We start from the raw sequence: 72,089 nt of genomic DNA, 5'->3' as shown, positions 1-72,089 counted from the left end.
ATGTCTCTGCTACATAAGATAAATTAAATTGAAAAGTTGTGTTTAATCATCTGGATCTTCATGTCAAAACTACCTGTGTTTGAACTATTCCAATTCTTTCGCTCAAAAGCCAAAATCTGGAATACCTGCTTTGTGACCCATGTTGTACTAAACCCATTCCCATCCTGCTCATTCTCTATGATCTTGTCCTGAGTGAAGAACTGGTCTTGCTAACCTGTTCTTGACACAGGATATAGCGTCATTGTGAATGTAAAGTTATTTAGTTTCTTTGAACATCAGAAGGACCCTTGTTGGTTGATCTTCTTCAGAGAGATCTGAGGGATAGGAGGAAAGTTAAATTCCGTGGCTTTGTATATTTTAATCCTTTGACTTGAAATCACAAGGATATTAAATTCAGCTGGCACATTCCAATGACCCAAATGTCAAACTGGGCTCCATCCTGAGTGAGTTTCACACAGAACAAACAGCCCTTTATAGTTTCAAGAGTGGCCCAGGCCAGGGACTGACAACCCCAGAAAGCAGCTGTGCTGGTCCCCATAACATAGTCCTAAGTAGAGAGACATACCAGACAATAAGAAAGATACTGAGACTGTGTCTCGCAATGCCAGAAAAATAAAATGTAATCTTTCCCTGATTTCATCTGCATGAAATCAAAATATTGTATTTCTGGAAACATCTGGATGATTGAGTAAATTTTTGTACAGCTTCATCTGAATATTTGATAACATTTAGACACAGCCTGAGATTCCTAGACTCAAGCCATCCCCTACTGTTAGAAACAATTTTCTCTTCTTTTCCTCCCCATAAAAATGGGTTCACTGTTCTTTATTTAGTCTAACAGAAGGATCCATGTACCAGCACTGCCTTAGCTTTGCTTGGCTTCAATTACACAAACTAACCACACTCATTTGGACGGCAACTGCCGTAGCCGTGTGCCTGCCCTCTCCAAATTCATGAGTGGAGTTTTTCCACCCACAGTGTCAGGTACAAGATCTGAAATAAGGATTAAATTGTCTAGTACAAATAAGGGGAAAATTTAAATGAAATAATACTTCTGCTAAGCTTAAATTATACCCAACTGCTCCCCATACAGAATAATAGTAAAAGCAGGCAGATTTTCAATTGATTAATCACTATCATCCTGGCACTATGCTAACTTCCTTACATATATTATCTCACTTAACACTTTACCTTTTAAGGAAGGCAATATGGAATTCATCTATAGAGTAATTTATCAAATTCTTAACTGCTTGAATATATTTCTCTCTTACTGTTTTTCAATCATAGTTTGTTTTAATTTAGTTGAGCTGTTAGTCCTCCCCTCCATTTGTGGTCCCTGAGGGCTGTCAACTCCCTGTTGCCATGAAATACCAATTACATACTTCCAGACCGCTAATCTCTCTCCACCCCACCAGCTTTCCTGCTCCTGACCACAAAGTGACAACATCAGCTGCACCATGCCACGGAAAACAGGACTCAACATTTTCGGAGAACCAACTCAGCTAAGAGAGTTTCCTGAGTTGTGAAAACCCTCTTAACATGTCAATATTGCATGAACCTTAATGTCACCTGCTTTTCTTTTGGGCACAGGGATCATTATCCATGTGAACATCTTCAGTCCAACCACAAATAGAAACAGGACAGTTGCTTTTGCCCCAGGGGGGCCTTCTAACCTTGGCAAGAGGGTGGTACAGCTCCGTGGGCAATGTGGCAAAGTGAAAATCCTGTTGTCATGCCACATAGAAAACCAAGATATTGTGGGAGCCTGAGCTAGTATTTAATTTTTTGGCTCTATTCTGAGCCAAATTGGAGGTGCCTTATAAAAACAGTTGGATAACTCCTAGTCAAACATTAAAGAAAACATTTCCAAGAGTGAGCACTGGCCATCACCAGTCCCTACCTATAGTTTAGGTGATATATTTTGCAACTGCATTCAACCAAGTTTTGTATGGACCCTCATCAGGTCTCAGCGTTCTCCCCTGGTTCACAAACCACTGACAGGACTAATGAAACTGTATTTTTCCAACTGTATACTCACTTTCAAAACATCATATCACTAAGCATAGGTATGATATTCTCAACTTCTTCTCTAGTGTGCCTCTTTATTATTAATGAGCACAATTGGTCATTCTTGGAACTTTGATTGGCTCTTAGGGGGATTTTGGAGTTTAAAACAGAACATAAAGGTTTATAAGTCAATTACTTTCTGACTATTTTCTTTTTTCTTTTTGTTTTTTCCTCCTTTTTCTTTAACCTAAAATGCATTGCTGGGTCCTAATGCTACGGTGAACAAGGAATGAAAATAGATTCTGGTAACATATTACAAACTGCCAAATTCATCCACCTTTCATGTATTCCTGCATCCTGACATTCCACAAAAGTGTTGTATATAACTATTTTCAAGGCTTCTTAATCTGTTTCTGAAGAGCCAGTTTTATTAAAGATCTTGTGGGGAGTTGAGAAGCAAGTAAAGGAAGTATCAAAATAAATCACTACTCTCTTCATTTGTTTTCATAATGGGGAAGTGACATCATATGGTGCATTAAGACTCAGCCGCAACCACACAGCACTGCAGTATATGGGAGACTCAGTATCAAAATTCCACTGACGATCTAAAGCTCTCACATACTGTGATACACAATACATGATACTGGATTAAACTAAGACACTCCTTTCTTTCCAAAGACATTGCAGGGCAAATCATTCCCTAAGCAGGTGGTGCTTCTGACCCAATGCCTACTCAGTGTTCTGAAGTAAAAATATTGAACACAGCACCAGAATTGGCTATTTGTTCATAGGGGAACTGAAACTGGAATAAATTATGTACACTTTTTATTATGAAACAAAGATAGGACTTTTGACAGCAGATCAAATAATTTATCCAGATGCAGAATGAACATTTTATTTATACTTCTACTATGAATAGTTTTCCTGAGTACAGAAAAAAGTGAATATAAAGAAAAGGAATTAAGTCATTAATTGCTTTTTTTTTTTTTTGACAGGGTCTTACTCTCTCATCCAGGCTAGAGTGCAGTGGTGCAATCTCGGCTCACTGCAAACTCTGCCTCCCGAGTTCAAGTGATTCTCTTGCCTCAGCCTCCCCCATACCTGGGATTACAGGCATGCATCACCATGCCTGGCTAAGTTTTGTAGTTTTAGTAGAGATGGAGTTTCACCATCTTGGCCAGGCTGGTTTCGAACTCCTGACCTCAGGTGATCTGCCCACCTCAGCCTCCCAAAGTGCTGGGATTACTGGCATGAGCCACCGCGCCTGGCCCCATGCACTACTTCTGAAGAATGCTGTATTCTCTCATTCTGGAGATGATTGTCACTTCCCTCTGATTTGTGACTGTCAATGATAGACAGTGGAAATAGCAGTCAAGTATATATACTGTCTTCTGCTTTCAAAAATCTTACTTAAAATCTTATTAAAATTTGAAAAACAAAGCTAATACCTTATTGTTCTAATCAGAATCTGTTCAGAGTCACCAGTTATTTCCACTTACTACCAAGGATTGAAGGATATGATTTTCTTCTACTCCTTGTAGCATATATGCAAATAATACCAGCCCAAATTTGCTCTGCATTTCAGCCCAGAATAGAAGGTGAAAACTTTGGGCTCAGTAAATGTTTCAAATAACTAAAAGGGCCACTAATGATGACCTTTTCATTTTAATGTGCTTGGCAGGATAACTTGTGTGTGTCCTCCTTATATCTGCTCCTTCTTGAGCAGGCTGCAACCCCAGCCTCAGCGATTTTGGCAAAGTCTCAGGCAGAAAGAAAGAAAATAATGCTTTGAGGGTCAGGAAGTCAGGCAGAAAGGAGAAGTTATGTATTTGATAAACTGAAACATAACCTGAAAAACGAGAGAGATCTATAAGTCCCCTAAGAATTGCCTGCATATGCTCTAACAGCAACCTAAGAAAGTGGCAAGACTTCAAAGGGGTAATGGTTGAGTAGGGTGTGTAAGGAGCCAAGATCTCAGGCACCAAGATTCCCTGGTCATAAAAATCTTCTGTGCCCAAGTGCAGCACAGAAACAGCAGAACTTCAGACTAAATTACAATGTAAACTGGATTAATGTTGTAACTGCAGTTCAACTGTGGCAGACTACTGACCGATATTTGAATAAGTTTCTCCAATGCTTTAGGACCAAGCAGAAACACAAAGTTTTGGAGGATGGGAAAAAACAAAACAATGAGACAAATGATTAACTTTGGAGACTCAAGATTGATAAAAAAAAGTTTTTAATCTGGTATTTTTTGTATAAATATGTCTATTTTGCTTTGATAAGAGGTAAACTTCCCTGATATATCAGGTGCCATTAACGTAATAAAAAGCCACTACCCAACTATGTATTCTTTTTTTTTTTTTTAATACTTTAGGTTTTAGGGTACATGTGCACAATGTGCAGGTTTGTTACATATGTATCCATGTGCCATGTTGTTTTGCTGCACCCATTAACTGGTCATTTAGCACTAGGTATATCTCCTAATGCTATCCCTCCCCCCCCTCCCCCCACCCCACAACAGTCCCTGGAGTGTGATGTTCCCCTGCCTGTGTTCATGAGTTCTCATTGTTCAATTCCCACCTATGAGTGAGAACATGCAGTGTTTGGTTTTTTGTCCTTGCAATAGTTTGCTGAGAATGATGTTTTCCAGTTTCATCCATGTCCCTACAAAGGACATGAACTCATCATTTTTTATAGCTGCATAGTATTCCATGGTGTATATGTGCCACATTTTCTTAATCCAGTCTATTGTTGTTGGACATTTGGGTTGGTTCCAACTCTTTGCTATTGTGAATAGTGCCGCAGTAAACATACGTGTGCATGTGTCTTTATAGCAGAATGATTTATAGTCATTTGGGTATATACCAGTAATGGGATGGCTGGGTCAAATGGTATTTCTAGTTCTAGATCCCTAAGGAATCGCCACACTGACTTCCACAATGGTTGAACTAGTTTACAGTCCCATCAACAATGTAAAAGTGTTCCTATTTCTCCACATCCTCTCCAGCACCTGTTGTTTCCTGACTTTTTAATGATGGCCATTCTAACTGGTGTGAGATGAGTACTACCATCAGAGTGAACAGGCAACCTACAGAATGGGAGAAAATTTTTGCAACCTACTCATCTGACAAAGGGCTAATATCCAGAATCTACAATGAACTCAAACAAATTTACAAGAAAAAAACAAACAACCCCATCAAAAAGTGGGCAAAGGACATGAACAGACTCTTCTCAAAAGAAGACATTTATGCAGCCAAAAAACACATGAAAAAATGCTCATCATCACTGGCCATCAGAGAAATGCAAATCAAAACCAACTATGTATTCTTGAAAGTCAGAAAAACTGGTTTCTTTCCTTGCTTCTACCTTGGGTATGTGCTTTGACCTTAAAATAAGTCACTGAAGTGTGCTCAGCTTCAGGTTCCTTATCCTTAAAATGGGAATAAGTGTAGCTGTCAGGCTTATCTCACAGGGCCAGTAGACACAGAATTACCAATAGTAGTAGTAGTACCAGAGTTAGAGTTGGTGCTATTGTTGCTGTTGTGGCTTATTTTGTTATGACATGTCATGAAAATGGTATAACTTCCCTAATAACATCTACCAATGACTATTATTAATACAATAACTGATAAACATCATAGTTTCTCTAGCTGGAAAAGGTAAATGTTGCAGATAATATAAATGTGCCTTTATATATTAACTTATGTTTTGATAAATGTATTAAGCCATAACTAGAAATCATCTTTGAGGTTATACTTCTAAAAGAGGGATAATTATAAAAAGCTCTTTGAAAAATCACTTATTAAATTTATGAACCTACTGAGGAGATGGCTGGTTGATTTTTTATCCTGTGAGTAATATTCAAATACGGGTAGTTTTCCTTTTAAAGGACATTCCAATAACCAAATTTTGGTGGCAAACTGATTTGAAATAGAGCATGGTATCTTAGCCAAGCAATATTTTTGCTTTAAGTCAGGGAAACAAGAGCTGCAGAACCAGGAAATGTGGAGGAGCATGGAAAATATTTAATCAACAGTTATTCCGCTACAGGAAAATCACTGGTGTCCATAAAATGAAGCAGATGACAGCATTGTTCTGCTTCTTAGTATTATGGGAGGAGGTACTAGGCATTCAATTTCTTTCACTTAAAGAGGGGAAAGAACAGAGAGCAGAATGCTGAAATCTGGCAGGGGATGGGGCTGGGAGGGTGTAGGTAGGCAGTGGGGAGAGGTGTGGAATCTACATAACATTCCAAAGATGAATTAGAGCTAGGAATTCTACTTTGATAAACTATGCAGACAAAGGAGAAATGATGAATGAGACCATTAAAAAAATATCTAAGGGATCTGAATTTTACCAGTACATAATTTGCAAAACCTTGACATTCCCTTTATCATAACTATATTATCATGGAAAATCCTGAAGTCAGTAAGTAGTTCCTACTACCCAACTAATAAGTTACCTATTACAACAATAATCCAGAAATCTATATTTAAATGTAGCAGTGAAACGCTTCCATTATCTTTGGGGTTTTTATTTCCTATTAGTGAAAAAGAGTGACTCATCAAAAATTACTCAGTAACTGATGATCATTCTAATTAAAATCTAAAGGTAGCATTTGTATTATTTAATTCACATGCATTATCACATATCATGACAGGAAAATAATCATTTTACTATAATATTCTATCTTGACCAAGAACACTTAACAATCTTTTGTTCATTTTTTCTACTTCCCTGAGATATTGGTCAGTCTTATGTGCCTACTCACAAAAGTGGAATAACCACTTGTCACACAACTGGGACTCATACTCAGCATACCAGGACAAGAGTCTGTTTTTAATCTAGACCAACTGGATTACAGCCACTGTGACCCTGGCCACTTCAAAAAGCACATAGATTCTTTTCATTGCACACACACACACACAAATCAATCTGTGATGGGAAATTAGACCTCTCCTTGCAACTATCATTTTGAGAAATAGGCATTGTTTCTGTGGGAGAGCAGGTTGAACCTAACTATTTTAAATGGATGACGTAAGTAGCCCATTAAAGATGAACCAAGATTGTACTAGAAAATAAGTTTGAACAAAAATCATCAGAGTTAATGCTGCAAAATGGCCTGAGTTCATTTGCACTGAGAAGTGCCACTTGGGCTGAATTATTTATAATGCTAAATTCCCTCGTGTGGTAAATGTAATGCAGTATTTGGGTAGGATTCTGTTTAGTTGGTTAGTTGCTTTTAAGCCACTGGGGCTTTAAAACCCCAATGCTCTTAAATCTGGGCCAAGAGATGGGATGTGACCACATTATGTCTTGTAAAGTCGGTATTAATCTCCTTTTTCTGTTGTCTAATCCCCCATCTCTCAATACTAAGATGATGAAGAGTAGATTAGGTAGTCACAGTATAAGGCTATGCAGGGCTACATTAGCATGAGTTATGTAGTAGATCACATGAGTAAAAGAAAGTCCATGACATCCATTCCTTTGTCCATAAGCTGGGACAAAGCATTCGATTTGACTGTTGCCCTTACAGGGGTCCAGGATGCCCCCTGGGGGGGAACCAAAACTAATATTCAAACTATACTCCAGAGAATCATTACCAGTTCTTTCAGTTCTTATCCTTGACTTTCATGCTTTTAAATTCTTTTAGGGATTATGCCAACATGTGCACTGTAATCGCTTAACTTGTAGTTGCTGTGGCTCCTAAGCAATGATTAGCTTTTAAGCAAAAAAAGTCTATTAGATTAATCTTAGATAAACACCTATGTTGCCAACTGATTATTGGATAACATGCAGAATCTATTTCTGAAGGTGGTGGCTTTTTGGAAGACTATATCACCAGGCTGTCTCTTAAAATAGCTTTCAATTGGAGAGTTTGGATTCATTCAGTCCAAATAAATGAGACCTGTGCCTAAAAGTTCGGTTATTTTTATTATTTAAATGTTTCATTCTGTGGTGATTTTGTCTCCCTCCACAGTCTTCTATTCAACCTCAAGGCAATAAAAACGAACTTTTAAAAAATTGTTTTGGCAATGTAAGTAAATAAAAATATTTACTTATTACTTATGCATAGTCTAATTGAATGATATATTCTTAGCATTACCCCTGATATTTCATATATTAACAGACATTTTGAATTATTGGTTTTGTGCTGCAAGCATATTGTTTTGAATCAAGTATCCTTTAGAACAACCTCTCCATCTCTGTACATGTCTGTATCAGCAGTTAAGTCAGATGTTCCAAAATAGTACTGTTATCTACTCAATAAAGAAGTATTAAGCCTTTGCTGTTCCTTAGACTCTGCAACCCTCTTCTCTCTTTCCATCTTGACTCCAGTCTGCACACTTAGACAACCACATTAGCAAGGACAAATCTTAACTTTAGGCATACTGACTTTAAGCATCTCCATTTACCATTCTTTGACTTGATATCTTTACTGTTTTTGTTAGTCCAGCCATTACTTTCTTCAGGCATATTTCGTGTCTGAGTTCTTAGGCTATTTATGCACTCAGAAATCTTTGGAAATAAAATCTTCCTTGCATTTTTTAGTTCTCTACTGTGCTTTTCTTGTTGTAGGCAAAGGGGCAGGGCCTCTGCTTCCTGCTACTCTTTCTCCCCGATGCCCATTTCTCTTATCCAGGATTCCAGATTATCACTTGCTCTCACACTCCCTATTACAAGGCTATTTTCCCAATTGAAATAACAATTCCTCATTAGACAACTTCCTCACCCATCCCAGACTGCTGGACCAGCTACTGTCTGTTACATAATAATTCAGGTCGAAGTTATTCCTCTCTCCTGTAAATGAGTCTATTTCTGGCACAGAACATGCACATACAGTGGGAGAGGCCAATTTCAAGTCCTGTAACCTCTCAACCTGGCCTGTTCCACTGTAATTCACTATCCATAGTAAGTTATATCTAACATGCAGGAGAAAACAAGGATATCAAGGTATGTGACCATTGGCAAGAGAGATAATCGGTATAGTTTATCAAAAAAAAAGCTTTAAGTTGGATCAAACCATGTACAATTTCCACTTGATCTCCTTGTAATCTAGAGACAGCTTAAGTATGTGGACTGTGTTTGGTCAGGTATCTATATCCTTTTACTAATTGAACTCCATTCAGGTGAGAAGCAATATCGTAGAGTCAAAATTGCAGAGACACAAACATTAGCGGATCTATGATCTAGACCTGGCTTTGCCATTTACTATTACCCTCACATTGAGCAGGTCTCTTAACATCCTCTACTTGTTTCTTCTAGGTTATATGGGGACAATAATATTCATTAGCAGATGCCTGTAGACCACTGAATCTTTTAAGACTTGGCTTTGGTGAAACAGAAAAGCAAGGAAGAAATCCTGGCCAGAGAAATCAGGCAAAAGAGAGAAATAAAAGGCATCCAAGTAGAAAGAGATAAAGTTAAACGTTCCCTGTTTGCAGATAATATGATTCTATACCTAGAAAAACCCACGTTCTCTTCCCAAAAGCTCTTTGATCTGAAAAACACCTTTAACAAAGTCTCGGAATACAAAATCAATGTAATCAATGTACAAAAATCAGTAACATTCCTATGCACCAACAACATTCAAGCTGAGAGCCAAATTAAGAACTCAATACTATGAACAATAGCCACAAAAAAGAATAAAATATTTAGACATACAGCTAACCAGAGAGGTGAAATAGCTTTACAAAGAGAATTACAAAACACTGCTCAAAGAAATCAGAGATGACACAAGCAAATGGAAAAACATTCCATGTTCATGGATAGGAAGAATCAATATTGTTGAAATGGTCATACTGCCCAAAGGAATGTACAGCTTCAGTGCTATTCCTATGAAACTACCAATGACATTCTTCACAGAATTTGAAAAACCTATTTTATTTTATCTTTTCTTCAACTTTTATTTTAATTTCTGGGATACATGTGCAGGATGTGCAGGTTTGTTACATAGGTAAATGTGTGCCATGGTGGTTTGCTGCACAGATCAGCCCATCACCCAGATATTGAGCCCATCACCCAGATATTAAGCCCAGCATCCACTAGCTATTCTTCCCAATGCTCTCCCTCCCTCTGCTCAACCGGACAGGCCCCAGTGTGTGTTGTTCCTTTGATGTGTCCATGTGTTCTCATTGTTCAGCTCCCACTTATAAGTGAGAACATGCAGTGTTTGGTTTTCTGTTCCTTTGTGAGTTTGCTGAAGATAAGGGCTTCCAACTACATCCATCTCCCTGCAAAGGACATGATCTGAGTCCTTTCTATGGCTGCATAGTATTCCATGTTGTATCTGTACCACATTTTATTTATCCAGCCTATCACTGTTGGGCATCTGGGTTGATTTCCTGTCTTTGCTATTGTGAATAATGCTGCAATGAACATATGCGTACATATATCTTTATAATAGAATGATTTATATTCCTGTGGGTATATACCCAGTAATGGGAATCCTGGGTCAAATGTTATTTCTGACTGTAGGTCTTTGAGGAATCACTAGTCTTCCACAATAGTTAAATTAATTTACATCCCCACCAACAGTATGAAAGCACTCATTTTTCTCCACAACCTAGCCAGCATCTGTTGTTTCTTGACTTTTTAGTAATCGCCATTCTGACTGGCATGAGAGGGTGTTTCATTGTGGTTTTGATTTGCATTTCTCTAAATCAGTGATGTTGAGCTTTTTTCCATATGTTTGTTGACCGCATGAATGTCTTCTTTTGAGAAGTGTCTCTTCATGTCCTTTGCCTACTTTTTAATGTTTTTTTTTTCTTGTAAATTTGTTTAACTTCCTTGTAGACTCCGGATATTAGAGTCTTATATCCAGACCTCTAGGTATTAGACCTTTGTCAGATAGATAGACGGAAAAAAATTTCTCTTCCTCTGCAGGCTGTCTGTTCACTCTGATGACAGTTTCTTTTGCTGTGCAGAAGCTCTTTAGTTTAATTAGATTCCTTTTGTCAATTTTTGCTTTTGTTGCTATTGCTTTTGGCAGAAACCCCTATTTTAAAATTCATATGGAGCTGAAAAAGAGCTCGAATAGCCAAGGCAATCCTAAGCAAAGAGAACAAACCTGGAGGCATCACATTACCCAACTTCAAACTATACTACAAGGCTACACCCCATGTGAATAGAGTTCCCCCATGTTCTACCTGTGGTGAGCAGGGTGAGTCAGAGTACTGTGGGAACACAGAAGTAGGGCACCAACCAGGTCTGCAAGGATTGGAAAGACTTCCCAGGCCAGGTGATGCCCAAGCTGTTTTTCTTGAGAAGCATCCAGATTCCCCAGAGCTTTTTATGCATAAATTCTGGGGTCAAAACAGACAAATGTCACCTTCTAACTACAATGAGCTCGTCTCTAAGGAACCTCAAACCCTAATGGGGCACACAGGCCTTCCCTAATGTCATCACTGCTTACCACTATAGTACATAACTGGGCATCTATGGAGCCAGGCTGACCATGGTAATACATCCAGAAGAAAAACTCTAAGTCAAAAAACATTGATAAGCAGGGTAGTTCTACTAAACTCTTTGTGGAAAAATGAAGGGCATTACATAACACAATACACAAGAAATCTTAAAAACCTCAATAACCGCAATTCCCTTTCCTTAAAGTTCTCATGTCTGTGGTAGTTGCTACCTTTCCTGTTCTCTGTCTCCTTGTTTAATGTCTGTCTTTCAATGAATGTCTTGATCTCTGTCTCTGTTTTTTCCCTCACTGCCTGTCTGTCTGTTTTCTCTCTAGGTGTCCCCACCTCTCTATCATGTGTCTCTCACTATTTCTGTCTTATGTGTGTGTTTGTATGTGTGTATGTTTTTCCATCTCTTTGTCTCTCTCTTTCCCTCTATCTCCACACCTCCTCAACTTTTCCACTGCTTATTTCTTCATCCTGACTGTGGAAGGCTCTATCTCCCAAATCCTTTGTTCTCCCAATGGGTCTATCCATCTTTTTCAGTATGTGAGGTAATCTTCAGCTGATTTCATTTTCCATCTCTTTCACCCCACTCCAAAAATAAGGACTGTTATCTCTGAAATCCACATTTCCTAGAAAATCAGAGATGGAAAATTGTAAATGCTTATAGTTTTATCATCCTTTTTCACCAGTCTCATCTGTTATTGTTTCCTTCCTTTTACTCTCCTTATAAGGAATAGAGAATTTCTTGCAATTTCACAAACTCCTTCCTCCTTAGAAGGTCCTTTCCAGCTTGTCTAACGTATGACTTCCTCCTGTTCCCTGGCTAATTCCCATTCTTCTTTTAAACACTAAGTGTCCCCTACCCAGAAAGGAGGCTGCCCCATTCAATGTGGAATCAGACATTCATTTAGTGCTTCCATAAGCCTTCTGTGCTTACCCTTACAGCATTCATCACACTGATTAGGAATTGTTTTGTTTTGTTTTGTTTTGTTTTTTTGAGACAAGAGTCTCGCTCTGTCACCCAGGCTGGAATGCAGTGGCGCCATCTCGGCTCACTGCAGGCTCCGCCCCCCGGGGTTCACGCCGTTCTCCTGCCTCAGCCTCCCGAGTAGCTGGGACTACAGGCGCCCGCCATCTCGCCCGGCTAATTTTTTGTATTTTTAGTAGAGACGGGGTTTCACTGTGTTAGCCAGGATGGTCTCGATCTCCTGACCTCGTGATCCGCCCGCCTCGGCCTCCCAAAGTGCTGGGATTACAGGCGTGAGCCACCGCGCCCAGCCAGGAATTGTTAATAGGGTTTAATGTCTTCTCCATAAGACATGGCTTCTTAGACATATGAACACATGTACTTTCAGTGCCTGGTTCAAGCTATGTTTACGGTCCATAAACATCTATTTAATGAAAATTGAAATTCTAAGGCATAAGAGTGATCCATGCCAATTTCCATTTTCTTTGAAAGATTTCAATCTTAAATTGCAAACAAAAAGACCAATGTGCCATTACCGATAAGCCTCTCCATCTTTCTCAGATGACCTCAGCAAAGAGAGAAAAAAACAACAACAAGAGCTGCAAGGAAGAGAGGAAAAAGACCAGGTTCAGTGGCAAAAATCACAAAGCAATTCTTGCAAATCATAAACTAAAAACATCCTGGCTGCATAAAGCTGCTTTTAAAGCAGAGTCGTATAATTTAAAAAGATCATTTGTATAAGGGATGCCATAACTTTGGCCAACAGTTCTCTTACCACTGATTTAAGAATCTTGGAATAGGTAATTCCAAGGAAAAGGCTTAAAGTAAATGAAAATATATTCAAATCATAATCAAATGAAAATGCTACAAAGGAGATGGTTAGGTGGAATTTTTTTCAGGGCCCTAAATTTAACCATATGAGATTATTTTCCAAGTATCACCCTAGTCAATCTCTGGGAATGGATTTGCTTTTTAATACTAAACCACATTTCATCACATGGATGGATCCTAACCTCCCTTATTTAGTTATTTCCCTTGATCACAGATAATTTTCCATGTTATATATACAGCATATATATAGCATGATGGTAACTTTTTCAGACTTGGCAAACTGGAGCTACAAATATACAAAATAAGCAACGGTTAAAATCTGTTCTCTTCTCCCAATGAACTGAGTTACCTGCATGAAATACTCTCTGTGGGGATATTACAGCTAACTGTTTCACAATGAAGTATAACAAAAAGATGAAAAAGGGGCAGGTTTATGGTGTGTGAATGATGTGTTTAAGTCGTTTTATAGACAAGCTCTCTGTAAGGCACAACTATCTAACTGTAGGTTTAAACAATATCACATTAGGTATTGTTTAAATCTTATTTACCTGGACAATATTATTGATGTGTTAATTAGCCAAATGCATACAGAGTTTCTCTAAGTGTCGGGGACTGGGTAAGGTTTCTGCTATGGAGTTGAGGGTGTGAGTGAAGTTTTGGGAAGGTTGAATACCAAGAAGAAAAGTAAGACTTGGCATCTAGCCCAGAGAAGCAGACAGTTAAATAAAGGAGAGAGAATTGTAAACTTGCAATTCAGCGAAGAGGAAAACAATGGTCCTTCTGGGTCCATTCAGTGGAAGGAATCTTAACCATCAAGTTTAAGATAGGCCTGCCAAGGATGCAAAAGCTGAGCTAGAATATTGGAAGTGAGTAGGGAGTAGTAGAGAAACTAGCTAGAATGGTAAGACTTAGGAGAAAGAATTGCCAGTCTTTGATGACTGGTGAATGAGGGGCGTGGGAGAGAGATAACACCTAGATTTCTGCTTTGGAAAACAAGTAGGTCCTGGTGCGCTGCCAGTTGTGTTCTTTGGAAGCAGATGCCAAAACAAAGACTGGCATGACAAGTATTTATTAGAGATCAAATTCTGTAGAAGGAAGGCAGAGGAAGCAGGGTTAGGTGGAAGGAGAAGATGAATTGCAATGCAGGCCTGATGCCTTGGTCAATCTCTCAAGAGCTCTGGGTAGCATATGGCTCATCAAAGTTGTCCTGAAGGGAGCTGAAATGGCTGGGGCTTTGTGCTCTCACTGTACTGAGTAATTGGATGTAGATCAGTCCAGGAACGGCATGGTCTTAGGTGAGATGACTCTCTGAAGCTGTGAAGAAACCTGTGGGAGCTGACAACTGAGGCTGCTTGCTGACAACCTTCCCAGCTACTGGATACAAGTCCTCCTTGAGGGGTATCTGGGAAACACAGGTTGCAGCAGGAAGTGGTTTGAGTGAATATAGAGTTCTATCTTGGACATATTAAGACTGAAGGACATTTAGCCAGAGCCAGCCTGTAACCAATTAGTTGTATAAGAAGTCTTTGAGTGCTGGAGAAGAGTTTGGTCCAGAGACATAGATTTTTGGAATTATCAATATTCGAGACTAAATTGAAGCAATGGGAAGCTAGGCAAGCTCACCCAGGCATGTAAAAATGGCAGAAAAGGACCAAGACTGGAAGCCAGGAGAGCACCAACTTTTCTGAAACAACCAGAAAGAGAGGATATTGACAAGATTTAAGAGAGAATGAGAATCCAAGAAGGATCATTTCATAGGAAACAAAGAAGGAAAATTCTTCTAGGAGGAATTGGACAGGAGTCAACACTTGCCTTAGAAAACTTCAATAAGATAAGGACCCAAGTGTCCAGTGCATATGTGTGTCTGTATGTGTGTGTGTGTGTGCGTGTGTGTGTGTGTATGTGTATGTGTATGTGTATGTGTTAAGTGGGCTATCTATAAAGTCCAGACCTCAGGATCAAACCACATCTTACCTCAGCATCTCTATCTCCATCTGCCATCTTGTCCTTATCTTTAGTTTTGAAGGAGAAATGGTCTTTTCTCCATATTAAATGTTAAATTACTTGTTGGTTTATCACATTTAACTCCTTTCTTTATATATTTTTCCTCAGTTGGCTATTTCTACCAAGTCTCCAAATTCTCTGCCTTATTGCGACAGATCTGCCCTATAATGGCAGGTGGAAGCCGTGGTAAAAGTAAGTTTAGCTTGATGCCATCTTCTAGCTATCATCAGATTTCTCTATTTTCTTTCATTGATTACTTTTCTTGTATCAGGGGTATATTTCTATTATTTTTATTTCTTCTCTATTCGTTCCTCACCACTGAAATGATTATTCTCTTGAAGACTGTTAACAATAACTACCTATGTTTTTCTAATCCTTGTATTCAAGTTATTAGGTAGTAATCATAATTTTGGCTTTACGGTTGAGGCTCAGAGAGATTATTTGATTTGCCAGAGATTACAACATTATGAAGAGGCTCAACCAGGATTCAGATTGGCATTTGCTTGGCTGCAAAGCTTTCCTAGAACAGCCCACTGCCTTTCTCACATTCAGGACTATTGATAAATTCAGAGATCTTTTTTCCTCATAATCCTTGTCAGCAGCTGCATTTGATATTTTGGCTTTCCTCTTTGTGGAAGACATCTATTTTTGCCAGTCTGGAATTATTTTCTTCTAAATTGGATAAGAGTATCCCAGTTTTCTCTTTAGAGACCCACCCATTTCTCTCATTTCTAATGTGTCTATCTCAGCACATTAGGGCTGGTCTCACTCACTCCCAGATCTAGAGGTAAGCACATGACATAAAAGAAAGCAAATATAATAAGGCCAAAAGTCCTATGTATATGCCAATGTTCCTGATTATTTTAGGTACCCCATTCCTACAGAACCCTTATACTTCTAGGTGGCAAGACTGACGTACCAGTTTGAAACATGGACTTGCTGAAAATAACAACTACTTGTATGATTTGCTGAAATCCCTGTCCTCTTTCCACTGTACCATGATGATCCAGTGTTTGGCTGGTGTCGTCTCAATTCAGGCCTTAAGCTCATAATTTGTATGGCCAGCAGCCACCAGGAATGAGTCACAAGCTGGCCAGCTTGTTCTCTGCAATGATTTGGGGTCTTCTCATTTTCCTTCTGCCTTGTTCTCATTCTCTATGTGGTCTTAGTGTCTACCAGACTCCTGTTCCTTCAAATTTTAATTTATGCTGACTTCCACTTCCAAAAGTGATAGACCTTGGACTTCTCCATATATACATATACATGTATACGTGTACATGTATATGTGTACGTGTACATGTATATGTGTACGTGTACATGTATATGTGTACGTGTACATGTATATGTGTACGTGTACATGTATATGTATATGTGTATTTATACATATATATGTATATGTGTATTTATACATATATGTGTATTTATACATATATGTGTATTTATACATATATATGTATATGTGTATTTATACATATATGTGTATTTATACATATATATGTATATGTGTATTTATACATATATGTGTATTTATACATATATATGTATATGTGTATTTATACATATATGTGTATATGTGTATTTATACATATATATATTTTTTTGAGATGGTGTCTCACTCTGTCACCCAGGCTAGAGTGCAGTGGCATGATCTCAGCTCACTGCAACCTCCGCCTCCCTGGTTCAAGCTATTCTCCTGCCTCAGCCTCCTGAGTAGCTGAGATTACAGGCACACATCAACATGCCCAGCTGATTTTTGTATTTTTAGTAGAGATGAGGTTTCACCATGTTGACCAGAGTGGTCTCCAACTCCTGACCTCCTTTGCCTCCCAAAGTGCTGGGATTACAGGGGTGAGCCACTGCACCCAGTCCAAAAATATTTTTTATTGTCTATTTCTTGGTTTAGTTGGAGTTTGGGGTTGTTTTCACATTTTTACTTCCAACTACTTCTGCCCATTTCTGGTTGCTTCAGAGCACTTACAAACCCAAGATCCAGCATCCAGGAACCCAAACATAGCACTAATCCATTTGGCCAATACCCAAACTTGTTATGCTGGTGCTTCAGAAGAGGAGGATCAGAAAATTTTCTGAATTCACATTTACCTCTCCTGCTTGTAAGCAAGAGTCTCAGGGACAAGGACCAGGTCTGGTTAACTTTTGGTTCTCTCAGTCCCTGAATAACACCATGGTAGTTATTGAGAACATCCTTGCTATATTAAGCTGGTTGGACCCCATATGGCTTAGGATTAGAATCTTAGAATTTCAGTTTTTAACTGTGCCAAGAATTCTCCCTCTAACCTGGAATGACTCAATATTTCCCTTACATATAAATTAGGGATGCTGATTGGAAATGTCTACAAAAGACTGTAATATTTTAATACCAAAAAGTGAATTTTATAAAATGCACTTTATGACTATTACATAATAGAGAAAACCACAAAGAAAAGAGGTTTTCATTTGTCATGATTTCTAAGCTTAATTTCAAATTTTATCTTTTTTATAAAAATGTCTTCTGGAAAAAATTTTTAGGGTTTGGAAGTTTTCATTCAAGTTCAATATGAGAAAATCCTACAGCAGTGGAGAATCATATGATATTGGACAAGATCTAATTTTCCAAAGAAGGAAGCAGAATTTCTTTTGCACATTTCTAGTCTTTTTCTACTTTTATAGGTGGTAGTATCTTCTTTATTTTGTTACTTACATGGCAAAAATAGAGAACAAAATGTGTGACCACAGGAATTCTAAGCTGAATTTATGATCGTGAGAGAGATATGCTTAGGCATCACTGAGGGATGTACTTTGGTCTCTTCAGGACAATGAAGTCATCCTAAGAGTGATTATGTCTTATCTTAATTAAATCATAGAAAGATTTCTATTTGAAACTGCCACAGGTAGAACAATACATTTGTGAAATGATAGTTTTCTTCAGTGTATGAGGTTACATATAGTGAAGAGTAACTCTATGTGGAAGAAGATATTGAAGTTCAAAGGGACTATTAAATAACCCCCCTGGTTTTCCCTCTTGAATTCTAAATCAATTGAGATGGGCAAAGGAGTGAGCCAGATGAAGATCAAAGTAGGACTCCCAGGGAACATGTGACAACAATGAGCTTCCCGATTATGAGCCCTGAACTAAGCAAACATATTCACCCACTCACTCTGGGGGAAGAAAAGCAAGTTTACAACCTTTACCACTAAGCTTTCCACATGGTCCACTAGAGCAGATTCCCTGCAGGCAGGCAAATCCCAAAGACCAAGGGCAGAAGAAGGAGCTACACTTGCCAGGTTTTCCTTTGAAACTCACCAATCTTGAAATTAGTCTGCCTCTCCTGAGGAAGAGAGTAAACCGCTGAGAGGGGAAAATTCCTTTTGAAGGAAAAGAGGAGTGAGGAATAAGAGCACTTCTGGCCCCTATCAGCACCACCAAATGATGTGTACTTGGCACACTCCTGAGTGTGGGATTATAGGCATGAGCCACTGTGCCCAGCCTTTTTAAACTTTCTTACAGAAATATATTTTCCAAAATTCTGGATGCTCAAAATGATGATATTATCTCAATAATGATACTTTCCCTAGAATATATTGTTTGATGTGCTATATTATTCTACAATGTTTCAGTTCTTAAGAACCTTTCTGTTAAATATGATGGTAACCTTGTTTACTATCCAATTTATCATAATTTATATTTCTGATACTTACACTAACCAGCTGTGGCACGAAAGACCTGCAGAAGATTTTCTTAGATGTTGATGCCTATGAAGAAGACTGAGAAAGAATGGCCAAGGGTGGGAAGTGGGCCAAGAAGAAATTCTCCTGGAATCCAGCAGAGTAGGGGAGTAAAAGAGAATTTCCATGGAGGTGCATTTTCTAAGAACTACATTAAAAATTTTTTTCCATCAATGATTTTGGCTTTGCAAGGTCACTTTCTAAGTGTTTCTTTTTAATTGTACCACAGATCATTAGAAATTTGTCTTTTAACTTTCTTCTTTTTATTTTTTTATTTTATAGAGACAGGGTCTGGCTATGTTGCCCAGGCTGATCATGAACTCCTGGGCTCAAGCTATTCTCCAAACCTGGCCTCCCAAAGTCCTGGGAATCCAGCAGAGAAGATTCAAGAAGATTCCAGAAGTGGTCAAGACATTGATGTTAAATGGTTAAGCAAAATAAGGACTGAAATACATATTTGCCTCTGGCAAGTAAGAAGTTACTACATACCTCAATGAAAGTAGTTTTAGCAGAATAGTGGACTGAAAGCCATTTATAATGGATTCAGGAGTAACTCATCTGTGGAAATGGAAACTGCTATTGTGAAATGTAGATTTCCACTTCTAAAGATTTACTTATGAATAGAAGGAAAGAGAAAGTACAAGATTTTACAAGATATATTAGTTCAAAGGAAAATTGATGTTCCTTCATAAAAAATGACTACCAATCTAATAAACATACTGAAAACCTATAGTAATTAGTACATTACTGATGTATTTCTACATAATGGTATCATACAATAAATTACAACTAATTTCTGTGGTCCTTGTAATTAGACCATACAGTATACGATGGAATTAAATGTGATGAAAAACAATAAATACAAGAGAGTTCTGAATGCACCGGGAACTTTATCAAAGGCTTCCTGGAGGGAGTAGGGCTTGGCCATTCCTTAAAACTAGGTGGAATATAAAAAAAAAAAAAAACTTGGTTAAAAGGGCAAAGATTTTTCAGGATGGCAAGAAAGAATAAAGGTATTGATCAAGGCATAATAATTAGAATGCAATTTTTATTTTTGAAATATGAAATTAAATGAAAATTCTTCCCATTGCCTGTTCCTCCTTCAGAGGCCCCAAACCATTGCTCAGCTTCAACCCTCGTCTTCTTCTTCTTCTTGAAAAGACTCCCAACCCTAGTATTATTAGTCAAACTAGACATGGGTCAGGGTGGGGAAAATAAAACAGATTGAAGTGGTTTATGTGTTTTTTCCCTTTCTTTACCTAAGAACATATTTATAATATATCACAGGCAGTGATTACTATGTACAAGACACTAAATCAAGCACTTTTTCCATATCAACTAATTTCTATAATTTAATCCTCACTATAACCCTGTAAGAAAAGTATTTCTATTTTGCATTTTACAAATGGGAAAACTAAGACACAGACCAGGTAAGTAAATTACCCAAGGTTATCCAGCTAGTAAGTAGCAGACCTAAGATTTAAACCTAGGCAGTCTGGTGCCTGGGGCTAAGCTCTCAAATGCTTTTGCTCTGCTGCCTTTATCCTTTTTTCTCTCTTTATTCCACTAAGTAAAAGTAATGCAAGCTCAAGATCTAAGAAAATAAAAATAAATAAATAAATAAAATCAAAAGTATGCTGTCTTATAATGAAAACAATGATCCCAAACCCCACCTCTACCTTCAACCACTGTTTGCTTTTTAATATTTTTATATTTACGTAAGTATGTTTTAATGTAAATTGTATAAGCAATACATCTTTATATTATATATACACATATTCTGAAAGGCAAATACAAACACGACAAAATTCCCACCTACCCAATGGTACAGACATTAGAAAATTGACAAATAAATAGCAAAAGCCTCTGTGCTTCCCACCTACCCCAAAGCTAATTACTAATCCCAATTTGTGTAATTCATCTTAAGAAAAAGAATATTTGCACATAACCAAAATATATGTATCTATTGTTATACTTATTTTAAAAAAGCACACAGAGTAAATGAATCATCTTTATGCACTGTGCTGTGCTTTGATTTTTTCTTATGTAATGATAATTAGTCAATTTTTATACAACAATAATTATTTATTATTTAAACAATCTCTAAAGAGTAGATGTTTCACAAATAATGATATATGTACAAAAGATGAATTAAGACACATCCAAAGCCATGTGGTTTGGGGCTAATTCCTTGTTACATAAACTTTTTTACTTAACATAAATATGGGTACATCCTGTGAACTAGGAAGTATTGGAGATAAAAAAGAGTACAAAATGTGGTCCCTGTCATTAGTAGCTTATTGTGAAGATCCAAGAAGATGTCAAGTAAAGGCAAGTGTGTGTCACTGCCACCCTCTGCCCCGTTCTTTGGTCAGGGCCTCCAGCGCTTTGTTCTGCCTCTGCAATCTGAGGCCCATCATCCCACTGTGCTCTGAAGAATATAACTTTTCTGGAAGATATTCCCATCTTCAATGCTTCAGGCCAGTTAAGAGTCTCAAAATAAGTGGACAGAATATCAAATACTTGATCGATGGCCAACATCCCTAAATGAGAGTTATTTCCACTCTGGTGTCTGATCATGTATCCCTGGAACGACAGACAAGTGGTCTGTCCTGAAAGAGTATTCCTGGGCCTTTTGAAATGGCCCTTCTGAATGCTTTCATCCACAAGTCCATCAAAGATACAAACTTTGTTTAGATCAACATCTTCAAGAGTGTATTCTGAGTTAGGAGTCGGGAACACAAGCGTTTCCAGAGGAAATAAACTAAAACAAGTCTTCTTTTATGTCTAGCAAATCACTAGAAAATTCATCTCCCCTCTTCACGCAGGGCACTGTCTACTGTGAATCCAGTGAGGCAGATCCAAAATGGCCTATTAGATTTCGTTTGAACCATACAACCTTCATATCTGTCCAGCCAGTCTACTCAGTTCCTTCTTTGACATGTGATAGGTCATACTCAAATTGATACACAACCTTTGTCCTGAGTGTTTGTCTTCCAAAAGAATCTCTTTGCTTAGAGATCTCAGAAAATATTTGCTGTGTTGGGGCAGATTCCTGGATTTTCTGCGCAATTGGCTTTTCTTCTTTCTTTTTCTTGCTTTCTTTTGCTCTTCTTTACTGCAACTATCTTTTTCCCAGTGTCTCTGTTTTCTCTGGATATTTTTCTTATGATACCCAGAAAACCAAATTGTTTGAGAATGAGCACCATCCTGCACTCTCAGGGTCTCTCCCTCCTGGCATTTGCATTCTGCATCAATCTGCAGAAACTGAAAGCTTTCAGATATTTCAGGTATTCAGATATTTCAGGTGACTCTGTTCTAAGCACTCCCTTCTAATTCCCAGTTCATGTGCCTAGTCCACTGATCCCATCATGCACTTTGCTTTTTTCAATTGAAAATGTATCTTCAGTATTTTTCCATGTCTGGACACACACATCTGCCTCCCTTTTTTTTAAAGGTTGCATGATATCTAGTAAGATTACTCTAAAATTTACTTAACCAATATTTGTATATATTGATGGATACTTTTAATGTTTCCAGTTGTTTTAATTTTCCAGTTGTTGCATTTTTCTTAGATTTGTTGTGAAATTAAAAGAGTTAATGCGAGTAAAAAATGTGTTTTTTCTCTCTAGCAGAAATCCAGTTATAAAAATCTAACAAAAACAACTGTACATAGAAGTCAAGACCTAAATATGAAGAAGACTGAAATGTGGCATGATTTTAAGTAGTTATTGACTTTTGCACTAGGATTTTTTTTTTTAGCGACACATGGTTTTAACACTGGATGTATAAAGAAGTCATTGTAATCTCAACATACTCTCTAGCTCACCAGTGAACAGTTCTGTGTATAACAATGGGGAGAGGAAATGGGTGAACAGACTGATGCAATGCATACACATATATCAAAAAATAACTCTCCTCCTTTTAGCTTTACTTCTCATTACTGGTCTTCCTCCTTTTCAACTGGGGGTCCAAATATTCTCTAGGCACCACCAGGAAGATAAGTTGACAGTGCCCCAACCACACACACACACACACGCACACACACACACCTCAAACTCCCTTCCATATATCCTGAGCTATAGCTGCCTATACTCCTCTGTCTCATCCTTCACCTTGCTCTCATCCTTTTTCCAATTTCCAGATATTTTTTAAAATCTCATTTTGTCTTCCAGCCTCCTATCTTTCCTAGGCATTCATTCCATCTTGTGTTTCTTTACTGTAATTTTCATAGAAAAATAGCCCAAACTGGAAACCACAGGGAAGATATTTTTAAAGAGATTAGTGATTGTTAATTACAGTTATAGCCTAAAGACTATATTCAGATGAAAGAGAGGGAAAACACAGGAAATTCTGAGAATAACTGATGAATCAGTTCCTAAAGAGGGCAGTAAAGTTGGATTCAGTGTGTAAACAAAGTTCTTTAGCAAGGAAAAAAGATTCATTCATTTCAAAATTCTTTACTGAAGTTCTACTATATTCCAGCAATGTCATAACCACTGGAAAGTATAGTGGTACATTTTTTTAATACCATTTTTATGGATCTTGCATTCTAGTTGGAGGAGGCAAATAAAATGAATATACAGAATGTTAGATGGTAGTAAGCGCTATGGAGAAGATTAAGACATAAAAGGGAGATAGAGAATGGTGTAGAGTATCAAGCAATTTTAAATAAAGTGATTAGAATGCCTCAATGAGCCAGGTGTGGTGGGTCATGCCTGTAATCCCAACACTTTTCGAGGCCGAGGCAGGCAGATCACCTGAGGTCAGGAGTTTGAGACCAGCCTGGCTAATATGGTGAAAACCCATCTCTACTAAAAATACAAAAATTAGCCGGGTGTGGTGGCAGGCGCCTATAATCCCAGCTACTTGGGAGGCTGAGGCAGGAGAATCTCTTGAACCTGGGAGTCGGAGGTTTCAGTGAGCTGAGATCATGCCATTGCACTCCAGCCTGGGGGACAAGAGCAAGACTTCATCTAAAAAAATAATAATAAATAAGAAGAATGCCTCAATGAGAAGAAAACATTCAAGCAACAATCCAAAGTAAGTAAAAGAAAAGCCAGGCAAATTTCATGGAGAAGACTGTTCCAGGCAAAGGGAACAACAAATTCAAAGGCCCGAGGCCAAACAAGGCCAACATAGTCAAGGGACAACAAGGAGATGGACGAGTGAGGAGAATAGTGGGCCATGAGGTCAAAGAGGCAATGGGGAACCCCATGGTATGGAGCTTTAAAGGCCATTGCAAATACTTTGGCTTTTGCTTGGCATGAAATGAGAACACAATAGATAGTTTGGGGCAGAAAATGTAATCTGATTTACATTTTTAACAGAATAACTCCAGATACTGTGTTGAGAATAGATTGCAGGTGCACAATGTTGGTGGGAGAAAGAGGATAAATTAGGAGGTTATTGAAATAATCCAAACAAGAAATGATAATAACTTGGCTGGCATGGATAACTCCAAAGTGTGTAGCCTAAAGAGCTGGAAGGATGCAAATTGCCATTACCTGGCATGGGGAAGATGATGGGACAACAGATTTTGGTAAGGAAGATCAGTGAAGTTTGAAAAGCTTATTGGATACCCAGTAGAGATGTTTCATAGGTAATAAGAAGTATGAGTGTGGTTCAAGAGTTCAGGTTAGGCTGGAGATATAAAAAGCACACAGCTGATAAATATTGACTCATTTTCCCTTATACGGAAAAGAAGGATGGATACTACTGTGGGAAGTTTTATATTGTAGGGAAGGGAAATTATTAATATCTGATGGCCTCTATTTTGTCTATGAAAGCTGAGGCAAAATAATCTACTCAAAGAGAAAAGGTTGAGGCTATTAACCCGCATTTAGTGAAAAAAATTGCCAAGCAACATTGGAGGCTCCACTGGACTTGAAAGCCCTAAGTCTGTAGTAGTTTTAGTTGGTAGTTACACAGTCTTACTTCTGCACTGTTCAGTAGCCTATATGTTCAAACAAGGAAGAGAGTTCTTGAATTCAGTCTTGAGGATTTATTGCAGTAATGTGGAAAAAGAAAAGAACAGCAGAAAATTAATAATTCTGGTGAGGGTATCATAGAATTGATGACCATAGAACCCAAACTGAGTGAGAAACATGCATAATAAGGATAGTTAAAAAATAGGAGGATGAAGAAAAGTTGGTTAATGGGCATAAAAATACAGTTAGAGAGAAGAAATAGATTCTAATATTCAATAATACAATAGTGAACAATAATAAATTATTAACTGTAATTGTAATTGCTATATATTTCAATATATATCTTACATATAAGATATACATAAGGTATACTATATATTTCTATATATCTTATATATGATATATATACCTTATTTATATATAATATATAAATATGTTATATATATTTCAAAATAGCTAGAATAATTTTAATGTTCTCAACAAAAAGAAAAGATAAATATTTGAGGTGATGGATATTCCAATTACTCTGACTTGATTATTATACATTGTATATATGTATCAAAATATCACAAGCACCCCAAAATATGCACAACTATGATGTATCAATAAAAATACAAGACAATAGATAAGAAATTGATGTAGTATACTGGTATAACTAAAATGAGCTAGATATCACATAACAGAAGTTACGTTTACAGTACCAATAGCTTCATTCACACTAACAAGAACACCACTGAATGCACAATATATAGGACATTCAAGGAAGAAAAAAAGTTTGTAGTAAAATCAATACTTTTCATAGTTGTGACATTTAGTTCACTGCTCAAACTATCTTTGCTTTTTCATTCCAAACTGATTTCATCTGATTCAAGCCAAAATCCCATATGATGTGATTCTTTCTAACCTTCTCTGGAATTTTTCAACAGACATAGGCATAATAATATGATTGTTGTTGGTCAAGTCCCTTAACAAAGGACAGAATGTCCTCTCGTAGCATTCCAAAGAGATGAGTTTGTCTAAGCTGAGTGGAGTGCAAGAGAAGCAATGGTCATAGACATGGAGGCTCTAGGCTTATGTTGACTTGTTTTAATTAAATAATTATCAATATGGAAGCTTTTTTGAAACAGTCTACCAAACATCAAATTTTTAAAAAACTAAATCTAGAGACTAATGAGTGTCTTTTCCATTATGCTTCCAAAAATATCAGGGTGTTAAACAAGTTTATAACAGGTAGTTAATGAGAAGGAATTATCAAATTACATTCACAGAGTTCACAGCCTGGCAGTAAGAGAAACCAGATCTGGCTAGTTTAAGGATAAAGAGGACTGTATTGGAAGGATACTGAAGACAACTAGAAATCCAAAGATGAGGTGAACAACCAAGCTTTGGGAGAATAGGAACCAGGGCTGACTGTAGACTGAGAGGTAGCAGTTGGTGGGACTTTGCTTTAGAGGGCTGTTAACACAATTCAGCTTCCGCCCCTTTTAGGCTCTACATCTCTTTGTTCAAAACTCCAAATTCTTGGTAGAATGAAATAAAATGGTCACCTAAATTAGATGCTCAACTCTGCATCAATGGGCAGGATGAGAACAGGAAGGTGGGGAATGGTAATGAAGTATAGAAATAGAGATTCTGAGAGATCATTCCTTTGTACAGGAGACAGTGTCCTGAAAAGATAAACTATTGGATCAAACAGCCACAGGAGGTTTCTACTACAGGGAAAGATTGGCAATAAGACAAGGAATTTCAAAGGTGAAGAATAAGAAAGAAAAGGAAAAAAGATGGAAGAAAAGACATAGCCAAGGAATCTAAGTATCAGGGAAGAAAATGATGTGGAAACGGAGGTGGGAAGGATGTGCCAGAGTTTGCTGGTCCAAGAGGTAAGAAAGAGCATGCATTCCAGGAGAGAGATCAGTCAGTGTGAAGAGTCCTGAAGCAGGGGAGAGCATGTCATGTTCACCATGCTGGTAGAAGTCAGTATAGCCAAAGCACAGGGAAGCAATATGGAGTAGGAAATTTAGATGGTGAAAAGCCTTAGAGACAATGTTAGGATTTTAAACTGGATTCTACAGGCAATGAGGAGCTGTAAAAGCAAGGCTGACGGAATCAGATATGCCTTTTAAAAAGACCACCCTGGCTGCAGCTGATTTAGCCACAGCCACCTGTGGGGCCACCTGATACAGGGAGATGAAGGACGTTAGGATTAGACAGTGCAGGGTTAGATGCCTGCTGCTACTGGCTGCTTGTCTGGTGTCAGATATTAGGTTGGTGAAAAGTAATTGCGATTTTTGCCATCGAAAGTAATGGCAAAACTGCAATTACTTTTGCACCAACCTAATAAGATACTTAACCTTCGAAATCTCAATTTTGGCATTTGTAAAGTAAAAATAAGAAAATCTACTTTGCAGAGTTGCTGTCACTATTACTAAACATAAACATAAGTTTTCCAGAGAATCACAAACAATAAATAAGAGTTATTGTTACTTCTCATATTACTGTCTTTCCTACTTTTTATTTGCCATCTAGTTTTCCCTCATCTCTTTTCAATTCTGCTGGCGTTTATTGAATAATTATTCAATATCATGTAAAGCTGAGTGCTTTATAAGCATTTTTGCATCTGAGTCTCAAAGCAATTCTCTAAGCTAAGTACTATTATTATCCCATTTTTGAAGATGCAGATACTGAAGCTTAGAGACTTAAGCAACATGCTCAGGATGAGACTTCTAGGAACATAATTGCTCTTTGAAACCAGAAACAAGTTCCCAATTTCTACTGCAGGGCCTAGTTCATTACTATTCAGACAACAGACAACCAGGTTGTATTGGATGAAAGAATGGATGAAATCCTCATTTGGAATCTCAGAAGATGTAAAGAACCCACGTAAAAGTCCATAGGAGAGTTAGAAAATGACTATTTTTAATTAGCTTAATATAAATACTCTTTTGCTCTATTTTTTATTTTGAACTTAATAGATCAGTGTATTGTTTAGCGGTTCCTGTGTAAGAAATCACCCCGAAAAGCAGTAACTTAAGACAAAAACTGCTTGTTATAGTTTGTATTTCCTGAGGGTTCTAAATAAAGATCAGAAGTCTAACTGGACTAAAATTAAGATATCCACAGGACTGTGTTCCTTCTCGTGGCTTTAGAGGGGAATCTGTTTCCTTGCCTTCTCTAGAGGCCAGCTACATTCTTTATTTCACGACTCCTCCCTCCATCTTGAAAGCCAGCCATATACCATTTTCAAATCTCTCTACGACAGCTACCCTGGCTTCCATTACCCCCATCTTCTCTGACTCTGAGTCTCCTGTCTCCCTTGTGATTATAATAAACTCACCAAGATGATCCAGGATAATCCTCCCATCTTAAAATGCTTAGTCACATCTTCAAAGTCCCTTTTGCCATGTAAAATAACATATTCACAGGTCCTGAGGATTAGGGTAGTGAAGAAAATTTTGCCTTAGACAGACAGCTTCTCTCACCTACCTGGCAGTTGGCAGATTGTCAGCCCAGATGCCTCAGTTTTCCTCCGTGTGATCTCTCCTTCCCCCTGCAGGCTTGCTCATGCTCATAAAAACATAGTGGTCTCAGGCCTTCAGCTCAGAAAGAGGCCAGGCTCCAAAGCACAAGCAGTTTTCACATTTGCTTATGTCCTTTTGACCAAAACAAGTCTCACGGCCACCCCAGACTCAAGAGGTAGAAAAATATACCCCGCCTCTTTATGGGAGGATTTGTGACATCACGTTGTAAGAACCTGGATGCAAAAAACGAGAAGAACCTGTGGCTATTTTTCAATTTACCAAAATTAACAAAATATGTGAGTGAGAACATCTAAGACCTTCCCTCTTTGATTGGAATAATTGAGGTCTTTGCACGGCTATTTCCCTTGCCTAGAATGCTCAAAATGCATTATCTTTTCCTGGCCAAATTATTTACCCCTTTCTTATTATAGCTTAGATATGTATACCTCCAGGAAAATTCTTCTAACCCCAAACCCCATTGTATTCCCGGTGCTTTATCTTAGTGCTCTCATTATACTAAGTACTTACCCCTAATATAGCACTTAGCACTCTATATTGAAATCACCTGCTTATCTTCTTGCCTTTCATCCTAGACGTCTCGTAAGCTTCTTGTGGGCAAAAAAAATGGCTCTTAGTTTTTCACACTTTCTCTGTGACTTGGCGATGTATCTTGTATATAATAGGTTAAAAAGGTTTTATTGAATACGTGTATTAAGAAATATTCTATAAACTCCGATTATAGAGTTTCATCTACTCTTTTATCCCTCAATTGCTACTAATGTTTTTTTTTTTCAAATTGTTTTTTTTTTTTTTTTTTGAGACAGAGTCTCGCTCTGTTACCAAGGCTAGAGTGCAGTGGCGCGATCTCGGCTCACTGCAAGCTCCCCGTCCCGGGTTCACGCCATTCTCCTGCCTCAGCCTCACGAGTAGCTGGGACTACAGGCGCCCGCCACTACGCCCGGCTAATTTTTTGTATTTTTAGTAGAGACGGGGTTTCACCGTGGTCTCGATCTCCTGACCTCGTGATCCGCCCACTTCAGCCTCCCAAAGTGCTGGGATTACAGGCGTGAGCCACCGCGGCCGGCCAAAAAATTGATTTCTTTACTTAGTGAAACTTTAATCCCATACTTTTTTTCCTACTTTAGAACCTAGCCTTTCATTGATCAGCTAAATAAGAAAGGAATTTCTAGTACTAACCATCAGTCATAGAAAAAGTTTTCCTTGGAATAAAAAGCTAAATTGTGATTTTGGTACCTCGATAATACAAATTGGTTGTGTAACATTTATGAGATCCACAAATTGCTGCCAAGGATGCTGATTTGCCAAACTAGACATCTCTAAGGCTGTCTTCCTCTGGGTGGCCAGTCAAAATTAGGAGCTCAGGGATAACTTGACTGATATTTCTTCAAACTAAAACCAAAATAAAAGCTGAGGTATTTTGGGATGTTTCCAGGAAGGTCTTAAGAGGCTGCCTGATTGCTGTTAATACATAAGGCAGAAGGCAAAGATTTCCAAAATTACATGACTCAAGGGCTAAGACTCCAGAACTGCAGACACAACATGAGTAAGCAGACCACTCCAAATTGCCAGTGGAATTAAGGAATTAAAAAGGAGATGGTGAGTTACAAGAAACAGAGCTTGTTTGGGGAATGGATACCCGGTGTGCTTGTAACCAAGAAAGCCAGCTATAATACAAGCTAAAATGAAATGTACAGATGTTTAGTATAATGAAATAACCAAGGAGGAACCCACCCCTGTGTTATTCTCCAATGTAATATGTAATGTTCTATAAACCATACTTAGAATATGGGTGGTTGCCCTGGTCATTTTTTAGCTCAGGTAATGATATTTTTATAACCTGAGTTATGAAGGGCAAAAATATATAAAGACAGCATTGAAGTCCAAAGACAATCAAGTTAGCTAATGTTTAAACATCTTGAGAGTGTTTCTATGCCAATGTTAAAACTGTCACTGTTAATGCACTGAATATTTTGCAGAATCTCAGCTCATCAAACTGTAAAACAGATCACAGTTTAACAACAATAACAACAAATTCTAGGCTTTTTGAGAAAGGTTCTGAATTCCAAGCCTGCAAGCAGAATATACAATGAAAGGCACATTCTTGTCTATTTGGAACTTATTCATGAACTCACCCATGCAAATTGGCTACAGCCTATACATTGTCACTGATTTTGAAATCTTGCATTTAAAACTCAAAGACATAATTCATTTAATCTTGGTGACAACACTGAGAGGTGGGCATTATTATTATTATACTGGTTTTTCAAATGCAAACTTGGCACAAAGCATTTAGCTAATTGTCTAAGGTTATATAATTATTGTATAACATACTTGAATCTAAGCAGGTGATTCCTAAACCTATTCCCTCAACCCAAGCACTACACTGACTCTTAAAATATACCATGTCACTTGTCCTAAAGTGTATATTTAGCATGGATACACATGGAGAATTTCAAAACATCCTAATACAGTCATTTCAATTTAACAAATATTTCTTCAGCCCACGTAAAGTATGAAGTTCTTTATTAGACTCTTTCCAAAAAAAAAAAAAAAAAACTTCATGAACAATATATATCAAGTGACGGTTTACTGGTTTTATAATTTCTCTTAAAATAATTTTATAATTATCTCATTAACTAATCTAGGCAAGTATAAATCTGAGCCCACAAACTTAGACATATAGGAAATAATACTTATTCATTACAATTCAACCTATTTAAATCATTGCCGTAGCTTCCCTGTGTTCACCTAGCAAGAAACCCTTTCTGCTGTGTTGTGTCCCTCCCCCCTCCCCCCACCCCACAACAGTCCCCGGAGTGTGATGTTCCCCTTCCTGTGTCCATGAGTTCTCAATGAAACTGGAAAACATCATTCTCAGTAAACTATCGCAAGGTCAAAATTTTACTCATCTTTGTGTCCATGTGTACCCAGTGTTTAGCTCCCACTTATAAGTGAGAACATTTAGTATTTGGTTTTCTGTTCCTATACTAATTTGATTAGGATAATGACCTCCAGCTGAATCTATGTTGCTGCAAAGGTCATGATTTCATTCATTTTTATGGCGTGTAGTATTCCATGGTGTACATGCACCACATTTTTTTATCCAATCTACCATTGATGGGCACCTAGGTTGATTCCAAGTCTTTGCTATTGTGAAAATAGCACTCTGATGAATAAATGAGTGCATGTGTCTCTTTGGTAGAATAATTTATTTTCCTTTGGATATATACCCAATAATCAGATTGTTGGGTCGAATGGTAGTCCTGTTTTAAATTCTTTGAGAAATATCCAAACTTCTTTCCACAATGGCTGAACTAATTTATACTCTCACCAATAATGTATAAGCATTCCCTTTTTTCTGCAGCCTCACCAGCATCTATTATTTTTTGACTATTTAATAGTAGCCATTCTGATTGGTGTGAGGTTATACCTCATGGTGGTTTTGATTTACATTTCTCTAATGATTAGTGATTTACAGCATTTTTTTCATATGTTTGTTGGCCACTGTATGTCTTCTTTTGAAAAGTGTCTGTTCATGTTCTCTGCCCACATTTTAATGGGGTCGTTTGTTTTTGTTTGTTGATTTAAGTTCTTTATAAAGTCTAGATATTAGACTTTTGTCAGATGCATAGTTTGCAAATGTTTTCTCTCATTCTGCAGGGTGTCTGTTTTGTTTGTTGACAGTTTCTTTTGCTGTGCAGAAGCTCTTTTGTTTAATTAGGTCCCATGTGTCAATTTTTGGTTTGGGTGCAATTGCTTTTGATGTCTTAGCCATCAATTCTGTGCCAAGACCAATGTCCAGAATGGAATTTTCTTCTAAAAATTTATAGTTTCAAGTCTTACATTTACATATTTAAATATTTAATCCATCTTGAGTTAATTTTTATATATGGTAAAAAGTAGAGGTCTTATTTCATTCCTCTGCATATGGCTGACCAGTTATCCTAACAGCATTTACTGAACAGGGAATCATTTTCCCATTGCTTGTTTTTGTCGACCTTGTCAAAGATCGACAAGGTTGTAGGTTTGCAGTTTTATTTCTGGCTTCTCTATTCTGTTCCACTGGTTTATCTGTCTGTTTTTGTACCAATACGGTACTATTTTGGTTACTGTAGTCACGTTACAGTTCGAAGTCAGAAAATGTGATGCCTTCGGCTTTGTTCTTTTTGCTTGAGATTGCTTTGTCTATTTGGGCTCTTTTTCTTTGGTTCTATCTGAATTTTAGAATAGTTTTTTCTCATTCTGTGAAAAATGACATTGGTAGTTTGATAGGAATAGCACTGAATCTGTAGATTGCTTTGGGCAATATGGCCATTTTAACAACATTGATTCTTCTAATCCATGAGCATGGAATATTTTTCCAGTTGTTTATGTCATCTCTGATTTCTTCCAGCAGTGTTTTATAGTTCTCCTTGTAGAGATCTTTCAACTCCTTGGTTAGAGGTATTCCTAGGTTTTTTTTTTCTTTTGTCTGCTGTGAATGGGATATGCATTCTTGCTTTGGTTTTCTTTTTCTTTTAGAGATGTGTTCTTGCCATGTTGCTGGTCTCCAAATCCTGGTCTCAAGTGATTCTCTCACCTGAGCCTCCCAAAGTGCTGGAATTACAGGCATTAGTCACTGCACCTGACCTCATAAACGCTTTGAAATGGAGTGTAGATGTTTACAAAAGGCCCCTTAGTTCAAAAAGCTTCTGCCTTACACTTTCCAAAAATATATGTGGCAAAAAATTGCTAAAGATCAGCTCTCTCCTTGGAAATCAGGAAGGAATAAGTATATCTATACAAATTAATATTTCAATGAATTACCCTGGCCTCAAGTTATAATTGAAACAATGAGATTGCAGAGTTTAGCTCAGCCTAACACTCCTTTAGTCTAAGTCAATGGTCCTCAAACTGTTATCCTTGGACCAGCAGCATCAGCATCACCTGAGAACTTCAAATACAACTTCTTGGCACACATCCCAGATGCACTGAATCAGAAGTTCTTGGGTTGGGTATAGCAATCTGTGTTTTTAAAAAGTTTTCCAAATGATTTTGATGCCCACCAAGTTTGAAGATCACTGGATTAGGCTATGTATTTCTCTAGCGTGGACTGTATACTCTTGAAATTAGCTATTTATTTGTCTCCTCCATTAGACTGCAAATTTCATAAGAGCAGGAACCATGCCAGTCTTTTACATTGATATATTCCCATTGCTTAATACTGATGGTAGGGGTAAGGGGTATATAGTGAGTGCTCATAAATGTTTGTTAAGTACACCAATAAATGAATGAGTTAGGAGATGTTTTATTTGTCTATGGGATTATCATTCTAATTTTACCAGATTATCATTCAGAGTGCAGTTGTGAACTTGTAACAATTCCTACAATGAATTTAATAACTTTTCATGATATAATAGGCCTTTGAGCCCACTTTTCTTAGAACTGAAAACAGATGTGCCTTGCAATATTCCTGAGTATGACTGTTTAACTAAATTCATGAGTTCATTCACTCACTAAATATTTATTGAATAGCTACCTATTTTTAGGTCTTCTGCTAGTAGTTTTGGGAGCTAGATTGATAGTAAAGTGCATTTGTGGCTCTCAAATGAGTATTCATCTCAGTAGTTAATTAATTCTAAACCTATTACACAAATTTGTTGAGCACTATGCATTATTGGAGAATGAACTGATAAAGCCATATGTGTCTTCTGAATAAAGTTGAAAGTGTGCAGACAACTGCAGTTTATCAGCCTTGTCGATTGTTTTCTAGGACCATTCAAGCAATTAACGGATATATTAAACAAATAATTGAACACATATATTTTCTTTTTTCTTTCTTTTTTTTTTTTTTTTTTTAGATGGAGTCTTGCTCTGTGGCGGAGTGCAGTGGCACAGTCTTGGCTGACTGCAACCTCCGCCTCCCAAGTTCAAGCGATTCTCCTGTCTCAGCCTCCTAAGTAGCTGGGATTACAGGCACGCACCACCACATCCAGTTAATTTTTTGTATTTTCATAGAAACGGGGTTTCACCGTGTTGCCCAGGCTGGTCTCAAACTCCTGAGCTAAGGCAATCCACCCGCCTCAGCCTCCCAAAGTGCTAGAATTACAGGCATAAGCCACGGTGCCAAGCCTGAACACATATATTTTCCTAAATCTGTTTTTGTATTTCTAACTATTTACAGATCATATTCATTTAAATGATACATGGATCCTTCAGCTAATGATGATTACTAATCATTACATTTACTAACACTTACTGATCTTTCACTGTGCCAGGCAGTGTCAAATACAAAATATTAATTATTGATATATTACACCGATATTATTCCCTGAGAGCAGTTCAGTGCTCCCCTCAAAAGACCTAGGAAGCTAAGAGATCACATGAAAAATAAAGATGGAATAAAGTTTAGGAAGCCCCTTAATGATGAGCTCTTTTCCAACTTAACATGAAGGAGAGGGCTTCCGTGACAGCTAGCAAGGAAGATTATTGGCCTGGACTATAGATTAATAGATTTAGTTGTTACTTGGCTTTCAAATTAACTATCCAGACCAATGTGGTCTGAGAACCTACCTGTCCCACAAGTCTGCTCACTGTAGTCCAAAGGTCTTGGGGTGAGATATACTTCCGCTGAAGAGTATAACAGAAGACAGTGTCATGCAGAATTATAGGCAAACCTGTATTGTGGGTGAGTTAACGTGGTGGGAGCCCTTACAGTGGCGACCTCAAGAGTATAGTAGCACATGGACTGCACAGCAGGAGAGAGGAATGCACACAGTGCAAAATGAGAAGCAGCATTGTCACAGTGCTAACAGGACAGGATTTGGGCAGTGGCAGTGGCATGCTGTCCCTGAAAGTCATCATTAAACATATACGCTTACAGGAAAAATGAGAATGAACTCTGTCAGTAAGGCATGTATTTTGTATTTTTTGTTATTTTTCTTTGTATTTTTCCTAAAAGATTTCTGTAATGAATATATATTGTAATTACAACCAGAAAACACAATATGTTGGTTTTGAATAGCACTCAGATTTCCAGGCAATCAATCTACCTGCCAACTTCAAAAGGACAAATAGCTACTTACCTTCTCTATTATACTGTAAGCTGATCTTCTAAAATCATTCTGACTTAAAGTACAGAATTAAGAAAATAACAAAGCAGCCCAAACTATAGCATCATGATCCCACAAAATAACCAGGCTTTGATTGTTTTCTAATTTGGAAGGAAAAAGTCATGAAGTAACAATTGGGCAGAGAGAAAAGGTTGAAAGCAAAAGCTATTTTCAATATCACTTTATATCATCTAAAAAGTGATTTGTAAATGGCTAAAGTGATGACATCATTCTTGAATAGGTATGGGCTAAGAGTTGTTAATAGCATCCCTGGAAGCCAATCAAAACCTGTTGTTTTGGAAATAATTATTAATCTCACTGTTTACATAACTGTTTCTTGGCCCTGATGCTAACTGATGAAAGTCAGGGGTCATTATCCCAAGATACAAACTAGGCCAAAATGGCAATATTTTTCTGAACCAATGCACAGTTGTGACAGACTGACTTAACTGTGCATAGGTTGACTATATAAAAGATATTACTGTGATTTTTTTCTAAAAAAAATTTGCTAATCTCATATATTTAATGCCGTGAGCCTGAAATAAGTAAACATCCAAGGTTCTTCCACAGATCAATTTTGAGAAAAAGAAATGGATGAAGAGAATAACTTTAAATTGAAAAAGGCTGATATAGAAGATTTTAAATGTATAATCAAAATAAATATATTGACTAGAGACATACATTTAAATGATGAAGCTAAAATAAAAATTTAAGAAGTGATTACTATAGGCCAGGCACAGTTGCTCATGCCTGTAATCCCAGTATTTTGGGAGGCCGAGGCAGGCAGGTCACTTGAGGTCAGGAGTTCAAGACCAGCCTGGCCAACATGGTGAAACCCTGTCTCTACTAAAAACACAAAAATTTGCCTGTAATCCCAGCTACTCAGGAGGCTGAGGCAGGAGAATCGCTTGAACCCTGGAGGTGGAGGTTAGAGAGAGCCAAGATCACACTACTGCACTCCAGCCTGGGCGACAGAGCAAGACTCCGGACTCCGTCTCACCAAAAAAAAAAAAAAAAAAAAAAAAAAAGTGATTACTATAAAAGAGTGAAAGAATAGAGAATAGTAGTTACTTTTGAGAGTATGGAGGGGGTTACAATTGAGACAGGGGACATAGGACAAGTATCTAGGCTAACTGACAAAGTACTACTTCTTTCCCTGAGTGGTGATGTCAAAGATGTTTGCCTGATAATAATTTATTAAGCCTTAAAAATTAAATTAAAATTATTTTAAATTAGTGCATACATACCCACAAAAACCCCACATGTATTTGGTATTAAATCTAATACATTAAAAATTCTAAGAGTGGTTCTGTGCTGGAGACAATATCTCTCTCCCTTCCCTATTCCCCATCGAGGAAAGTTTGGAAATTTCCTGTAATATGTAGGGACCAAAATGAGTCATCAAAAGTACTGTGGGTGCATTTTTAATCGTCATTATGACTGGAGGGGCATTAGTAACATTATACGGGGTCAGATTTATAAACATCCTACAGCATAAGAAGAGCCCTATATAATAGGAAAATTATCCTACCCAAAAGGTGGAGTGTCACCCATGTAAAATTAACTAATCAGTGATGATCACCTAATGTCCTGTGATGCCACATTTATTTATTTCATTATACTCATTTCTGCCCTTTCAGAAGGGAAACACCATATGTACACATGTATATGAACACACAGACATATACATGCATGTATGTAATGTGTGTGTGTGTATAAAGAACTAGTCTATCAATTTCTAGGTTGAACAACTCATTTCATAGTTTACCAAATTGTAGTTTGATTGCATGTGGTTAAGCTCATGAGCCTTAGAGTCAAACAGTCTGGAAGCAAAACCTTGAGCAAGATACTTAATCCTTCTAAAATTCAGTTTACTCATATATAAACTGAAAATAATAGTGTTAGCTGCATGTACCAGGTAGCTATCGCTAAGTAACCAATTACCTTATAACTTAGAGTTTAAACCCGAAACCATTTATTATTCCTTGCAATCTGGGATGGGCTGGGCTTGGCTGATCTCAGTAAGGGCTCACTCAGGCTTCTGCGATTACCCAGAAGAGAAGCTGGGGCTTGATAGTTTAGAATGACCTTGCTTGGGATATCTTGGCTCCTTTCCACATATGTCTCATATCTCTCCAGGAGACTAATGGCCTGTTCACTGGTGGTGGCAGAGATCCCAGCAACAGAAGGGAAATGTGCAAGCACTTTTTCAAGTCCCCGCTTGCATTCAGTTTGCTATTGTTCCATTCGCCACACAAGTCACATGGTCACACCTCAGTCAATGTTAAAAGAAATTACTAAAGGGTGTGGATGCAAGAGTGTGTGAAAAAATGGGACTATTAATGCAATCAGCCCACCACACTGCATCACAGAGCTGTATGAAAATTACACATGCCAATAAGTGTAAAATACATAGTACAGTGCCTAGCGCACAGTAAGTGCTGAATAATTGTTAGTAATTATCAGGAGTAAGAGGCTACACATAATATTTCAAGCTTCCTACCTAGTGTAGCTGAATATGTTATGGAATTATAGCTGTGTCTGAATTCAAGACTACTTATCTCCCAATAAACTTTTTTTTTTCTAATGCTAGAGACTTTGGAAATTTCACCAAGTTACTGAAAATTTGTTACTTAAATCTGGATTGACTTAGTTTGAATCTATTGAAAAACTGCAAAACAAGTAATAAGAAAAACAACATGAAGATTATGAGAATATTCTCCTAGAATCTTACTAACAACAAAATAGAATGTTAGTAAAAAATGAAATAACAAAAGAACATTTTTTAAGCATGAAGCTTATTTCTCTCCAATAAAGTTGAATAGACAACCTTAAAAACTTTGAAACTGAACCCCTAGAGGTGGAAAAGTATGTACAAATTTCTAAGCAGAGTTCTTCACAGGGTTACAAAAGCAAATTCTCGTTTTTAATTAATAATTGTGAAATGGCATGATATTACTGGACTTTGAATTTAGCTTGGAAAAGCTTTAGGCAAACAAACATTTTCACTGACCCTTCAGAATCTGCACTGGCCCTTCCCACAGTTCTACTTTCACACCCAAGTATGAAATGTGAAGACATGCACGTAGAAGTGCAGTCAGCATTTGGCTGCGTTAGCTGAATGTGTCTGCAAAGAGAGGTTGGTAATACCAGGAAACTAGAAACACACAATGAGCCTATCTGTTAGGGGAACGCCAAAAAATTTTCTTCCCACCAATTATTTTACCAACTTTGCTTTCCACCCAGAAATATACAAGCGGTAAAATAGATCACATTTTAAGTGTTTTGGCTCAAGACTTATTATTAATTGTTTCTTACCCTGGAATATTGGATCCTTACTGCTGCTATGGCAAATTACCACAAATTTAGTGCCTTAAGACAACACAAATTCATTCTTTTACATTTCTAGAGGTCAGAAGTACTAAAGTAAAGATGTCAGTAGGCCTGCCCTCCTCTTTCCTTCTGTAGGCTCTAGAAGAGAATTTATTTCCTTGACTCTCAGCTGTTCGATACCATCTGTATTCCTTGGCTTGTGGCCCTTTTCTTTTCAAAGCCAGCAACATGGTATCTTCAAATCTCTTTAATTGTCTCTGTCTCTTTCTGCTTCTGAGATCACATCTCCTTTGATTCTGACCTTTCTGCCTGCCTTATAAAGATCCTTGTGATTATATTGGGCCCACTCAGATAACCTGGGATAATCTCCCCATCTCAAGATACTTCATCGCATCAGCAAAGTCCTTTTTCTTTCTTTTTTTTTTTTTTTTTTTTTTTTGAGACGGAGTCTCGCTTTGTCGCCCAGGATGGAGTGCAGTGGCACAATCTCGGCTCACTGCAAGCTCCTCCTCCCAGGTTCACGCCATTCTCCTGCCTCAGCCTCTCCGAGTAGCTGGGACTACAGGCGCCCGCCACCACGCCCGGCTAATTTTTTTGTATTTTTAGTAGAGACGGGGTTCCACCGTGGTCTCGATCTCCTGACTTCGTGATCTGTCCACCTCGGCCTCCCAAAGTGCTGGGATTACAAGCGTGAGCCACCACCGCGCCCGGCCTAGCAAAGTCCTTTTTCAATGTAAAATAACATACTTACAGGTTCCAGAGATTAGGAAGTGGGCATTTTTGAGTACCATTATTCTGCCTACCACACCTGGTCAAAAAGGAGATTAGATATTTTTAAAAATTATATAATTAATATGTATTTCTTAACTGTCAGCTACAAAGAGCTGACATTTCAAATGGGAAAAGTGATATTTGGCCTTTCTGATTTATAAGCTTATTGTGAAGATTAAAATAATATGGAACAATCTTTGCATTCTGCAAGCATTTGGAATATAGACTAACCCTCAAATTCGAGAATATAATGCTTGAACTTTCGCTTGTCAAGAATAGCAGGAGTAATGAGAAGTTTGATCTGCATTCTATCAAAGCCCTAATCCTATCTACATTTTAATTCCAAGAAACCTCTTTCTTAATAGTATCCAAGAGAGAAAGGAGTACTTACTAGGGTAGAGAGCTACTGGAAGCTGGGTTTGACTTGACTAATCATGGCCAATGCATAGTAGCTGAGACAAACTTTCCTTTCCTTTCATTTTCATTCTTTGAGGAGGGTTGAACCCATTCCCTGGTGTTATGGCCAGTAAAGAGAGCTGGATGCCCAGAATCAAAGCACTTTCACTTCTTTTACTTGGCCACTTCCTCAGGATGGAGAGCAGAATGTGCTATATAAGGTGTGATTCCTGAGTACACTCAGGCAACGTTGATCCTGGGCAAAGTGATCTCCAATGGTTGTGTCCAGAGATTTGATGGGGAATCAGACCCCTTTTATGCTGGCTGTTGGGTTCTTCACAGACTAACATACTGAACCTCAGGTAGGCCTGATGTTCCAAAATGCTACAGCCTTAGTTTTTAGATCTTTGGGGTCTTTTGTTCCTCAGGGCAAGTCATTCCCAAGGAGAGTTGAATTAAAGCTGATTCCAAATGGAGAACATAGATATAGCTGCTGCTTCAAATACAGAGTATAATGCTCACTCTTTTCCTCCTGCTAAGTGCCATCTTTCTCTGATCTTAATGTTAACTTTACTTAAAAACTTGTCATTGATGGTTGGTCTGGACCACCCTAATACTAACAGAGCTCCCCAGTTCTGAATCTGAGGGAGAAAAAACTAAGGGAACAGAATTGCTTCTTTCTCTCCCAACTCTCTGGGCTCCTCATACAGGCTAGCCCACTCCCACTTAAAAGTTCCTTATACTGATGGAAAGCTTAAAGAATAAGACAGAAGATCTTCTTGCAACTTTTTATTACTGCAGCATTCTATTCGGCATATATTCACTTACTCAAGTAGGCACTAAAGCCTTTCCCAAGGAGACCTTGCAACTTTACAGAGTGGGGAGGAACTACTTTTCCTGATTGAGAATATAAAGTAATTAAGTGCCTATTGGACTTTCTGGTTTAAAGATAATGTATATGAAAGGACCCCATAGACTTTAAAGGGCTGTTTAAAAACAAATTGTAGTAAATTTTATCTTTTATCAGGGAATCGAGGAAAGGACATCACAAAAATTAGCCACTCTGTCCATTTGAAGAACTTAGTGTAGTCTCTGGTCCTCAATGGGCTTACAGTCTTATTGCAAAGATGAGATTGTCATTAAAGTATTCAAGAACAATGCAAGACAACATTCAATCAGAAGAGAGAGACCAACAGCAATCCAAAGTAGTAAAAAAATTAGTCAAGGTTGCAGGCTGGAATAGTCAGAGAAAGCTTCATGAAAAGGGACGTAAGCTGAGATTTCTGGTTTCAATGAATAGATGTCAGCTAAACAGAAAGTCTATTTGCAAACCTTCTAAGTGAGGAGAGATATGATATTAAAAATAAACCCAGTGTTGGCGAGGTGAATGAGAATCGTCTTGTCTGTTCTAAAGATGTGTTTAAAAGAATAGCAAGACATTAAATTTGAAGACGTTTTCTATAACATCTAAAAAATTAGCAAAGCATTGTGAGATGATTTAAGAGATGCTGGATCCTACTTCAGGCTTCTGAACAGAGGAGAAACCCAAGGAAAACATTGTCTTGAGAAGCACATAACTCTATGGTATGCAGAAAGGATTGGAGGAAGAAAAGACCAGAGGCAGCAGTGTCAGCTAGGACATAATTTCAGTCTCTCTGGTGGAAAGCCTGGGAGAACATCAGTAACAGGAAAAAAAAAATGCGCTAAGACCAGCCATACTGTTGAGGAAGAAGCAATTGTTTTGGAGTTTTGTTGTTGTTGTTTAAATTGAGTTGATGTTGAAAAGATGAGGAGAGAAATTTGAGGGAGGAGTCAAGGGTTACTTTTTTAACAGATACAGGAGAGATTTAGGGAGAGGCCACTTGAGTAGGGAAGGCAGAGAACTTGATTTGGCCACGATATATTTGAAATTGTGGCAGCATGGGACTGGAAAGCTGTAGAATCGGGACTGGAGGTGAAGACGAATGCATATACAAGACCAGCTACAATGTTAGGTGACAATAAAAAGGAAGGGAATCTTCTTGATAGCCCTCCATGCCAGGGTGTAAGACTTACTTCGGGAAGGACAGAAAACTCTCAGATCACCTCTACTGTTCAGACTGTGATGCTGAATTCTTCACTCTGAAGTGCAGTTCATCTGGAGGCTCCTTGGTGCTGTGAATACATTACTGTGCAGATTCATTGGCATTACCCAGATTCTGGGGCCTGAATCTAGGCCACCTGCAGTGTTAAGTTGAGGAAACTTTCCCCACACGCCTAAATGTTAAGTTGAGGAAACTCTTTCCCCACATGCCTAAAGAGGAGCAGTGGTCTTGGTTTTCTCAGAGTGAAGAGTCCCCTGAAAATCAGCCACATTGCCAGAGTAAAGGAGGGAAATGGAGAGGCCATCCATGAACAAAGGAAAAGGTTTGGAAAGAGTGGAATATCTTTCCAGCTGGTGTGGGTAGCCTTACTCTGCAGGACGTCTCAGAAAGTTACAACAGGCCCACAGGACAGCTGTCTTTCCAAAATGATTCATGGATTTTGAGCTAATGTGCAGTGTTGGGAGAGAGGAGGAGTAATTTATAGGGGGAAATAGGAGTAGTATTTGGTTGAACATATAAGCTAAATAATGTTAAAGCACGCCCAGCAACCCCCTCTACAAGTGCCAAAACATGATTTTTCTCTTCTTGCTTTTACGCTTATTTCATCAGCTGGTATTCTATAAATGCCATTTTGTTGGGATGGAGGTGGGAAGGAGAGTTTTTTTTACTGTGGCTTCTCCAGTTACTCTGTTTCAGTTGCAATTCTCCCACCAGAATGTTAAGTCATATGGCCATAAAAACACTCCAGGTGACTGCTTTGTGTTCTGTGCCCACGCTGTTCTTCTTCTCTCAATGCCCATGGGAAATGTCAGTGAGTAGCCTCAGTTTGCCAGTAATTTTTGTCATCTTCTACTTGGTAAATTGCTTTTCTGTCTTTGGCTTATATTTACTTCCTTTAGAGAAAGATACTTTTCTTCAAGATTTCTGCAAAGTAATTCTCCTGTTGAAACCAAATAAAATAAAATACCAAACATTTGCCCTATCCAAATAATGCTTGATTGCTTAAAAATGCATATATTAGAAAATTTATGCCTCATGTCATGGCAAGCAAAAGAGGTTTAGTTGCCCCAAATCTTTACACAAGGGTGGTCACCACTGAAACAAGGCAAGGAGCATGGCTAAGATCCATTAGAGAGCATGAGCTTTGGAAATCAGTATTGATGCTGACAATTCCACAAACATGCTCACTGCAGAGCCAGCTAAATCTTCCAGAGAAAGAGAACATAGTAAGATGGATAAGAACAAGGACCGGAGGATAAACAAAACTGGTTCCAGTCTCAGCTCTGGCACTCACTAGTTATATGGTCTTGAGAACATTATCCAATATCTCAGAGTCTCAATTTCCTTACCTGTGAAAAGTGATAATGGTATATTCATTGTGAATTCTCATAAGGAACACATGAGATCAAATCTTAAGTTCATAATTACTAGCTTGTAAGTGTCAGTTACTCATTACCAACCAACCTAAATGAAAATACAGCTGAGATTCAGGTAGAAAAAGAAAGGAGAGATGCTTAGCTTAATCAGGGAGGGAAGAGATAGCAGCACAAATTTTTTATTTGCTTGATAAATTTCTCCTGAGCCAGTGATGGTTCTTGCCCTTCAAAACTTAGTATTTTCACAATTGGGTAATGATGGCTCATAAAGAAATGTAAAAATCCCATAAAATCCTATTGTTCCTTGAGGAAAGAACGAATATAAAATGGTGGGGAAGAAAAAAGTCAGCGATTATTACAGTAATCCTCTGAGTGATAAAAACCACTTTGCACAGAGATGACAGATTTTTCACAGAAACAACCAAGGCTTGAGGTTTTTATTTCATGCAAGTCATAAATGTGTGATTTTTTTATTACTCTGAAAGAAGAGGATTACTGCCTAATAGGAACATTATTTGAACACTCTTCTTCCCAGTACAGAATCATTAACTTTGTACACTCTGGGCCCAAGGTGTTCTGAACTAGAATGAATCAACCTTAAATTTTACTCGTGCAAACTAGAAGAACATGTTCTACTTAATGTTCATTAGAGAATCATTTTAGAACTGAGAGTGATCCTGGTCCAACTCTCATTTTGTCAATAAGGAAATTAAGGTTTAGAGACTCCCACATTAGGTTACTCACTTACTCAGAAACCACACAGTAAGAAAATGACACAGCCAAGAGGCAAACCTAGGCCTTTTCCATGAAGTCCAAAATGACTAATCTAACATATTAACATCTTAACAATAAATGTTCATTGAATGAGTGGATGAATCCTAACTCCCAAATTTGTTCATTTTCTACTTCATGTGACTTTTCACTTATTTCTTTCTTTCTTAGGTAATTTTTATTTAATCATGGTCCTTGAATGGTAGTTAGAGATTTATTTAAATAAACTAATTTTCCATAAATTTCTCATCTTCTTTTAAAATTTATAACATCATTCCATTTTCTAATGATAAATATATGCATTGTCATTGGTAAACATGGAAAAACTCAAGAAAATAGAGTACAAATTATTATTTTTGTTATTGGTATTTGTGATAAGAAAACAACAAGAGCTATCCACTTAGCAAATTTTTAAGTATGCAACACAGTTGTTACCTCTTCTTTCTTAAAGATAGCATTTTTTCTGTCCTAGCATACTCTCTAGTTACTGTCCATGCTTTTTCCTTTCCCCTATACTTAGTCTTCCTGAAAAAATTCATTCACATGTCCTGCATCGTCTACAGCTTGAAGCCTGTCACAGCCTCTCTAACACTCTCTAGGCTGGGATAACGTCCTTCCTGTGCATTCTTATAGCATCATTGAGTTATTCTGTAACTATTAATCTCTACTGTGGCCTTCTGTTTACTCACCTGCCTCCCAGTTGAAATGGTAAGCCTCCCATGAGGGTAGGAACAAAATCTTACCTGCATTGAAGCTCTAATGTCAATTGGGCACAATGCCTGACTTATAGTAAGGGCTCAATAAATGTCTGATAAATAACAGCTTGGAATGAATATGTTATTAATTAATTTCATCTAACTATCTACACCCCCACTGGCTTGTATTGGTCAAAACAAAAGTAGAAACATTTCTATTTGATGTTTTCTAACATCTGAGATTGATTTACAAAAATAGAGGAATGAGGAAAAGAAGGGGCACCAAAAGCAATCGCAACAAAAGCAAAAGTTGACAAATGGGAACTTAAGGCTTCTGTACAGCAAAAGAAACTATTCACAGAGTAAACAGACAACCTACAGAATGGGCAGAAGTGTTTGCAAACTATGCATCTGACAAAGGTCTAATATCCAGCATCTTTAAGGAACTTAAACCAATTTACAAGGAAAAGAAGATAAATTAGAAGTAAGTTTCATAGCTTCTTCTTCCTATTAGTCTCAAACCAAATACGAGTCTCTACCTAAATATGTTGTGTTTTGAGTGTGCTTTTGACACTAAGTGGAAAGCAAATGGGAGAGTTATTCTAACCATGCTTCAAAAATTCTTGGAAATCTAAAAGAGGGCAAAGTTCTACAATCCTGTTTTTCCCATGTGACCTAACAGAATCAAATCACACTCAAACTGGCAATGCCCTTTCAGGCTTGGAGGCTGTGTTCCTTCACACTCCACTACCTGCAGCACCCATGACCTCACCAACACCACTTCAGGACACTTTTTATTAAGCATCTGTGTTAGATTGCTAGAGCTGCCATAGCAAAGTACCTCAGGTCCTGGAATAACCTGATAGTCTTGTTCAATACTATTCATGATAACAACAATGGAAAAAAAATCTATTCCCAGCCCTGCCACTGTCCATGTAGTGTTCTTCCCATGTCCAAGTGGGTTTTCTTCAGAACTTTAATTTCTTCCCACATTCTAAAGATGTGCACATGAAGTGAATTTCCATGGTCCCGGTATGAGTGAGTGTGGGTGTATGTGAGTGAGTGAGTGTGCCCCACAATGAAACAGGGTCTTGTCCAGGGCTGGTTCCTGCCTTGTGTCCTGAGCTGCTGGGATAGACTCATGACTCCTGTGACATGGAACTGATGTGGGCATTTAGTGCTATAAATTTCCCTCTTAACACTGCTTTAGCTGTGTCCTAGAGATTCTGGTACATTGTGTCTTTTTTCTCATTAGTTTCAAAGAACTTTTTGATTTCTGCCTTGATTTCATTATTTACCCAATAAATAACCCACTATTAGTAAATACCCACTATTTCCATGTAGTCCTCCAGTTTTGAGTGAGTTTCTTAACCCTGAGCTCTAATTTGATTGCACTGTGGTCTGAGAGACTCCTTGTTATGATTTCCTTGCATTTGCTGAGGTGTGTTTTACTTCCAATTATGTGGTCAATTTTAGAATAAGTGCTATGTGGTGCTGAGAAGAATGTATATTCTGTTGATTTGGGGTAGAGAGTTCTGTACATGTCTATTAGGTCCACTTGGTCCAGAGCTGAGTTCAAGTCCTGAATATCCTTGTTAATTTTCTGTCTCGTTGATCTGTCTAATATTGACAATGGGGTGTTAAAGTCTCCCACTATTATTGTGTGGGAGCCTAAGTCTCTTTGTAGGTCTCTAATAACTTGTTTCATGAATCGGCCTGCTCCTGTATTGGGTGCATATATATTTAGAATAGTTAGCTCTTCTAGTTGCATTGATCCTTTTACCATTATGTAATGCCCTTCTTTGTCTTTTTGATCTTTGTTGGTTTAAAGTCTGTTTTCTCAGAGACTAGGATTGTAACCCCTGCTTTTTTTTTTTTTTGCTTTCCATTTGTTTGGTAAATATTCCCCTATTCCTTTATTTTGAGCCTATGTGTGTCTTTGCATGTGAGATGGAGCTCCTGAATGCAGCACATCGATGGGTCTTGATTATTTATCCAATTTGCCAGTCTGTGTATTTTGATTGGAGCATTTAGCCCATTTACATTTAAGGTTAATATTCTTATGTGTGAATTTGATCCTGTAATCAAGATGCTCGCTGGTTATTTTGCACATTAGTTGGAGTAGTTTCTTCATAGTGTCATTGGTCTTTATATTTTGGTGTGTTTTTGCAGTGGCTGGTACCAGTTTTTCATTTCCATATTTAGTGCTTCTTTCAAGAGCTCTTGTAAGGCAGGCCTGGTGGTCACAAAATCCCTCAGCATTTTCTTGTCTGGAAAGGATTTTATTTCTCCTTTGCTTATAAAGCTTAGTTTGAACAGATATAAAATTCTGGGTTGAAAATTATTTAAGAATGTTGAATATTGGCCTCCACTCTCTTCTGACTGTTAGGGTTTCTGCAGAGATATCCACCTTAGTCTGATGGGCTTCCCTTTGTAGGTAACCTGACCTTTCTCGCTGGCTACCCTTAATAATTTTTCCCTCATTTCAACCTTGGAGAATCTGACGATTATGTGTCTTGGGGTTGCTCTTGTCTAGGAGTATCTTAGTGGTGTTCTCCGTATTTCTTGAATTTGGATGTTGGCCTTTCTTGCTACATTGGGGAAGTTTTCCTGGATAATATCCTGAAGTGTGTTTTCCAACTTGGTTCCATTCTCCCTGTCACTTTCAGGTATACCAATCAATCATAGGTTTGGTCTTTTCACATAGTCCCATATTTCTTGAAGGCTTTGTTTTTTCCTTTTCATTCTTCTTTCTTGAATCTTGTCTTGACACCTTATTTCAGTAAGTTGATCTTCAATCTCTGATATCCTTTCTTCCACTTGATTGATTCGGCTATTGATACTTGTGTATGATTTATCAAGTTCTTGTGCTGTGTTTTTCAGCTCCATCAGGTCAATTATGTTCTTCTCTAAACTGGTTATTCTAGTTAGCACATCAGAATGGACAGGCAATCTACAGAATGGGAAAAAATTTTTGCAATCTATCCATCTGACAAAGGTCTAATATCCAGAGTCTACAAGAAACTTAAACAAACTTACAAGAAAAAAACAAACAACACCATTAAAAGTGGGCAAAGGATATTAACAGACACTTTTCAAAAGAAGACATTTATGTGGCCAAAAAACATATGAAAAAAATATCATCATCACTGGTCATTAGAGAAATGCAAATCAAAACCACAGTGAGATACCATCTCATGCCAGTTAGAATGGCGATCATTAAAAAGTCAGGAAATAACAGATGCTGGTTAGGATATGGAGAACTAAAAACATTTTTACACTGTTGGTGGAAGTGTAAATTAGTTCAACCATTATGGCAGACAGTGTGGCAATTTCTCAAGGATCTAGAACCAGAAATACCATTTGACCCAGCCATCTCATTTCTGGGTATATACCCAAAGAATTATAAATTATTCTACTATAAAGACACATGCACTATTTACAATAGCAAAGACTTGGAACCAAACCAAATGCTCATCAATGACAGACTGGATAAAGAAAATGCAGCACGTATACACCATGGAATACTATGCAGCCATAAAAAAGGATGAGTTAGTGTCCTTTGCAGGGACGTGGATGAAGCTGCACTAACTCCAGGTAGATAGTATCAAAATTGAATTCAATTACAGGACACTTAGTTGGTGTCTGCAGAGAACTGAATTTTTGCGGGACGAGAACCTACACATTTGGTCCCTGAAGTGTTCTAGGTTGAGTGTGAATACAGACAAAAGTTTTTTTATACATTCAAACAGGTGATAAATTAGTTTGAGATAACTCTACAGCCTCTAACCAGAGTATTGCAACTTAGGTCAACTTCCACTATAGACCAGACTATTAACTAATGTACCAAGTTAAGTGATGATACTGAGCATAACTCAGGGAGCCAAACTGCAAGCCATTCTGAGTCTTTATTTGTAAAGTTGCTTTGAGTGTTTTATTTTATTTTATTTTATTTTTTATTTTTGAGACAGTGTCTTGGTCTGTTACCCAGGCTGGAATGCAGTGGCACCACTTCAGTTCATTGCAACCTTCGCCACCCAGACTTAAGCGATCCTCCTGCCTCATCAGCCTTGTGAGTAGCTGGGATTACAGGCATGCAGCACCATACCCAGCTAATTTTTTCGTATTTTCAGTAGAGACAAGGTTTCACCATATTGCCCAGGCTGGTCTCAAACTCCTGACCTCAAGCCAAACGTCCGCCTCAGCTTCCCAAACTGCTGGGATTAAAGGCGTGAGCCATCATGCATGGACAATTTGACTCTTAATAAGCCCCAATAATCAGCATCATTCCCCTCACTATGGGTCTCAGTGAAAATTCTGGTCTCTCATTTAGGATATTTTTTCTTAACCCTCTTGAAGTATTCCTTTAGTGACCACATTGCAAAAGGTTCCTCCCCTTTGAGTATGAGAAGTCTTCTTGAGTACAGAAGCACAAATAAGAGTAATGATTAAACTCTATTGAGTGCTTACTGTGTAACAGGCACTGTGCTAGGAATTTTAATTTGTTATCTCATTTTTTTCTTTACAACAACCATAGGAGGTCATGATTAGCATTATCCCTGCTTTACAGGTGGCTTACTTAAAGCACACAACTCAAATATGGTGAAGCAAGAATTTGGATTCCTTCTGTATTGTTCTAAATCCCATGTTTCTATGTCATACTATCTCCCACATCACTATAGATCATTTCCCAGATGGCATAGGTGCCCACAGGAGCTGGATACCATATGACGGAGTCCTTTGTCTATAGCTTGCTTTATTCAAGGGACCATCTGGAAGTGTAGGAGGAGGGAGGTCAATCTGAAAGATTCCTCACTCTGGTTGTAAACTATAGTAGTTTTGCAACCTCGTCCTCTCTAAAAACTCAAGTAATAATGGAGAATGAAAATGGAATTTGCACATTGATTGTACTGATTCATTGAGTGGTAAACATTTTGAATTATTTTTACACACTCAAAGGGAAAATGATAGTATTAACAAAAGAGAACAAGAGAATTTGCATATTAAAGATTTTTTTTAAGTCTCCACAAAATGACTTCTAGCCAATCCAAAATTACCTAATATTGTTTAGTAATGACCATTAAGAAATCATTTATGGATTTCTTTTGAGTGTTCAGAGATACTAATGGGCTTTAGAATGACTTGGGAATCTTCCTGAGGTCAAAGGAAGAAAATGAAGTATGAAGTGTTGATAAAATGTATGAGGTGACTAATGGGCAGGTTGTATATATAGATAGATAGGGTCTAGCAAAAAAACATTGAATTTTTATAGCATACATTTCAACAAATGGAAATCTCACTGCCATAGCCTCTTATCTTCACTTACGAGCCAGGAAGAACGATAACGTTGTGTGTAGCCATCTTCCATATCAGATTGTCAATGATTTTCCAGTCCTCAGGTCACTGGCCCAGACCACCTCCACAGCCATCACACCCTCAGCTGCTGAAATCTTATGAAAAGCAGTGGAGAAGTAATGCACATTTGATGAGGCACCAACAAATGACTTGCTCTTACACAGCGCAAATAGCTAATTTAAACATGATTGTTACATGGCAAACAATACTACAACCGGCCCATCTAGGAATCAGGTATCTCTCTAGGCTTTTGCTACATATGTAAGCCAAGAAAATGCTATTAAATCTAATGAAATTAAGAGGTGCATAATATCATAAAATTCTGAATTGTAAGAAGGACATTCAGAGCAGAATTTTATGATTTTATTTTGAATCATACAATAGCATTCTGGATTTTTTCCAATATAGAGACAAACAGAATCATGTTTTATAGAAAATAAATGTATTAGAAATAATGTAATAATGTAAATAATGTAGAAAATAGTTGTAATACAAACAATAGAATAGTGGACAAGTTATCATTTTAAAAGAAATTTGTCTTGAGTCATCAGTGAATCTAACTAAGAAGCCTGAATGAGATGTTGAATTGTTGTTTAATAGAAATAATCCCAGTTCTGGCTCTCAGTAAACCAGGTCTTAAGGTCAATTGTCTACATTATTGAGTGATTCAATTATACACTGATTATGTATTTGGAGTATACATAAAGTTTATATGAAGTATACTTGACCTACTACATACCCCTTACATACTGTTCCTGTATTTAAGGAATGTATTTGTTTGCGAAAAGACATAATTGGTATTTTCCAAATATAATTTTTTTAGGCATATCAGACTCCATCCCTATACTAACATTAAGCTTGCTTGCAGGTTAATATTGGGTAGAGAGTCTTAAAAATAAATAGATTTTCTCAAGAGCAAGACAACAACAAGAATTATTTTGCATAGTGGGCAACAGTGTAGGCACATTGGGGATATTAAATGATATATATTTGATAAAGTATACTCTGCAAACATTTTGACAGCTATACCTTATCTTTAGACCTTAAACTATGATCCTATGTTTAATCTAAAGAATTCACATCTGCAATACATAATTTTGTGTTTTGTTTGGAAAAGAAAGTCTAGAACGATCCAAGATAATTGTTAGTACCAAGAAGGGAAGAGCAAAGCTACTTGTGAACTGGAAAGCAATAGATGCAAACACTTTCAGGGGAATACTGGAAAGAAATATGTTAGTATTTAACTGTGATCTCATCCCATGACTACATAGAATGTTTACCTCATCACATTTTGATTTGTTCTTTATGATATGAACATAGGAAAAGTATTAAAAAAACAAATGCAGAATTGAAAACTTGGAGCCTTGCTTTCATGTTCCATTCCTACCCTTTCACATGTGTGGTTTGTGTTGTGGTTAACAGTTTAAAATCTGGGTGTTCCCTCTTCCACATATTAACAAATATGCGAGATAAGCTTTAGAGGTCTAGGTCAAAGTCTCCCACCACTTGCTGCCCTGTGAGAAACACGCATCCAAATTCTTATCTTTCTTCACCTCTCACCCTCCACCTCTCTCCCTCCAGAGTTTTCATTAACAAGACAGAACATTCTGTGGGAAAACTATGTGGAAAATCTAAATGTTTTAAAATATACTAAATAGGTTAATTTAAGTAAGTATGGCTCTCTCTCTGTCTTCCTACATTTGGCCAACACATTATCTCTATCTTTTTCTGGTACTTTAAAATATAATAAAATAATCTAAAAGATGGCATTTGAGGGATAATGAAATAAGAAGGAACAATGAATAATTTCATTCAGCACATTACAGACACACAGTTCCTATACAGTTAAGGAATAATAAAGGTTTACATACCTTTATCTTTACTATGGTCTTTAACTCCATAGAAAAGGAAAACATGTAGATATGGGTGACCAATCCAAATACACTCAATGCCTATTAATTACATGTTCAGTAGATAGGTGTTATGAGAAAAATGAAAGCTATAAAATAGAGTGTCCTACTGTTGAAATGTTTAAAATTTAGCTGAAGAGACTATGTATACCTTAAACAAGATATATATAGTTAGGAATATATTTGCATATCTATTTTGACATGTCAGAGGACAGCGTTCTGGAATCCACAAATTTTCTTTAAGGAAGAAGTGATCACTTTTTCTTGAGGTGTTCTACAGACAACTGGGCCTTCAGTTACGGATACAATTTTTATACTTAAGGAAGAGAGGACTAGTATAAGCAAAGGTATTAATGTGAGAAAACCTTTAAAAGCTTCTGGAAAAAGTGTGAGTAGTTCACAAGGATCACTCAAATTCTTTAACAGTAGATTATTGCATTCATTATTCTGCTACCTTTCTGTCTGACTGGCCAAGGCCGGGTTAACCCTTTAAAGCTCTTAATGAATAGATTATGATGTTTTTCCCTTCCATACACAGACAATATTTAAAATAAAGGCAAGAGAATCTATAAAAGGAAGTCAAAATTCTGATTTGTTTTATTTTGGAGTAATAAAATTCATTGGGTGGGGTGCTGTTGGTTCTCCTACTTTGCTGATGAACTAAAGTAAATTGTCAAGACTATGCATATCCTGGCATTGGGAAATCTGACTATGGCTGGAAGAATTAACTTTGAAGAATCTTATTATGTCTCCCAAAGTTTTCAGATAAGAATAAGATTAGACACAGTTTCTCAAAGTCACCACTATAGGTATTTTGATTCCGATAATTCTTTGTTTTAGGGAGAGTGCCCTGTGTAGGTTATTGAGTAGTATCCCTGGCCTTTACCTACTGGACAGCAATAGCAGTTGTAACAATCAAAAATGTCTCCAGACATGGCCAAATGTCCCCTGAGAGAAAAATCCAGGGGACATTCTGGCTCTTTGAGAACCACTGGGTTAGAGGAAAGCATCAAAACTAGTAAATTAACAGGAAAGTCCATCAACTTTCCCTTGAAAATTAGAAATACATTTTCAAACTCTATTTGCACTTGCAACTGATCAATTAGGAGTGAAAGATACTTAAAATATGTATTAATATATTAAGGCTAGTGTTGGCCTGAGTAGATAAACAACTAATTATATACAAGTGTAAATATTAACACAAATCAGGAAACCATTAAAGGCTATTCACAGCCAACATAGAAACACTGTTATCTGCACCTAGGAGAAATACTGAGACAAGCAATGAAGCCCATTAGAAAGTTCTCAGTTTCTGGGAGAAGCCGTTTCAAGACTACTAGCTTCCTTGAGCTTCAAAAGCCAACAAAAGCCAGCAGAACTAGTGCCCACTTGGAAAAGGGTTTGTTTGTTCTACTTATCTGGAGCCAAAGAAAACATTCTTAATAGTTTTGAAGATTTAAATGTTTCACAGCATTTAGGAAGGACCTAATTTGTAGACAGAAGTGTCTATCTATAAATAAGCACATATCCTCACAGGGCCTTGACAAACAGTCAAAACTAATTTAAAAGCATTTACACTTAACTATTTCTAAACAAGGAGTAGAGGACCAATAAAATTGTGAGTTGGTTAGATTTTTTTTCTCTGTGAAGGTAGAAAGCAGAATATTTGTAAAAGGAGAGGTTGGCAAAATAAAACCACACCACCATAGTTTTTCCGCCACTATTTTGAGAAAATTCCTGATTTCTGACTCTAAACTTTAAGCAATTTGAATGTACATACCATATTACTTTAATCTTTGTATTCTTAGCACATAAAACATGCCTGGTGTACAGTAAGTATTTAATATATGTTTGCGAAGTGAATCAATAAAAGGAAAGAAAGGGGAAAAGAATTTTAATTTGACATTTTGAAATATGTAGCATAAAGTTGATTATGAAAGAAATTTAAGTCTCTTATTACTGTTTTTATTCAAATAGATTCCCATCCTCTCATTTCAAAATTTTATCCTTTAAGATGATCAAATTTACGTTATACCAAACTATAAAATACTAAGATAACTTCACAGAATTCCCAAAATAAGTCTATGGGGTAGAGGCCATTATTCCTCTTTTACAGAAAGCATATAACATAATGAGTTCAGAAAGGTTAAGTGATGCCCAAAGCCACAAATAGTGGAGCAGGAACTCAACACAAGCTTCAATTCCAAAGCCACCCCGAGTATACAGTATCTCAAGTGATGTCAGTGGAGGATAACATTTAGTTTGCTGCAGTGTTTTAATTGCATATAGTGGTTAAAAAAACATGCATTGGTGTCAGCCTCCCATCCCCACAAAATTACCAGTTGTGGGATCTTGAGCAAGCTCTTTCAACTCTTTGAATCTGTCTCTTCATCTGAGGAACTGAGCTGACAACATCTACCCTATAGGCTTGATAAGATAATATAGAGGGAATTTCACCCATGTCCCATCAGTAGTGGTCATTGTCATGCATCATTGTCAATGTGATGGAATCTATGGGTGCTGTTATGTGGAGTTCTCAGGGTACCTAGACTGTTTATGGCAACACCAGCACTTCCGGGTTTTGAAAACTTATTCTCGTTTTGCCCTTTTATAAAGTTTTACCCCTTAAAATTTGAATTCAAAATTTGAGTAGATTACATGTTAAGATATATGTGAAATCCTGGGTTTGGGAGAGTAGAATTTGATTGTGGAATGTAAGAGAAAGCATTCTAGTGAAAAAACTCGCTAGGAAGATTTTTCTACATACATAAATTTTAAAAGGCAATATGCATCTCCTTCATGACCAGAAATAAGGAGTGCTTGAGTGCTTATTTTGTGCCTGGCTCTGTTGTAAATGCTTTGTGCGTATTCACTTTCAAAATTGACACCCACACACTTGAGGTAAGTTTCATTATTACCATCCTCATTTTACACAGATGGGGTGACGAACACTAAGAAATTAAGTAACTCAACCAAGTTCACCCAACTAGTAACACAGATGATTTGAATGCAGAGCTACCTCCAGAATCCATGCTTGTAACTACAGTACAAGCTACACCTCACCAGAGATGTCGTGTTGCTAATCACCCACACGTAAACATGGATACAGCAAAGCACTTCTGTACTTTTCCCATCAAGTCTCCCATCATAGAACCCTGTGTAACAGATGCAGCTGATACCCTGTTTCATACTCCCTGGCTGTCCAGTTCACTTACAGCTACAGTAAAATTCACACACACCAAAAATTTGGACAACTTCCCACTTGGGCCTCGCTAGACCTTAACCGAGGGCATTTTCAGGGAGGGGGACCTGGAAGCAGGACCTACCAAAGACAGGCACAACCTAGAACTGCAGGATACTTAAAGGCTCTCAGGGCAAACTTTAATTAATACAAAACAGGAATTGATAAATAAATACTCAGCCTCCCCATCCCATTTACTTTCTTAGAGAGTCCTCAGTGGAATTGAGTCTAGTGAGCCCACAGCAATAACTTGTTCATTTAAGCACCTTGTATTGACTCTTCACACTTCCCTGTTTCACTTCCCAAGTTCCTCCCTGTGTTTTCTGCGATCACCTCTTAAATAGACTACCTGTATCCAAGGCTTAGTCTTGGGGTCTACTTTGTGGCAACTCAAGTCAAAACAAATTCAGCTGGGCATCTGGAAATTTCCTGCTCTCTCAAATCTCATAGTTTCCTTGACCCCGGCTCTACCTACATCTGATCACCAAGGACCAGGCATCATGGGAGCAGCAGGAGTGGCATGAGAAAAGGCTTTAGGAGACTTTAGATCCTCTGGATTCCTCAAACTGAAAGATAAATACTTCCTCTTATTGACATTGATCATTCTCACAATATCACTTCTATGTCATGATGCAAGTTTCTTTCTCTTTACTCTTACTAAGAACCTATCAAGGAGGCAAGGTAGGGGTGTGGAAGGGGTGGGAAGAGAAGTAAACATTGTCCCCTCAGACAAGGATTCCAAAAATTGAAAAAGGATTAATAATCATATCATGAACGTGCTGTCATTAGGAAGCCAAATGTCCTTACTAAGTGGTAACTTTTGGAGACCTGTGATTCACTAGAAAGAATATACACAAACCTGGAAACATACAGACCTGAGTTTAAATGCCAGCTTCACCACAAACGATATGATCTGGAGCAAATCAACTTCTTGGGGCCTGATTTTTCATACATGTATAATGATGTGAGAATATCTGCCTTCCAAAATTCTTAAAGCCTTAAATGAGATCATGCATCTGAAAGTTACTGACAGGTGTTTAATAAATATCTTTCCATCCCTACCCATATCCCATTACAACCCTCCACCCCACAGAGAAATAGCCATGGGCAATCTTCCTAACTCTGCTCAATCTTACACATGCAGGGATATCTGCTGATCTGTTGTGTTAACCTCCTGGAAATTCTACATATTTATGGTCAAAAAAATTTTACTCAATGATTATCTCTTTTTTGCCCATTATCTGCCAGATTCTTCAAGTTAACTAAGGTAAACTGAAGAACTCAGAGAAAATGTAGATGAAAATAAACATCAGATTTTGAAACTATTGTATAACATACATGCATTAACATAGCCAGATATGTGGAAAGTAGATTTAAGACAAACAGTGATAGCTATACCAATGATAATAGCAGAGCAAATAAATAATTATCCCTACCTCTATGACAAATAGACCATTTCCCAACAAACTAATTCAAGAGAAGGAGGAGGAAGAAGAGGAAGAGGAGGTGGAAAAGAGGAAGAAAAAGAAGAGGCAGCAGCATCAGCAAAAAGCACAGGCCATCTTTTGTCTCTGATTCCAGCATAGACTCTCCTCCTTTTACGTTTCTCCCACAAACAGTTATGTGGTTCATACATTATATGAATCTTCTAAATACACAGACATTTAAAAGATTCAGCTGAAGATCTTATACATAAATGACTTTTTAGTATTTTGAACAACTTAGCAAAATGGTGCAGCTTCAAATTACAGAAGCATGCATACATGTAAATAACTGCTCTCCTGGGACATGAGGGCTGGACTCTGAGGCCTCCTTACTCTAGGCTTCAACTCTTTCAGAGCAGGAGCTATGCTTAAGATCCTACTGGAAAGCTGGAGCTAGGATGAAAAATGTACTATTTGTTCCACCACTACTCGCCCACAGTTATATCCATCCCATACGGACAGAAAAAAGCAGAAGGAGCTGGGCCAGGGGTCTCCCAGCACCTGGCTTGCTGCACAACCTGTCACATATGTCACAGTGGCCCATGCACTTCTTTGGTGACTGGAAATTGTGGAAAGCGGACAGGCCTCAGCCCTCTCACGGAGTCACACAACCGAAGCCACACCTGCATTTGCATGTGGGATTCACAGAAGATTCAGAACCGTCTGCAGGATATTTTCATGCCTTCCAACTTTCAGTAACTGAACTTCTTACTCTGCTTATTCCTGGACTTTTAAAAATTATTACTCAAAACTCCTAGCTGCTGTTTCTAGTTTCTATTCCTGGAAAGCAGTATTTTATTTTCTAATACTTATTTTGCCATTTGGATATAGAAACATAAATATCTGAATTTGAATACTTACCCTATCACTTAATAACTACATAAGCTCTCTGTATCTCAATTTCCTCACCTATGGGCTTGATGATATTTATACAATAAAATTGTTCTCAAGATTAGATAAAAGTATAAAACTGTGCTATAAACTGTTATGTCTCATACAAATATAGAATAATAATTTTCCTTCTTAGAGATCAACACTTTTAGGAAGGAGACTACAGTTTACCAGGTTCTTGGATGGGGCCTGAGGTCTGTCATGCATTATCACCCTAACAAGTACTGGGCAATGATGCTGACAATGATGGTTCATTCTTGTGGGTCACATTTTGCTAACTGGGTGAAACATTATGTCTGTTTTGTCCCATTAAGCCATTTAAAAATCAAAGCAGTACACAAGGTCACTGAATCATTCTTCTCTAGTTTAATAAAAAATACTAAACATAAGTAACTCCTCTCAGAGCTGATAAAGTAAATGGCATTTCAATTCATTTTCTGTGTCATCTTCTTCAACTAATATTAGCATTTTCAGTGCATCAGTCCCTACAGACTGCACAGTGGTGGGAAAGATTTACCAAGCAACAATAAACAGCACAGAATCAAACTTTTACAGAAGTACTCCAATAAGTACTGATAACCAGCCACAGAGCTACGTTCGTATAGTACCCAAACCAATGCATTCAAGCTGAAGCAGAAGGACCTTTGTGATTGTCTATCATGTGATTCCTTAGGTCGCAGATGATGAAACTGAGAACCAGAGAAACAAGGTTGTAGCAAAACTGATTTTCCATTTACAGTCAAGTTTGAGTTCCAAAACCAGCCTCAAGTAAAGACCTAACAAGGAAATTATACTCATCAAAATATACACAACCTAGGAACTGGTCAGAATCCCCACCAACAAAACCCTTTTTGCCCATTGCTACTGCTCCAAAATATTTCAGCACTAGAATTCATTCCATATATCGTTTAAAATGTAGGGCTTACTTTCAAAATATAGCCTCTGGAGTTGATAGAAGAATCATGGGGTATATCAAAGGCAATAGGCATAAAAGGCCTTAAGGTGCTGTGAGAGAGGCAGTGAGGGAGAATGGGGTGCCTGAATCAGCTACTTCTGTCAATTCTAAAATACAAAGGACAAAAGCTTGTTGTAGGATGCAGTTTCTTCTTCATCCTTCTTCAAGGCAGTAAAGATGGGGATGAATCATTCATTCCTTTACCTGCACTATAAATCTTAGCATCACGACCCATGCTGGTGCTTCCAGGACACAAGCTGGGAGAATGGGGGTGGGGAAAAGAAAGGTCTCAGGAAAACTGCTTGAGATATAGCGGGGTTCAACACTGGTAAACTTTTCTTGCAATTAGGGGAGTCCCAAGGCTGAATTCTCAAGTAGGTAAAATTTTTATTTTATATTTTTTCCTCCTCTTTCCAAGACCTTCCCTGAGGACTTGGTTCCCCCACTTTCTCTCCCCCACATCTCCCTAGGGCTCCTTATATTCCATTCATTCCGTTTTTATGGGGTCTGGGTTCTTCCTGTTAGATCAGCTGTAAGAAGATTAAATTTCTGCTAAATTATAATACCGCTCAGCTATATCTTCTTTTTAAATGATGACTTCCTATAAAACCAAGAAGCCTTCAAAAGCCAATCAAATGAGATTTGAATGGAGGAATCTTAGACAGGCTGACAAATGGATAGGAGGTCCCCTTTAGACAGTGTGGGGTAGTGGGGTTTCCTACACCCCAGTACCAAAAGCATCTGCAGTAGCAGCTGCTTCTGTGTTAGGTTCCAAATTTGTAGGATTTACTTTAAAACAAAAAGGTTATCAGTAGCATTAACACTGACTTCATCAAAACTAGAGGAGATCCTGAAGAACGACCCATAGGCCATAGCACTACTTATGCTCCAAATTAATTAAGCTTCATGAAACCAAAGGACCAAACTAAGGAAAAGAGTAAACCTCACCCTCATCGGCTCCTTCTACTTCAGGGCCTTTGCACCTGCTTGCGTTTGCATGAAATTCTTTTAGCAAGGATACTCCTCTGCTCCTACTTTTGCCTCACTAATCCCTACTTATCTTTCAGTGCTCAGGTAACATGTGACATCACAGAAGAGTTCCAAGATGTCGAGAATAGATCATCTCCTCTTCCACTATAAATTGCTCTGCTCTACCAGTATATATAAATATATATAGTCAGATGACATTAACCAACTCCAGGTATCTTTATTTATAATAATCATCTAAGGGGGATCATTCACTCAGAATTTTACAAGGACAATACCATCTGTTGGCAACAATAGTGCTACATCATAGAGCAACAACTATGTGAAACTTGAATCAACTTAAGCACAAATCTACATAACAACTCAAAGTTCCAAGCATCAGCTTAGCAACAAACTTGGAAGCTAGTTCACTTCTAAGGTGGTATGTGTTGTATGTCTTCTTATGTTGGTATGAAAATCATTGTACTGTAAAGATCTTGTTAAGTGGAAACAGAAATGGAAGTGTTTTCCAAGAACATATATCTGCCATAATGCCAGATCAAATAATAAAATAATTCTTGCCCTATTTTATATATCAGAATTGCCTATTTAAAAAAATCTCTCCCAACCTTTCCACTAAATACTTATAAAATTTTTAGACAAAAATCATCTAACAAAATAAAATAAGTACATGATGTCAGTTAAATGTTCAACTGGGATTCTACAATGCAGATTTTAGCTAAGCATTGTATTCCACCTGATTTAATGTCATCTTATGGAATAAAGTTACTTTTACTGTTCTTTATTTGTTTACTTTGACATCAAAAGGAAACTGCAACAAATACGTAGGAAGTATCTGTGTGGAATGGTATGGTGTGCTGCCCAGATTCCCCTTCAGAAATGAGGAATTTATCTCCTCAGCTGCTGGCAGTACTGCCAGAGCACGGCCCTTTGCCGTGAGCACTCTTGGAAGATTGTCTCAGCTGAAGAAACACGCTTTGCCTAAGATCATGTCTACTTTCAAAAGAAGCTCCTATCCAGGCCAGGCGCAGTGGCTCAGGCCTGTAATCCCAGCACTTTGGGAGGCCAAGGCAGGCAGATCACGAGGTCAAGAGATTGAGACCATCCTGGCCAACATGGTGAAACCCCGTCTCTACTAAAAATACAAAAATTAGCTGGGTGCGGTGGCACATGCCTGTAGTCCCAGCTATTCGGGAGGCTGAGGCAGGAGAATCACTTGAACCTGGGAGGCGGAGGTTGCAGTGAGCAGTGACATCACACCAAAAAAAAAAAAAAAAAAAAAAAAAAGGAGCTCCTATGCAATTCCAATCATTTCAGGGATATAAAAGCCCAGACACCTTACCCCAACTCTAAAGTGTCATCCCAGATCCACAGCTCCCCACAGGACATGCTGAGGGCTTCAGCATAATAAATCTTCCTATGTTGGTATGAAAATCACGTTTCAACTTCTCTCTCTACAGAATTCTCTTCTTCTCCCTTCCACTGGTATTGATCTCCAGGGTGCTTCCTAATAAATGTGTTGCACATTAATCTCCATCTCAAAATCTCCTACTGGGGAATGCCACCTACAACAGCCTGGAAGTAAAAACCCTCAACAGTTACAGTTGAGTAGTTGTCAATAGAGAAATGGCTGAAAATTAAGGGCCTGTTAACTGGAACCTCAGCTGCTTCTTCCTGTCCAAGGGCTTTGGTTTGTGTGGTTGGAAGGTTGAGGTGAGTGAATTTCTATGAGGGAAATTTCCTAGGAGGCCACTTTCTAGTATACAAATGTGTCTTGTTTAATAATGATCTGAGTGCTAACCATTCCCTAGGTGAAGGCTTTGCTACCAGGAGCTATGTGGCCTCCAGGCCTTTGAGCCTATGGCTGTCCCCTCCAAGCCATCCTTGGCATTGGTCTTTGCCCTCTCTGTAGCTTCTATCCCTCTGGGCTGTTCAGCATCTCCTGGGACAGAAAGGGTAGGAATTGATGATTTATTGAGCCAGTTTACTTTTCTACGTATCCCCTCTAAGAAACTGAGAATGGAAAAGAATGACACTTTTAGTTTATTTCCCCTCTCATTCAAGAGAGTCCAGAATATTGACCTTTCAATATTGTATGCTTTGGTCTCATATTATTTTAATAATGCAGTCTTTATTAGTATGGTACAGGTCTTAGAACATTCTATTCATACAATTCTATACTTGAAATAAAAATATAAATTTAATTACATTATACTATTAACATCTATTTGATTATTGTATTTTGTTTTTTTGTTCATTCATTTATTTATTCATTTTACTTGACATATATTTATTCAGGATCTTCTATGAATCACATACTTTAATATTCCTGTGAAGTAAATGCAACACTCAATGCCCACCCGCTGGCCCCTCACCCCAATGCAGTGCTCCTGCTAAAGTCAATTTTATTTTTGAGTCCTAACTTTGAGTTTCTCACAAAACCCCCCATAGCTACACAACTCATCTATTATCAGGATCTATGTGAATTCTACTAAAACACTGCAGATGGTTTAGTAGCAGTCACATGTTACATAAGTTTCATTTCTCCTCCGTCTTCCTACAGGAATTTTCATAGTCGAATTTTCTAGGTCATTCTTTCTGGTATATGTAAACCTATTCCTCCTTCTTTCATCTTGCTTTCTTGTCTTTGCGAGTCTTGTTTCTATTCCCTTTTAGCCTCTCGCCACTATTAGAACATTTCCTTGAGAAAATTATTCTTAAAATTAAGCTAAAAAATATCAAATCCCCTTGATATGCACTCAGGGGTATGGGAACTAAGGGAAATAAGGAGAAAATATTGATTTAAGATTAGTGAAAATGGGAATGACTAGTTTGGGCTAAAGCATAAAAAAGAAGAAAAGGGAAAGAAAGGGTAGCAGTATTGCAATATGTTGAACAATGAAAATTATTGCATAAATATTATTCATTCACAATTTTTTATTGATTTTTAAACACAGTCTATAACATTGAATAATAGCTTATTTGATCTTTTTCATTAAAAACTGTCTTATTAAAGATTATTTCAGTTCATTTATATTTAAAAAAATACCCCACGCAAAAAAAAAAATATATGAAAATGGTACTTCTCCCAGTATTCTCAAAAATTGAATACTATGTGTCAGGTTCTTAAATGCTCCACATATAATAATACAAGGAAATTTTTACTCTTATTACCCCATTGGAAGATGAAGTAAACTGAGACTAAGAAAAATGAGGCAATGTGCTCAAAGTTTCAGTCAGGGGATTTGAATTCAGGTAATCTACCTTGCAGTTTATACTCCTCATTAGGACATGATACTGTTCCATTTGATGTAAGGTCTAGAGCCCTGGGGAATGTGTCTAGCCAAGATGAAAAGCCAATCAGAGTTTGTGGGTTTGGACTTTGAAAGTGAATTCAGACCTCTTGGCATTTGCATTCTCTTTGTGGTGGACAAAATGCAAACTTCCATTTGAAAAAAGGGAAACAACGTGGTCTAAATGGCTTCAAGGTTTTGAACATCAAACAGTTTTTACCAAAGAACAGTACAATCACTGAAGTGTATCCAAATAAAAAAATACATGGATTTGACAGCAATCTGATTCACAAAATACCCAGAGCCATTTCATGATTATCATAGTTCCAAGTTAAATAGAAAGCTCTATGTTGTATTCTTCTCTCCCATTAATTGATTCCTGATTGGGTATTACTGATCTTCCAAGGGCATGCCAGTGGGCACACATGGGGAGCTTCATCATTCAGGAAATGATGTTGGTGGGACCCAGAGGTTTGGCAGGGTGAGTGGCTTGGGGGCAGCCCTGGCTGGAGCTGCCTCTTCTCATATGGTCCAAGTCAGCAGCACCAACTGAAAGTAGGCACTTTCAGTATGGAAATTTCACAATGGGTGAATTTTTTTTCCCAGTCCTTCAAAGTCTGTGGATGCAGAAGTGGGCAAGTAATTTGTGCCTGCAACTTGGTAGTGTGGGCAGCTAGGATCAAAGTAAGGGAAATTGTACAAATTGTCCACTTGAATATGAAAGAAGTAAAGAAAATCCAGCCAACTCAATCAAATATTGCTTTTTTTCTTTGAATTCTTTATTTTTATAATTCAGAAGTTTATGTTTTCAATGGCTGGGTAGCAAAGTGGCAGAAGTGGCAAGATTTTGAGATTGCTACTAGAAAACCTGACTTAGAAAGCAGAGGACTGGACTTTTTATTATTTTAATGCCAGTGAGGCATAATTCAAATAATCATTTCAAGCAAATTTAGGCTTTAATGACTTACAGAACACTGAGCTGGGGAATAGTTCTTCTTCAACTTGAAGAAGAAACTAGAGCCAGGATGCAGCTGGAGCATAAAAACCTCACAAAACACATTTCTTATCTTGAAAACGAGAGAGCTGAACCACCTTCTCTAAGGCTCTTTCCCATTCTAACATTCCATGACCCTATTTTATGCTAAATGCATGTGTGGAACTGGATAGGTCACTTGAGCTTTAGTCTAAAGGCTTTTGATAATGCATCATAAAGTCCACCAGTTCTTAGATTGACTCCTGTTAAAGCTCTGATCTTGTAGAACATTCCAGAGCCCAACGGTGAAAGTGAGATAAACTAGACTTGACCCAGATCTGACATTGGTTAGCTACATGCAATTGGCAAGCAACTAGTTTCATTTCTTAATCTGGAAAATGAGACTAATAGTTTCACTTCTAATATTTGGTTATCAAATAATCACCATTTGTTATTCTTATGACCCTTCATAAAATTATGTTAAATATTATTTTAATTATTTTAATATTTCTTGAGGTAGAATAATGTTAAGTAGGTTTTAATATCTTTAACATCAAGGAACCTATGAAATATAGGCAGCATCCTTAATACCATTTTTTTAACATAGAAATAATGTGAGATTAAAGAATCCAAGAATCAGTGCCTAATATAGTTTGGCTATGTCCCCACCTAAATCTCATCTTAAATTGTAGCTCCCATAATACCCAAATGTCGTGGAAGGGACCCATTGGGAGGTGATTGAATCATGGGGGTGGTTACCTCCATGCTGTTCTCATGTTAGTGAATGAGTTCTCAGGAGATTGGATGGTTTTATAAGGGGATCTCCTCCTTTTGCTCGGCACTTTTCTCTCCTACTGCCATGTGAAGAAGAATATGTTTGCTTCCCCTTCAGCTGTGATTGTAAGTTTCCTGAGGCTTTCCAAGCCATGCAGAACTGTGAGTCAATTCAACCTCTTTTCTTTATAAATTACCCAGTCGTGGGTATTTCTTCATAGCAGTGTGAGAACAGACTAATACAGTTCCTTAAAAAATACATGTAAGTCATGAACAAGTATTTGAAGATATACCTTCTGGTGATAGATGACATATCAGTTAATTGACAGAAAAATTTAGTCACACTATTTACCTGGCATTGTTAATTAATTGGAAAGGAGATGAAACCAAAGATGTTGCTGAGGAAGAATTAAAAATCAGGCAACAACACATATAAAAGTCCTCACTTAATGAAACTCTGTCACCAGCTCTTATTTGTGTATTGAATCTCATTCCAGCAAGAGCACTATCTATTAATTTGAAACACCATTATCTTTTCTATGAGCACAACTGTATCCTAGAAAACTAAAAAATACCCCAAGTTTCTATAATATGAAATACTAACTATAATTTACTTGTGATGAAAAATTAGGATAATTAGTATGTTGGAGAGGTCAGAAACACTTTATTCCCAGATACTTTACATGACTTGTTTGTGTCTTCTTGTACCCTAGCTTAGGAAAGTTAGTGATTCAGATTTATTGTTCTTAATGTCTCCTATAAAGTCTTTATCTAAGTTTATTTAAGCTCCTAAACCTTTGGAAATGGAAATGGGAAATTTCACCTACTACGGATATACACCCTATACTTTAATCCATGGATCTCAGATACCTTTCTAACATGACCAAATTCTCATTTACTTCATGCTTAAATGAAAATACTCCATATTTACATGCTTTAAAACTCAAGAAACTGAGGCAAATATTAACTGCTCTGGATAATAATTGTTGAGAGACTAAATGATTCATATAATCCCACATAGAATGTAGTATATTTTGAGGACAGGATCAGGTTTTTCACATTTTATCCAGTCCTTTCCACTCTCTGAGCACCATTCATCCAAAATTTCCCCAGCACAAATATATCATACCTTGAGCTCTGTAAATGAGGCAGAGTGAATAACTGAATTGGTATTTTAATTTCCACTTCATATATGTTGGAAACATTCGTGTGAGTTTTGTCTTTGCTCAAACCCTCTAGTGGCCTCTCATACCACTTATTCAGAGGAGAAGCCAAAGCCTGTGACCCTTTAAGCCCCCTCCTGTTTAGCCTTTCTCCCCTATCTGCTGTCCTCTGCTCTTTTCATGGCCCACTCCATTGCTATCCCAGACACACTTCTACTTCAAGTCCTTTCCAACTGCTGGTTCCCCAGCCTGGACACTTTTTTCCTAAGGCATTCCTGTGGCTGTTCTGTTTCCTTGATTCCTTTAAGTTCTACCCAAATGTCACATTCTCAACTAGGCCTTTTCTCTCCACTTTTTCAAGAATTTTACCCATTTTCCCACATTCTCTTTTTGATACTTAATCACTACTTGATCTATTATACAAGTTATTTTATTGATTGTCTTTCTACTGACTGTATCCTCCAACTAGAATGTAAGATTCACGAGGGCATAGATTCATGTTTCTATTTTTTCACGACATATTTAGCACTTACTAAATATTTACTGAATGAACAGATGCATTTCTAGAGGTCCATAATTATAATTTAAAAAGGGCATTTACACAAACTGGCACTAAATAGGTAGAGTCAGCGCCCTTGTCTCCCCCCATCTTGGGGAAGGATTATCTCAGTCCTTCTCAATATCAGTTTCAGTAAGTTTTCTCTTTCACCTTCTAAATTCACATTTGCACTTCTTGGATAATCTTCATCAGAATCAACTTGAATCTTTGTTGAAAATGCAGATTCCTAGGTCCTAGTTCAGGTCAAAATCTTTGGGCAGGGGATAGGACATTTGTAAACTATATTTTTAATAATCTTTTCAGGTGGTACTTAATGCACACTAAAGGGCGACAGCCACTGACAGAAATATTTTTTGGCCTGTTTATTTTCCTACTATCTTTCTTCTTCTATTCTGAGCTCTGGGTTAGGGTACACCCTAGCCAATGTCAGTCTATGTAGTAGGGACCATATCCACATAGTTCTTCTTAAATTATGCTGAGTACAAAGACATACATGCTTAAGCAATTGTTTGAGGGGTTTTAATGGAAGGGATGAACAGAATGACAATAATCATTGCAATGAGGTTTATTTTGACCCTCACATTCTTCCTTTTTACTAAATAGGGTTTGGGAACTAAATTACTTTCAAGTGTGTTTGTTGTTGCAGTCATAAAGGCATTTTCCTGCTTTTCATAAACATCTATCGTGTCCAAGCTTCTGAATTCTTTTTTCTTGCTCTGTCACCCAGGCTGGAGTGCAGTGGCATGATCTTGGCTTGCTCCAACCTCCGCCTCCTGGGGTCAAGCTATTCTCATGCCTCAGCCTCCCAGTAGCTGAGATTACAGGCACCCACCACCAAGCCCAGCTAATTTTTGTATTTTTAGTAGAAATGGGGTTTCACCATGTTGCCCAGTCTGGTCTCCAATTCCTGACCTCAAGCGATCCACCCTCCCTGGGCCTCCACAGTGCTGGGATTACAGGTGTGAGCCACCACACCTGGCCCTGAATATTTTTTTTTAATTAATTTTTTGTTTGCACACAAAAACAATAAACATTTTCTAAAAATACATACAAACAAAAAGATGCGTATCAAACATATTAGGAAGGTTACACATGGGAAGTCGGGGAATAGAAATGGGGGGTGGGAGTTAAAATAAATGAGAGAGGGCCTTTATATGGATCAGTGATAATTTAAGAATAGTTTAACTTAAACATGTTAAACTTAAACAAGGTAAACAGTCGGACTCAGGTTCAGCTGCTTCTCTCCCGAAAGAACTTATTTTAGATGAAATTTCCAGTTAATATTCAGAAATCAAATAAATCTTACCAATACATCTTACCTCATTCAATCCTTTGAAATCTATAGAGAAACTTCAGCCTTGCTTATATGCATTCTCAGAAGGATTTATCTGTATAACTCTGTCTCCAATGATCAAAGAGGGAAACCATAAACTTTGCAACACCTTTTATAAAACCTAGCTTCAAACTGACTCGAGGTTTTTACAGTGAATGTGGGGTTTTACAAGGCAAGAGAGAAATAAAATTTGTTTATTTTTTTATTTGTTTGTTTACCTAAGCAGCACACACATTTTTCATACAATGTGGGTTTGGCATTACCCACAATGCATCTGGCCAAACACTTTTTTTCCTTAATTTTTATAACCAAAGAAATTTTCAGGGAAATTTAATCCACATGTTTCTGATTCATTCCATGTCCAGTAATGTTTCAGTGAAGGATGTTTGATTCCAAGACCTCTGGAAAAGATTCTTTATCTACAGTTTCTAAGATGGCAGGTAAGTGAGTGTAAATAATAGGCTCAGTCAAGGTGGGAGATCAGGCACGGCAAGATTGACACAAAACGCAATGAGTCAAACAGCCCTAAGGGACAAGTTTCCTCAAGGTTCTGGGAAGTTGAAGTAGCCTATTTTGACCTCAAATTCCAAGTGTGGTTAAACCAGTATTCGTTTACCAGCAGGAGCAATTCTATTTGCGTAGAAACTCTACTCCAAAGGCTTGAGTGTTCAATATTTATTGAGTATTTAAAATGTGCCAGGTATTGTTGCCACAGTCCATGGGGAAATGAGAGATGAATATTCTCTCATACTGATCTGAGTACTGACCTCAAAGAACTTCTAATTTAGTAGGTGGGAATAAGATCCAGTCAGTCAATACCAATGTTCTTCTTAAACCTGTAAGACAGACCGACAGACCGTCTAGTTCATTTTTTTTTTTTTTTTTTTTTTGGCAGAGTCTTGCTCTGTCACCAGGCTGGAGTGCAATGGCACAATCTCGGCTCACTGCTGTCTCCATCTCCCAGGTTCAAGCAATTCTTCTGCCTCAGCCTCTCGAGTAGCCGGGACTACAGGCACGCATCACCATGCCCAGCTAATTTTTGTATTTTTAGTAGAGATGGGGTTTCACCATGTTGGTCAGGCTGGTCTCGAAATCCTGACCTCGTGATCCACCCGCCTCGGCCTCCCAAAGCGCTGGGATTACAGGCATGAGCCACTGAGCCTGGCTGTTTAGTTCTCTACATAGCCTACATCAGCAACCTCACTCAAATCCTAATACACAAAAATACATGCATAGACACATGTGCACACATACACACAGGATTGTAATCTTAGATCTCAGAACTAGAATATTTTATTCAATTTAACCAAAATCTATCTTTTCATCACATATAGCATACAAAGCATTTTAAACATGATATATGTTAAGTGAATAAATAATATAATGCAATCCATTTTCTTGCTTGTTTTATAGATTAATTTGCAGAACTTAAAAGAATACTGTAAGATTGGGATTGATGCCACTTGAAAGTGAAGAGCCAAACTGAAAAAGTCATAAGTGTCTTAAGAAGTTCGACTTCAAACTAAATTCTAGGCCACTTATGGACAGAATACCATGGTGGGTGGTGTCATCACTATATGTGATACAGCAAGAGCTTCTACAATGTAATTAGTGATTATTGCATTCAGTTTAATCAAAGAATAGTTTACCATAACACCAACAGGCCATCATTTTATGGTTATCAGGTGGACCAGAGACCAGAATCTAATTGTGCAGATTCTCTTAATAAAATGTTAGTCTATATGTTTGTTTATTGGCTGGTTGGTCTAAAGTGGTTGGTTTATTCATTTTAGACATTCTAATTTTTGACTCCTCAATGTATATATTGTGCATTTTACGCCAATGCGCTTTCAAATGAAACTGTTGAATTTCCTCTGCAGATTAGTCAGATTATATTTTTCAAAGGGGACCTCAACAATGATACACATTCTGCATGCTCTCCTGTCATAAGACCTTGTCCCATTCCGAACACCAAGAGCTGGAGTGTATTTCTTCACTTCCTTGAATCTGGGAGGCCCTGTGATTATTTTGACCAATAAAGCATAGGGTTGAAGTGTGATCACATGCAAGAAATGTGATTATCCCAAGATTACTGCACTGTGAGAAGCCCAAGCCAAGTGGAAAGCTCTGTACGGTGAGCTGCCATGCAGGCAGAGGCAGGCCAAGGACCACCATAGCACCTGACAGTGAATGAAAGTCATCTTGGAGCATATCCTCCAATCCCACTGCCTCAGCTGACACCATAGGGATAAAAGACAAACCACCCAGTCGAGCTATTCCTGAGTTCCTCACCTCCAAAACTACGAGTACAATAAAATGGATGATTTAAGCATCACGTTTTGGGGTGGTTTGTTATGACGCAATAGATGACTGAAACACAGACTTCTAGGTAGCTTTCTGCACTCTTTCCAAACCTGTACTCAAATGTGAAAAGGAAAACTTAAGAGTTACAGAAGTCAAGGTCAGCATACTGAAGAAGTTTGAAATCTAGTGAGTGCCACAACGTGTAAGACTACAGGGAGATGGTCAACAAAGAAACAAATAAGAACTACAAGTCATAAAATATTTACGGTAATAAACAGAATCCCCAGAAACTTTGGGGATGAAAGAGATAATCAGTGCTCTGACTTGAGTACAACTGTCAGATAAGTCTTCTCATAATTAAATTGCATCTTTAAATAGAGGTGGGTTAGCATTGTCAGAAAAGGTAGACGTTTCTTGAGGAAAATAGTATGAGTGAAAGATAAAAAGAGGAAAGATAAAGAAGGAAGGGGAAAAATAGAAGAAAGGAAAAGAGGATCAAGAAAAATAAAAGGGAGATTAAGAGGAACCATCATAAAACTGATTTGGCTGGAATGAAGAGCAAATTGGGATTGGAAAAGTGTATTTTAGACAAAAAAAAACCCATTGTATTCGAGGTAGATGAATAAACACAACTACTTACACAAATATATATATACACAGTGAGTTCTAGCCTAAGGAGTTAAAAAAAACACACAAAGGCTTGTCATAAACCTTAAGGCATCATACCCCTAATTTGGATATGAGTTTGATTTCACAAAGCAAAGACATAAAATAAATAATTAGATGTCACACTGTTTTACCCAAACAACCACATTTGCATATATCACCAGTGAGGGTGCCAGCTGTACCAAATGTCACCAGTTAGCAATCAGCCTTGGGAAACCTTGCCCCACTTTACAAGGTTCGTAGAACTGGCTATACGCAGAAATCTAAGAAGCAAGTAGCATATTTGGTAGGCTTTCTTGTCCTTCTGATGCCTTCAAATGACAGTTATTTATGCTGCTATTGAAGACTTGGGAAATATTGAGTAGTGTCACTGGACTTATTAATATTTGGCTGCACAATGAACCTTAGACGTCATCTTAGTTCAACTGCCTTTTGCAAGTGAAAAATTGTGGTACTCAGATTCGGCCTGTTTAGGGGCAGAATCATGACTTGAACTCAGACTTCTGCAAGTCAGTTTAACACCTTTTCTCAAAAAAAATCTTGATATTCACTCTGAGTATTCGGTCAACATGTCTAGGAGGAAGCATAGGATAGTGAAAAAGAACATCAGAGTGGGGTCCAAAGACCTGGGTTCAATTCTTACAATCCCTATGAGATATTAAGGAAGTAAGTTTCTTTCTTTCTCTAAGTATCAGCGCTCTCTTTGAAAAATGGATATTCATTTGTTCAGTCATAGGCCAGATACTGTTCTAGGAACTTATGATACATAAATGAACAAAACTATAATCAATGGTCTTATAGAGCTTATGTAAATGTAACAAACAATAATAAAACAAAGTAACATGATCTAGATTACCCTGGCTGCTGTGTTGAAAACTGATTTTAAAGGGTTAAGAGGCCAGGCTCAGTGGCTCACGCCTGTAATCCCAGCACTTTGGGAGGCCGAGGCTGGTGGATCACGAGGTCAGGAGATCGAGACCATCCTGGCTAACATGGTGAAACCTCGTCTCTACTAAAAATGCAAAAAAAAATTAAGCCGGGCATGGTGGCAGGCACCTGTAGTCCCAGCTACTCGGGAGGCTGAGGCAGGAGAATCGCGTGAACCCGGGAGGCGGAGCTTGCAGTGAGCCGAGATCGCGCCACTGCACTCCAGCCTGGGCGACAGAGCGAGACTCCGTCTCAAAAAAAAAAAAAAAAAAAAGGTTAAGAGCGGCTGTAGGAAAACAAGTTAGAGGCTATTGCAATTATACAGTAGCAGGTGAGTGGG

At 37.8% G+C, this 72,089-nt stretch overlaps 1 pseudogene; it reads right to left on the bottom strand.

Annotated features, from left to right (window-relative positions):
• Positions 1 to 21,364: 21,364 nt before the first annotated feature.
• On the bottom strand, positions 21,365 to 39,919 carry LOC100600421 (annotated as a pseudogene).
• Positions 39,920 to 72,089: the final 32,170 nt, after the last annotated feature.

This window comes from Nomascus leucogenys, chromosome 16 (assembly GCF_006542625.1).
Source record: "Nomascus leucogenys isolate Asia chromosome 16, Asia_NLE_v1, whole genome shotgun sequence".
In the NCBI taxonomy this organism is placed as follows: Eukaryota; Metazoa; Chordata; class Mammalia; order Primates; family Hylobatidae; genus Nomascus; species Nomascus leucogenys.
Note: the sequence above shows the minus strand (reverse complement) of the source record. Positions and strands in the feature narration are given on the sequence as shown.